This window comes from Octopus sinensis, unplaced genomic scaffold (assembly GCF_006345805.1).
Source record: "Octopus sinensis unplaced genomic scaffold, ASM634580v1 Contig08735, whole genome shotgun sequence".
Classification (NCBI taxonomy): domain Eukaryota; kingdom Metazoa; phylum Mollusca; class Cephalopoda; order Octopoda; family Octopodidae; genus Octopus; species Octopus sinensis.
In genome coordinates, this window is record NW_021831284.1 from 4,897 (window position 1) to 76,985 (window position 72,089).

The window sequence follows — 72,089 nt, forward strand, 5'->3', positions numbered from 1 at the left end:
CTTGCGACTGGCCACTACCTTGCTGTAGAAGTCGACAATTCAATTTCATCTGACTTTAAAAATGAAAACAAAAACAGTTTTACGCTAGTTTGTGTGCCACATGGTCAAGATATTTCTACATTATTTGAACTTGATCCGACATCCCCCAGCCGTGGAAGTCTTCACGTTCAGAGGTAAATGAGAACAAATGTCTCATTCTTAGAGATTCATATGTCAGACTCTTCCATACTTCTACGAAAACTTGGATTCGAAGTACAGCTATTCCTATTGATAAAGACCAAGAAAGGCCAATTATGAACAAAGTTTATTTATGTTTTATATACTGAGGTTTCATGCACTGCTCAAAAAGACGACAAAGAAGCATTTGCATTTTTATCTGTCTCTAGACAAGAAGTTAGAGATTTAGACTTTGCCAATGATGTTTGTCATGTTTTGGAAAATATTGCAAAAAGTATGAGAATCAGATTACTTACTCAACAAGAACAACAGTATGAAAACTATTGTCTACCTTTTATAGAATGACAGAAAATATTTTGAAGGAATTGATATTTTTTATTGGACATTTGGAGGATCAATATCAAAATTTGAATGCAATTGAGATCCATCCTTTTCGAGTAAAATGTGATCGAGATAGACAAAAATTAATTCGCGAACAAAATTGTCTTACATGGGCTTTGCTTTAATAAAATAACTTTTAGGTAATTGGAATAATGCAGTCTCCTTTTGGAGAAAGAACCCCCCATACTGACTATTTGACAGACATTAATTGTTCTTATTATATTCAAATATGTCGTTTATGTTATCGATTAATTAACCTTTCTCAACACAATTATCGGAAAAATCAAGTTTTCATTTTTATTCTAAAAAATAAACCAGGAATGGATTGCTATGAACATTAGTTTTATGCAGTCACAAATAGGCCATGGAGTCTATGCTGAAGATACAATAACTTTAATTCTACACAACAACGTGAAACTATTAAAAAATTTGATTAAAAGTCGTGAAATAGAAACTTTCATAATGCTAGCTCGTCAGAAAAAATCATACAAGTTTGTTAACTATTCATCATTATTAGATTTCTTGACTACTTATCTTCTCTTTGTATATCAAATAATGTTGCAATACCAGAAACTCAAGAATTGATTTGTAAATGTTTGTTAACCGAGAGCAATAAGGATATTTTAATTCAAACAACGTATTAGATTCAAGATAAACATTTAGTATTAAAAAATACAGTTCATCGTTTTTTCAAGTTTCTTCACACAATGAATCACTTTCGGAGGAAGATAATGTGGACGTTTATATTATTTACGGAGACGATAAAAGAGAAAGAATTCTTCGAAATGTTCAAATAAATGCGAATAACGAAAACCAACACGATATAAATATTATGGAATACTATCAGTACATTATTATTAAATTATATAAGACATCAAATTGATCTATATTCGTACATGTGCCTTGATCGCCAATACATTGCGATAAACACGTTATCCAAGGAATTCACTATGGAAATAATAATTAAGTGACTTTAATAAATGGTTTAACTATTAAGGTGCATAAATGACTCATTTTTGTCATATAATTTAAGATCTTCATTTTGTCGCTTACTCTTACATCTACATATTATCCGGGATCCTCAAGAGCTGGCAATTCCGGTAAAATATTCACGTGTTTGGTCTTCCGTAACAAAAAAGGCAATCTCCGGGTTAGTGAGATTGTCAATTCTTTATAATTTAGTAATTTAAAAAACGACTCAAAGTCCGAAAAATATTCAAAATTTAGTGAATTATGTCTGTTCCTAAAAAAATTTATCTTGGACTTACGTAATTCTGAAAAACAGTTTTGCAATGACATTAAAAACGAATTTATTTACGAAGTAAAGTGTGAGTATTGTAATATAGATGATTAACCTTACAAAACATATGGTCTACTTTGGATTTTTTAATTCTTTTGATCTTAATGAAATGGCAAGCTCTTTACTGGCTATTCTTAACATACAGTCAGATCACAAGCATAAAGGAAATAAAATTATTTTCCGTATTATTCATTTCAAAAATATTTCAAACTATGTAGAATTTCCAAAGACTGAAAAATTTTCGTGGTACGAAGATAACAAACGAATTTTTAAAAAATCAGCAAAAGAGAAAATTTTGATATAAAAACAAAGATACTTGAAATCCTACAAGTAAAAGCTTTTACCAACTTTCCAGTTTATTATAGAAACACATTTAAACAGCACTATTACGCAAATACTATCTTACTACCACAATGAAATAACAAATTCTGAAGGTAAAATATTTTTTCAGAAATAATAGAGTCGATAGAGAAAATTGCAATCAACATAGAACAACTATATTTAAACAAGTTATTAATTTTATTTATAATATTAAGTGACAATGTTATTAACAATTTGGGCTATGTTGAGAACAGCAAAGAATTTTTGCAAGTTATGATTAACCTCATCTTGGATGAAAATTCTAATATAACTTCTTGGGCTTTGCAAATCTATTCAAGACATTTTCGACATTTCATGACACAATTAAGACTTTAAAAGAAGTAAACAATAATTATAATAATTTTAGGTACAACTGTTGACCACAGACGAAGATATCAATAACTACAATAAAATAAAACAGATATTCGTCGCCTGAGAATTTTGGTGGACAAATCTGAATTATGGATATATAAAAAGCAAAAAGAAGAATTTTCCTGTTCAATTTCTCCTAAGGTTGATTCTTTTCTAAATGTCATTAGATTGTTTTAATCGATGAAAATTTTAAAGAACGTGGAGAACGGATTACCAGTGGAAAAGAAGATTTCATGCAAAGTAAATCGGTTATTTTTTAATTTAATTTTGTTTTTAGTGCATAAATATTATTAATAAAGATATAAATTATTCTTCGGATTCGATAGTAAAAGAAAATTACGTTTTGATGAGAGAAATTTTACAGAGATTGGCAGATTTCTGTGTCAGTGATATATCTGAGTCCAAATTAAAAATTCACACAGAGAATCAAAAACTGTTAAAAAATCTTAGAGTAAATAAAGTTATAACTGGCTTGTTGAAAATATCGTACGAAAAAGTTATGGCATAAACATAAAAAACGTTTAAAAATTTACTGGAACTGGTGGCGCTCGTTATGGAGGACAGTCACCAAAACTTGACGAGATGAGCGTTTTTACGCTTATCAACGCCCGGTCAATTCGGAAACGGGCTACGGAGCTAACCTACTTGGTTAGCTCGGTAAACATGGACATATTGGTTGTTAATGAAACGAAGCTTAAGGGAAATCAGCATCATAAAATCCATGGTTTCAGTCGATTGATATCCCATGGCGACCTGACGCAGTGGCTGGCACTGGGACATCCATATATTATAAAGACAATCTGATGGTGAGGGACTTGAAAATCGTCGAACAAAATTTGTGCGAACTGATTACATTGAAACTACTAACATCCCTTGGATGGATATCTGTCGGAGCTATGTACTCCAAAGCAATGAAGAATTATCAAAATCTTATTGAAGAATTTTCCAGAACAATGATAGAGGAATTCTAATAGGAGACCTTAACGCAAAACACACATCGTACGGATGTGCCAACACAAATTCGGACGGTAATATACTCCTCAGATTATCGGAGAACTGCGGTTTTAGTGTTTTGACCTCACGAGAACCAAACCACTTCTCTTGTTATGGAGAGGATTGTATTGGAGTTTTCCTCGTATCGGCAGATCTGTTCATCAATGCAGCATACCAAGGATTGAGATAACATTGGTAGTGATCACCTACCTCAATCCTTGTGTATGCGAACATCATCTACGATATGCGAAGATCTGTTTATCGGATACGATACGTCTCGGACAATCTGGTCGGACCTTGAGGTATCAATGAAAAGCATTTGACACCGTATCCAATACAAAACATCTCTTCGAATATACAAATTGAAAAACTTGATAAAATTCTCAGAGAAGCTATACTGGACTTTCTCCGAAAATCTTCAATCAGGAAATACATCATGTCAAATACTAACAGAAAAACCCGGATTGACGAATCTTTGGGAAAACTTATAAAATGGAAGGGAAACCTTGAAAAGAAGCTAAGACGATGCAGTGACCCCATAGATCGTATTCGTTCGGGATAAGATTCGTACCGTGAAAATAGAGATAAATGATGTCGCAAAAAAACATTCAGACCTTGCTTGGAAGAGTCAATGCTCGAAACTGAATAAGAAAAACCCTCATTTTTGGAAGGTTTTCAACAGACTGAGTAATATGGAGAACAAAGGAGAAGAGATCCGACTAAAACAACTGAAGGAATAGATATCCCGCTCGATGAAGTTCCCTCACATCTGCGAAGTCAACTGGCAAAAGTTCAAGAGGTGGATCCGATCGACATGGTTCCGAAAGAAGTTATATGTGAGGCTCAGAGAAGTCTAAGAGCTAATTTGAGTCATACGGGACCACTGTGCAGAGACATAACGTTGGAAGAAACGTATGCCGCAATTATGAGCTGCAAGAATAATGCACCCGGCCATGACTACATTCCAATTTCTGTATTCAAACATGCTCCAAATATTCTCCTACGATACTTGACCGCACTATACAATGCAAGCTGGAGACTTGGATACGTACCGGACTCTTGGAAAAAGTCAATCGTACGTATGATTCCAAAGCCTGGAAAAATAAAGGACCATGCAGAGAACTATAGGCCGATAAGCCTAATATGCTCCGTCTCTAAAATTATGGAACGGATTGTCTTCACAAGACTTTCGAACTTCGTAGAGGAATCAGGTGCACTTGCAGTAGAGCAGTGGGATTCCGACGAAAAAGATCCTGTGGTGATTGTTTCGGAGAACTCGAGAAAGTCATCTCGCTTAGTCTTGCTAATAATACAGCGACTATTGCTATCTGCCTCGATGTCTCAAAAGCTTTTGACAGCGTATGGCACCTGGGCCTCTTGGAAAGTGTCGCCAAGAGCAAACCCGGGTCTAAAACGGTCAATTGGCTGAAGAGCTATTTATCAATGAGAAGGTCATACATACGATGCGGAAACCGTTTGTCGGAATCTGTCGATCTCAAAAGAGGGGTACCTCAAGGCTCGGTCTTGAGCCCCCTGCTTTTTAATATTTACGTTGCTGATATTCCAAAACCGAAAGATCCTACCAGTCGTCTCATGATCTACGCGGACGACATATTAATAACGGATGCTTCGTGGAGAAAAGACATCTCGTGGAGGAAGTTAAAAGGATACGTGACAAGAGTGGAAGAATGGTGCATATCAAAAGGACTGACGCTTGCAAAAGAAAAGTGCACCGCCACTTGGATTGCAAAACAGGGAGCAAAACGAAAACCGCCGAGAAACCTCTATGGGTTTACAGTAACGGAGAACCTGAAATACCTTGGGGTTGAAGTTGGATCCAAGGGTTCTTACTTCAGATACATCGACTCGAGGAGAAGGAAATGCGCTCAAATTCTCAGGAGCATAATTCACTTCCACCTTTCCCCGGAAACGTTTTTATATGTTTATAAAACGTGCGTCGAACCATTGCTTACCTACGGGTTCGAGGGATGGTATCCTACTGCTGAAAGGGATGGCATTATCGCTAAGCTCGAAAAGACGAGGCGATATGCCATCAAATTGGCAAATGGACTCCAGTTGGACCAACCCATCCCTCAAGTGATGGAAGACGCGACGGAAACGGTTGGAAGTGTTCTTGAGAGAGCCTTTTCCTCTCGAATTAAATATTAAAAAAAAAAAAAAAAAAAGAGGGAAACAACGAAGAAGAGGCATACGTTGTCTCATTAACTTTCTCCCTCTTTTTTCGGCTTTTCCGTTAATAAAAATTCATTCATTCATTCATTCATTATTAAACATAAACAAATGTCGGAAGACGAATTAATGATCGAAATAATGAAATTGGCTCATACGCACTGCAGAATCTCTGTCGTGACAATAAAATAAATCAAACATACTTTACAAGATATCGAATCAACTGAAATTTAGCGTACATTTACCATTAAAATAGATTGATGGGATCTGTACTGCCACAGCAATCGTTGAAAATAATTTAAAAATATGCGAGAGCATGCCTTTGAGTATAATTCAAAAAGTGGTTATGAAATCGAATCTTTTGGACACAATCCAGAATGTCTCATATTCTTCAGAAAATCGTGACTGTCAATAATGAATGCATTAAGCGAAACCAGGAATATGTTTTAAAAGAGGTTTATAGTGGTTCTAAGAATTTACTAGATTTTGAGTGCTAGTGATAAAGTAATTTTTCTAATTAACAATCGAGAGGCACGAGAGAATTTAAATAAATTAATGTCTTCTGTCAACTGTCAAATAAAATCAAATGTTCGTGTTATACCCAGAAAAGTTCTTTATCATATTGAAGTGATAAATTTGCTTACAATGATCACCAAAGGAAAAAATGTGTTTACTGAATTAAAATGTCAATCACTTGTGACTACTGATGATATAAAAGAGATTCTTTTCATGAATAGCTGCCTCCTTGAGATAAAACTCGCTTATACATATTTGCTTTGCTTCACTGTTACATAGACACTGAGGTGGAAGCTAAGGAATTTTTCCAAAGCGCCATCGTTTGGGAGATATTTGAAAAACTAGTTGAGGATGTTGAGAAGGTTTATTTTAAAGTTTTTGATAACTCCAGTACACTGAAAACGTTAAAAAAGATTGCCACGAATGTCATATAAATAATAAATACATTTCAACTCTCATAGATGTATTTACATCATTCTTTTCGTCCAGTTTTCTTCATTACAGCGGAGCATTACAAGTTATAGTAATTTTATGCGAATGTGCTTATTTTTAGGCGAGACAGTCATTTTGTCAACGAGTTGTGAATTCATTAGTAAAGATGTACGAGTGCGAGTTTCTTAATCTGAAATGATTAATGCTTCCATAATATGCTTAAAGTCGTTTTGGGACTTGTGTAATCAATAATAAATATTAATTTTAAAGTCCATAGTCGGGACATTGCAATGCTTCCAGAAACAGAGAAGAAAGTTACTTCAATTTTAGCACAAAATACTTATGACCAAATCATCTTTAACGTGGAAAATACACATTTAAAAAAACAGAAAACGTTAAACAAACAAGGAATTAACGAAATATTTGATGTATCAACTATATCATTTTTATTTAAATTAGTCTTTGGTAGAAAAAATGGACGATAAGTTCAAAGATTATTCAAAAATAGAGAATTCAGTATTAATCGAAATTTTTTACCAGCCGGAATTATGTGTACCAAAAATATCTCCGCTCCATCAAACATATTCAAATGGAAAACTAATTTCCTCGTTAACTCAATGTTATATAATTTAGTATAATTCTCATATATCAGAAAAAAATAAACAAAGCAAAGACTTTGGAATTATCTCTCGCTTGCTAGATGCCATTATAGCAATGATATATGTTAAAAATACTAAAACTGAAGTATAGTTTTATTCAATAATGTTACAGGAGAACTGGCTGAAAAATAAACTGACAAATCGATATTTTGACAAATCCTATTTTTACATGGAAAAGGGTACTTGAAAATAAATCTGACGATTTTAATTATTTCCTATTAAAGAAACGAGAAGTTGCTGATATGCAGGTAAATTTTTCAATCCCACTTGCAAGACATATTTAAACGAAAAAGGATAGCCAAACTTTTAGTAGAGCTTATCATTAATAGCACCTGTACAAACAGTTTTCTGAAATCCGTTCAATTAGGAATAGCATTATTGGACGGCGGAAAACGTTCTGTTCAAGTAGAATCGAATAAATATTTAAATATAGAAAAAATTATACACAAATATAGTCGAATGCAAAAATGCCGAAATTTTTTTCAAATATTAAAAAATACATGGAAAAAGCCGACAGGCGTGTAAAATACTTATCAATCAGCAGTAAAACCACTTTTGGAAGATTTCAATAATTTAAGTATATTTTAAATAGTACAATATTTATTAGATCGGAGTAAGGGATCAGAAAGAAAGAAAATAGACAAGCTTCTTGAATCTTTAAATATTATCAAATCAAAAAATCAAACTTCTCATTTATAGCATTTTTATATAAAATATTAAAGGGACTTCTCAAAATGAAGAATATATTACGCAATTTATTACATAATCTCAAGTACCCACATATGCTCACGTCTAGGGAGCTCCCAAAATTGCATGAAATATTAAGTAATTTATTGCATAATCTCAAGTACCCCCATATGCTCACATCTAGGGACCTCCCAAAATTGCATAATATATTACGGAATTTATTACATAATCTCAAGTACCCATATATGCTCACATCTAGGGACCTCCCAAAATTGCATGAAATATTAAGTAATTTATTGCATAATCTCAAGTACCCACATATGCTCACATCTAGGGACCTCTCAAAATTGCATAAAATATTACGTAATTTATTGCATAATCTCAAGTACCCCCATATGCTCACATTTACGTACCTCCCAAAATCGCATAATATATTCGCAATATATTGCATATTCTCAAGTACCTGCATATGTTCACATCTAGGGAGCTTCCAAAATTGCATGAAATATTAAGTAATTTATTGCATAATCTCAAGTACCCCCATATGCTCACATCTAGGGACCTCCCAAAATTGCATTAAATATTACGTAATTTATTGCATAATCTCAACTACCCCCATATGCTCACATCTAGGGACCTCCCAAAATTGCATAATATATTACGGAATTTATTACATAATCTCAAGTACCCATATATGCTCACATCTAGGGACCTCCCAAAATTGCATGAAATATTAAGTAATTTATTGCATAATCTCAAGTACCCACATATGCTCACATCTAGGGACCTCTCAAAATTGCATAATATATTACGTAATTTATTGCATAATCTCAAGTACCCCCATATGCTCACATTTACGTACCTCCCAAAATCGCATAATATATTCGCAATATATTGCATATTCTCAAGTACCTGCATATGTTCACATCTAGGGAGCTTCCAAAATTGCATGAAATATTAAGTAATTTATTGCATAATCTCAAGTACCCCCATATGCTCACATCTAGGGACCTCCCAAAATTGCATTAAATATTACGTAATTTATTGCAAAATCTCACGTACCCCCATATGCTCAAATTTAGGGACTTCTCAAAATGAAGAATATATTACGCAATTATTACATAATCTCAAGTACCCACATATGCTCACGTCTAGGGAGCTCCCAAAATTGCATAAAATATTACGTAATTTATACAAAACAGACAAAAATTACAGATAGCTAAGTTAGTTAAAGGCCTCACGAGACACCCGACCAGCCGCGCGAATGGCGAAGACGTTCCCTCGGATCACAGCAATCAACACAGACGTTCCAGGAGCCAAGAAAACTCTCTTGGATCGTGACTAGTCCTTGAAATCCGTCGACCGAGCGAGCGAAGAAGCGGAGTGTCTTGGGACCGAAGATCCCGGAGGAGTTTATTATATAATCTCAAATAACCCCATATGCTCACATCTAGGGAACTCCGAAAAATTGCATAAAATATTAGGCAATTCATTTTATAATCTCAAATACCCCAATAACTTAACATCTAGGGACCTTCCAAAATGCATAATATACTACGCAATTCATAACATAATCTCAAATATCTGAATATCCTCACATCTAGCGACGTATCTAAAATGCATAATATATTACGTAATTTATTGCATAATCTCAAGTACCCGCATATGTCACATCTAGGGAGCTTCCAAAATTGCATAAAATATTACGTAATTTATTGAATAATCTCAGGTGCCCTCATATGCTCACATCTTGAGACCTCCCAAAATTGCATAATATATTACGTAATTTATTAGATAATCTCAAGTACCTACATATGCTCAAATCTAGGGACCTCCCAAAATTGCATTAAATATTACGCAATTTATTGCATAATCTCAAATACCTGCATATGCTCACATCTAGGGAGCTCCCAAAATTGCATAAAATATTACGTAATTTATTGCATAATCTCAAGTACCCCCATATGCTCAAATTTAGGGACCTCCCAAAATTGCATTAAATATTACGCAATTTATTGCATAATCTCAAATACCTGCATATGCTCACATCTAGGGAGCTCCCAAAATTGCATAAAATATTACGTAATTTATTGCATAATCTCAAGTACCCCCATATGCTCACATTTAGAGACATCCCAAAATTGCATAATATATTACGGAATTTATTACATAATCTCAAATACCCCCATATGCTCACATCTAGGGACTTCCCAACATGAATAATATATAGCGCAATTTATTACATAATCTCAAGTACCCCCATATGCTCACATTTAGCGACCTCCCAAAATTGAATAAAATATTACGTAATTTATTGTATAATCTCAAATAACCCCATATGCTCACATCTAGGGAACTCCGAAAAATTGCATTAAATTTACGCAATTTATTGCATAATCTCAAATACCTGCATATGCTCAAATTTAGGGACTTCTCAAAATGAAGAATATATTACACAATTTATTACATAATCTCAAGTACCCACATATGCTCACATTTAGCGACCTCCCAAAATTGAATAAAATATTACGTAATTTATTGCAAAATCTCACGTACCCCCATATGCTCAAATTTAGGGACTTCTCAAAATGAAGAATATATTACGCAATTTATTACATAATCTCAAGTACCCACATATGCTCACGTCTAGGGAGCTCCCAAAATTGCATGAAATATTAAGTAATTTATTGCATAATCTCAAGTACCCCCATATGCTCACATCTAGGGACCTCCCAAAATTGCATAATATATTACGGAATTTATTACATAATCTCAAGTACCCATATATGCTCACATCTAGGGACCTCCCAAAATTGCATGAAATATTAAGTAATTTATGCATAATCTCAAGTACCCACATATGCTCACATCTAGGGACCTCTCAAAATTGCATAATATATTACGTAATTTATTGCATAATCTCAAGTACCCCCATATGCTCACATTACGTACTCCCAAATCGCATAATATATTCGCAATATATTGCATATTCTCAAGTACCTGCATATGTTCACATCTAGGGAGCTTCCAAAATTGCATGAAATATTAAGTAATTTATTGCATAATCTCAAGTACCCCCATATGCTCACATCTAGGGACCTCCCAAAATTGCATTAAATATTACGTAATTTATTGCAAAATCTCACGTACCCCCATATGCTCAAATTTAGGGACTTCTCAAAATGAAGAATATATTACGCAATTTATTACATAATCTCAAGTACCCACATATGCTCACGTCTAGGGAGCTCCCAAAATTGCATAAAATATTACGTAATTTATACAAACAAGACAAAAATTACAGATAGCTAAGTTAGTTAAAGGCCTCACGAGACACCCGACCAGCCGCGCGAATGGCGAAGACGTTCCCTCGGATCACAGCAATCAACAGACGTTCCAGGAGCCAAGAAAACTCTCTTGGATCGTGACTAGTCCTTGAAATCCGTCGACCGAGCGAGCGAAGGAAGCGGAGTGTCTTGGGACCGAAGATCCCGGAGGAGTTTATTATATAATCTCAAATAACCCCATATGCTCACATCTAGGGAACTCCGAAAAATTGCATAAAATATTAGGCAATTCATTTTATAATCTCAAATACCCCAATAACTTAACATCTAGGGACCTTCCAAAATGCATAATATACTACGCAATTCATAACATAATCTCAAATATCTGAATATCCTCACATCTAGCGACGTATCTAAAATGCATAATATATTACGTAATTTATTGCATAATCTCAAGTACCCGCATATGTCACATCTAGGGGCTTCCAAAATTGCATAAAATATTACGTAATTTATTGAATAATCTCAGTGCCTCATATGCTCACATCTTGAGACCTCCCAAAATTGCATAATATATTACGTAATTTATTGCATAATCTCAAGTACCCGCATATGTCACATCTAGGGAGCTTCCAAAATTGCATAAAATATTACGTAATTTATTGAATAATCTCAGGTGCCCTCATATGCTCACATCTTGGGACCTCCCAAAATTGCATAATATATTACGTAATTTATTGCATAATCTCAAGTACCTGCATATGCTCACATCTAGAGAGCTTCCAAATTTGCATAAAATATTACGTAATTTATTGCATAATCTCAAGTACCCCCATATGCTCACATCTAGGGAGCTCCCAAAATTGCATAAAATATTACGTAATTTATTGCATAATCTCAAGTACCCCCATATGCTCAAATTTGGACCCTCCAAAATTGCATTAAATATTACGCAATTTATGCATAATCTCAAGTACCCACAATGCTCACGTCTAGGGAGCTCCCAAAATGCATGAAATATTAAGTAATTTATATGCATAATCTCAAGTACCCCCATATGCTCACATCTAGGGACCTCCCAAAATTGCATAATTATTACGGAATTTATTACATAATCTCAAGTACCCATATTGCTCATTTACTTTGGGACCCTCGAAAAAAATGCATGAAATATATAAGTAATTTATTGCATAATCTCAAGTACCCACATATGCTCACATCTAGGGACTCTCAAAATTGCATAATATATTACGTAATTATTGCATAATCTCAAGTACCCCCATATGCTCACATTTAAGGACCTCCCAAAATTGCATAATATATTACGGAATTTATTACATAATCTCAAGTACCCACATATGCTCACATCTAGGGACCTCTCAAAATTGATATATATAGCGCATTTATACATAATCTCAAGTACCCACATATGCTCACATTTAGTACTCCAAATCGCATAATATATTCGCAATATATTGCATATTCTCAAGTACCTGCATATGTTCACATCTAGGGAGCTTCCAAAATTGCATGAATATTAAGTAATTTATTGCATAATCTCAAGTACACCCCATATGCTCACATCTAGGGACTCCCCAAAATTGCATTAAAATTACGTAATTATTTAAATCTCACGTACCCCCATATGCTCAAATTAGGGACTTCTCAAAATGAAGAATATATTACGCAATTTATTATAATTTCAAGTACCCCACATTGCTCACATTAGGGAGACTCCCAAAATGCATAAATATTACGTAAATACAAACAGACAAAATTACAGATGCTAAGTTAGTTAAAGGCCTCACGAGACACCCGACCAGCCGCGCGAATGGCGAAGACGACTCGGATCACAGCAATCAACAGACGTTCCAGGAGCCAAGAAAACTCTCTGGATACGTGAATAGTCCTTGAAATCCGTCGACCGAGCGAGCGAAGGAAGCGGAGTGTCTTGGTGACCGAAGATCACGGAGGAGTTTATTATTAATCTCAATAAACCCCATATGCTCACATCTAGGGAACTCCGAAAAATTATAAAATATTAGGCAATTCATTTATAATCTCAAATACCCAATAACTTAACATCTAGGGACCTTCCAAAATGCATAAAATATACTACCGAATTCATACATAATCTCAAATATCTGAATATCCTCACATCTAGCGAGTATCTAAAATGCATAATATTTACGTAATTTATTGCATAATCTCAAGTACCCGCATATGTCACATCTAGGGAGCTTCCAAAATTGCATAAAATATTACGTAATTTATTGAATAATCTCAGGTGCCCTCATATGCTCACATCTTGAGACCTCCCAAAATTGCATAATATATTACGTAATTTATTGCATAATCTCAAGTACCTGCATATGCTCACATCTAGGGAGCTCCCAAAATTGCATAAAATATTACGTAATTTATTGCATAATCTCAGGTGCCCTCATATGCTCACATCTTGGGACCTCCCAAAATTGCATAATATATTACGTAATTTATTGCATAATCTCAAGTACCTGCATATGCTCACATCTAGAGAGCTTCCAAATTTGCATAAAATATTACGTAATTTATTGCATAATCCAAGACCCCCATATGCTCAAATTTAGGGACCTCCCAAAATGCATTAAATATTACGCAATTTATTGCATAATCTCAAGTACCCACATATGCTCACGTCTAGGGAGCTCCAAAATTGCATGAAATATTAAGTAATTTATTGCAGATCTCAAGTACCCCATATGCTCACATCAGGACCTCCCCAAATTGCATATATATTTACGGAATTATTATCAATCTCAAGTACCCATATATGCTCACATCTAGGGACCTCCCAAAATGCATGAAATTTAAGTAATTTATTGCATAATCTCAAGTACCCACATATGCTCACATCTAGGGACCTCTCAAAATTGCATAAATATTACGTAATTTATTGCATAATCTCAAGTACCCCCATATGCTCACATTTCGTACCCCCCAAAATCGCATAAATATTCGCAATATCCATTGCATATTTCAAGTACCTGCATATGTTCACATCTAGGGAGCTTCCAAAATTGCATGAATATTAAGTAATTTATTGCATAATCTCAGTACCCCATATGCTCACATCTAGGGACCTCCCCAAATTGCATAAAATCTTACGTAATTTATTGCATAATCTCAAACTACCCCATATGCTCACATCTAGGGAATCCCAAAATTGCATAATATATTACGGAATTTATTAACATAATCTCAAGTACCCACATATGCTCACTCTAGGACCTCTCCAAAATTGCATAATATATAGCGCAATTTATTAATAATCTCAAGACCCCCATATGCTCACATTTACGTACTCCCAAAATCGCATAATATATTCGCAATATATGATATTATCAAGTACCTGCATATTTCACACATTAGGGAGCTTCCAAAATTGCATGAAATATTAAGTAATTTATTGCATAATCTCAAGTACCCCCATATGCTCACATCTAGGGACCTCCCAAAATTGCATTAAATATTACGTAATTTATTGCAAAATCTCACGTACCCCCATATGCTCAAATAGGGACTTCTCAAAATGAAGAATATATTACGCAATTTTTACATAATCTCAAGTACCCCCCTATGCTAAGTCTAGGGAGCTCCAAAATTGATAAAATATTACGTAATTATAAAACAAGACAAAATTACAGATAGTTAAGTAGTTAAAGGCCTCACGAGGACACCCGACGCCGCGCGAATGGCGAAGACGTTCCTGGCACAGCAATCAAAGACGTTCCAGGAGCCAGAAAAACTCTCTTGGATCGTGGTAGTCCTTGAAATCCGTCGAAGACAGCGAAGGAAGCGGAGTGTCTTGGGACCGAAGATCCCGAGGGAGTTTATTATATAATCTCAAATAACCCCATATGCTCACATCTAGGGACTCGAAAAATGCATAAAATATTAGGCAATTCATTTTATAATCTCAAATACCCCAATAACTTAACATCTAGGGACCTTCCAAAATGCATAATATACTACGCAATTCATAACATAATCTCAAATATCTGAATATCCTCACATCTAGCGACGTATCTAAAATGCATAATATATTACGTAATTTATTGCATAATCTCAAGTACCCGCATATGTCACATCTAGGGAGCTTCCAAAATTGCATAAAATATTACGTAATTTATTAATAATCTCAGGTGCCCTCAATGCTCACATCTTGAGACCTCCCAAAATTGCATAAATATTACGTAATTTATGCATAATCTCAAGTACCTGCCTATGTCACATCTAGAGAGTTCCAAATTTGCATAAAATATTACGTAATTTATTGCATAATCTCAAGTACCCCCATATGCTCACATCTAGGGACTTCCCAAAATGAATAATATAATACGCAAATTATTAGATAATCTCAAGTACCTACATATGCTCAAATCTAGGGACCTCCCAAAATTGCATTAAATATTACGCAATTTATTGCATAATCTCAAATACCTGCATATGCTCACATCTAGGGAGCTCCCAAAATTGCATAAAATATTACGTAATTTATTGCATAATCTCAAGTACCCCCATATGCTCAAATTTAGGGACCTCCCAAAATTGCATTAAATATTACGCAATTTATTGCATAATCTCAAATACCTGCATATGCTCACATCTAGGGAGCTCCCAAAATTGCATAAAATATTACGTAATTTATTGCATAATCTCAAGTACCCCCATATGCTCACATTTAGAGACATCCCAAAATTGCATAATATATTACGCAATTGATTGCATAATCTCAAGTACCTGCATATGCTCACATCTAGGGAGCTCCCAAAATTGCATAATATATTACGTAATTTATTGCATAATCTCAAGTACCCGCATATGTACACATCTAGACACCTCCCAAAATTGCATAATATATTACGGAATTTATTATATAATCTCAAGTACCCCTTATGCTCACATCTAGGGAGCTCCAAAATTGCATAAAATATTACGTAATTTATTGCATAATCTCAAGTACCCCCATATGTACACATCTAGGGACCTCCCAAAATTGCATAATATATTACGTAATTTATTGCATAATCTCAAGTACCCACATATGCTCACATCTAGGGACCTCCCAAAATTGCATAATATATTACGTAATTTATTACATAATCTCAAGTACCCACATATGCTCACATTTAGCGACCTCCCAAAATTGCATAATATATTCGCAATATATTGCATAATCTCAAGTACCTGCATATGTTCACATCTAGGGAGCTTCCAAAATTGCATGAAATATTAAGTAATTTATTGCATAATCTCAAGTACCCCCATATGCTCACATCTAGGGACCTCCCAAAATTGCATAATATATTACGGAATTTAATAATTTCAAGTACCTGCATATGCTCACATCTAGGGAGCTCCCAAAATTGCATAAAATATTACGTAATTTATTGCATAATCTCAAGTACCCCCATATGCTCACATCTAGGAACTTCCCAATTTGATACATTGATTTTTGAAGATGACATTTTAAGTTTGTAATTAACAAATTGACTTGAAAATGGTATAGATCTGTGCCTTCGATAGAACTATCGACTTTATTGGTTGAGTCTTTATTGCTGTTTGTTCGATTGCTCCCTTTGTGGTAGTTGCGCATCGTGATTTCTCCCCAGTGCCATAAATGTCAGCGTGAAGAGTTCACTTAAACACAGGTAAACGGCGAGGTTAAAACCAATTGCGAAGAAATGAAAATCCAAAATAAACCAAGTTCAAACCAAATTTGCGAAAAAATCTCTGGAGTAGATAGTAAAAATTGACACGACCAATTAATACGGGCTGTATTTAGATTGTTTAACATTTACTGCGATATTTAGGTATATATTTTTTAATAAATAATTTAAAAACTTTTTCTTTTTTTTTTTTTTGCAATTAAATTTTTTTTTTTTTCAAAAAAGGATTAAATTTAATTGTCCCGTAAACTAAGAAAAAAGTAAGCAATTTGGTGGCTAAGGGAATTGTCGAGGGCCTGAGGGTCAGCTCAACGATGCCGCGCTGCGTATTGAGTGGCAGTTTCCGCGGAGCACAGCAACCGAGATTCGCTGGAACAGCCAGCTCGTCTCCCTCCGGTCGTTTGTTTTTGTGGAGATTTTTCTACCAATGGCGGTGAGGAGTTGAGTCGCAGCCTTTCCGACGATTCCAGAGGTTTCGAAGGCGAGGGGGGCAAACTCAAAAGCGTCCGAAATACACCGGTATTTCGTCATCTTTGTCTCTTCAGCCACGCACTGGCGGAACCCGGGTTTGCGACAGTCCTGGGAAGCATTGTCGCCGAAAAAGAGTCGACACACGTGGCATCCCAAACCAGGGACTTGCCTTCCCTAAAAGGAAAGGTCGTCATCCCGTCGGGCGCTTGCCGTCGCTCCGGGAAAGGCCGACTGGCTCTAGGGTGGAAGGGAAACCAGCCGACTCTAGAGCCCTCCTCACAACGTCATTCAGATAAGTGTGACGGGGAATTCTCCCGGCACTCTTCTTACACGACAAGGCGTGCAAGCCGTTTGACGAAATTGAGGACCCGCACCGGCAAGGGTGGCTGGCAGATGTCCAAACCCAATCGTAAGCTGATCCCAATCCGCAAGGATTCGTCGTCCAGTAGTAACCCCGTACTAGGAGTGGGGAGAGCTTTGAGCCAGTCACCCGTGTGCGGCTGACAGGCGCAGTTAAGGGTGGCCAGCTGGAGTTGGTCCGACTTGGAGCGAAGTTTTCGTAATGTGTTCAAGCAGAGAATTTCGTCCCAGCCCTTTTGAACTGAAGGGATCGTGGGAAAATCAAGGTCGAGTGAGCACCACGTACGGCATGCAGATGAGAATTCCGAGAGCTCATTAAGTTCGAGAGAGGGAAGTAGAACTGAGCAAACGGAATTCCTGGAGGCCGACATGGATGAGAGATAGCAGGGTAGGGCCAGGTCCGCACAAGGGCGGATCCCGATCCCCCCGAAGCGAGTTGGTAAACTGGCACGGGTAAAACCGTCACCAGTGAACCTCAAATTGAGGTGGAATGTTAGCGATTGGTGGACAAGATTATCGATTCTGGATAATGAGTCTGTGGCAGCGAAACACGGGGAGGAACGGAGAATATAGGTCAGTCTGGGACGAAAAGAAAGTTCTTCAACAAGAAAAACGCAAGATGCGAGCCAAGCCCACGGATCCGATCAGTGAGTAGTTTAATTTCGTCCCATTTAGACGATAAGGAATTTTCTATGCCAACAGCGGAAATTGGAGAGCCCAAGATAACTAGATCGCTGGTGGGCGTTAGCCTTAACCCAACGATCAGGCTGCTGAGAGAGGAGAATGTGTTGCGGAGAGCGGCGGGGGCAAGAGAAATGTTTACGAGTTCGCATTTTTCGCCGTTAAGAGATAGTCCGATCTTGGAGAAACCGGAAGTGATTCTCTTAACGTCTTCCATAACGACCTCTGTAGGTCCACCAATCGTCACGTCGTCCAGGTACCAGAAGTTAACAGTGGAAGAAAGGTTCCGTGCAATGTGGTCAACAGAGAGGGCAAACAGCAATGGCCCAGTGGGTCACCCTGCTGAATGCCGCATTCTGACATGATGATCTGATCATGGATCAGAAGGCAGCTTGGGGCAGAGTATGCCAGCTTTACAATTGGGAAGAGAACGGGGCAACGTGCCGAGAACCACTTCGAGCAGATGGTCCCGGCGGACGCAGTTGAATGCGTTGCTGACGTCCAGCTTCACGATGAACTTGCAGTCTTCTGACTTTGACTGGACAAGTTGGCGAGTGCCGTGCGCGAGAATTTCGCAGGCACCTTGGACGCCGACACCGTACTGGAAAGGGAGAACTCCAGACTCAAGGGGGGAACCACCCTGCGGGACATTATCTTGGCCGAGAGTCTCCTGAAAACGTTACCGACCGCAATGGGCCTCACGCCACCATCGGCTTTCGACAGGGCAATGAGGCCAGCAGAGAAAAGAAGATCTCTGGCGACGGTTGGAATCTCGCCCGAGACAATGTGCGAACAAAGACGAGTGACAGAAGATAGCAGGTCTTTTCCGGATTCGTGGGTCAATGGGCTCAGGAAATCGCGTAGGTGGATGGGCTTTACACCGTCTATCCCGCCGCTGCTACTGGGCGCAAAAGACCCGAGAGCGGCCGAACCTCAGACGAGGTTATCGGGTTGGACGGAGCCGAAACTAACGTCGGTGTTGCACGGAGGTCGGTGGGAGCTTGGGGGTGTTTGCTGCGGAGTTGATTCAGGACAGCATCACACCGAGGAGCCACAGAGGAGTTGGATGAAATTGCGCGCACTGCTCCAGAGATATCGCCCTGGAGGAGTTTGCTTCGGACTGCCCGGGAAAAGCGCAATTCTGCGAGACAGGGCCGTTTTGAGGGTGCCTCCTTACAAGGGGGCGTAAGAGAGACAGACAGCTAATCAGAGTTGAACTCTGAGTGGACGTAAGATGTACAACGGTCCTTAATCCGCTGGGCAGAAGAAACGTGATTAGCAGCGCATGAGGCATGGGAGAAGAATTGAGGCAAACGGGAAAGAAAGAGAACAGCTTGAACCAAGGGTCAGGAGCGCTGGAAGCCAGCGCCTGGTCGATCAAGGCTGCGAGGGACTTGGCCACAGTGGGTCTGGCCGATTTTGGAATCCTTACTGGGATGAATGATTCGCTTCGGAAAGCAGATAAGGATTTGAGGAATTGAGAAGGGGTAAAATGGCTCCCGGGAATTGGGGATATGCGTTTGGGTAGACCAAGGCAACTCGGGCACTTCCAGCATTGGATAACGGCCGAGCTGGCCCTGGAGAGCCCGACGCAGGATAGATGGAAGTACAGATCGCAAGAGGAGCACAAGCGGCCCTTCATGCGGGACTTGGATGATTTACAAGAGGAACAAGTTGCCATGTAAAGAATGATGCAATAAAGCGAAAGAAAAAGGAAAAGGAACGATTAATAGAATGATAACGACAGGATAGATTAATAGATGATAGAATAATGAAATGATAACAAAAATAATGTATAATTGAATAGCAAATAACGAATGAACAAATGAATACAGAAAGTACACCACAACAACAACACGCGCGCGTGAAAATCAAGAATAAGCTAGCTATTAAGCATCGGCTCGCAGGATTGAGAGACAATTCCCGCGTAAAACAGAACGGAGGTCTGGGCCCCCGTTCCAGTTTTGATTTGGCTTTTCCTGCCTTTCTTTGGCGTTAAATCATATCTCCTTATCCAAAAGATTCTGGAAAAAACTATGTCACCGGTTTTATAGCCCACCGGGCTGGATAACTCACCATTGAAAAAACTACCAAAAAAATATAAATATAATCTAAAAATCATCTGAAAATATAATTAACTTTGATTTTCTTCTTTTTTATTTGTTTTTATATATCTGCCTGTTGCATAAATCACACATCATTCATTTGTGCTTTATTATTATTTTTATTAAAGCAATCTCGCGGAATCAAAAAGTTAATTAAGATTCCACTTTTGCAATCCGACTCAGGATACGCTCTGTTAGTCGTATCCACGCTCCCCTGTTACGTGCGAGGTATCTCAGTTCGTCCAGATAATCGGCCGATTTCAGTTTCCTTCCAATCGACGTGAGATCATGGTCGAGCGTATTCGGTAATGTTGTTCTTTGTCGGCCCCTATATGCCGTTTTATTTAATGAGCAGAAGTAGGATTCCATGTTCTGATTGGCCGGCGTCATTTCCGAGGCTCTTAGGACATGTCCAAAGAGCATCCACTTCGTGAACATCACTTTCTTTGCAATCTCGGATGTATGGGTGATTCTGTAGAGTTCATTATTGGTCATCTATTTTGGCCAGTGAATTCTCAGGAGTAGTCGTAGTTGTTTTCTGTGGAAAGAGTTGAGCTGCTGCAGTTCTTTAGCGGTTAGGCCCCAGGTCCCCGCGTTGTAAAGCAAGATTGGTTCGACAAAGGAGTTGTACAGCCGAATTCGAAGGCGGGTTCCTATGTACTTGCGCCTCATCCAGATCGTCCACATTTTTTTGAAGGATGCAACAGCCAGCACTTTCCTTCGAATAACGTCCTCCGAGTCCCCAAGGAGAGATCCAACTTTCTTGCATGTTCTCCACTTCTCCTCGTTTCTCGTCCCCAGGCGGGATATGGTAGTTCTTTCCGTTTTGTCCGGGTTTATTACAAGGGACCAGTCCTTCAACGAATGAGAGATCACTTTTAATAAGTTTTCCAGTGAGTCCTGATCTCGGGAGACGAAATCAATATTGTCGGCGTAAATTACTTCCATCACGTTGGTAAAGCATTTATTCCTCCGAAGAGGTCTTAGGGCTGCCTCCAGGTAGATTATGAATAGAACCGGAGATAACGAGTCGCCCTGAGGTACGCCAGTGTCGGTTTTAAACATTTGTGCTTTACATTTTAAAAATAAATAAAATTTTATTGGGAGTCAATTTAATGGGAGTCAATAAAAAATAAGAATTAATTCATTTAAAAAAAATCACAATTTTAATCAAATTTTTTTTAATCTACTTAAATGCACGTTTAATACTGTTTCTCCATTATCTTTATTAATAGTACACGTAGTTTCAAATTTTTCTGAAACTGTGTACTTATTTATATCCAGTTCGTCATATAATGGGTATCTACGGTTACCAGGGTTATCATCCCTGTCGTGTTTCAGCAGCACTGTATCTCCAATTTCAATGTCTTCTGCGTCATATTTCCACTTACGACGTTTTTTCATTTTCTCTCCAGCTTTAACAAGGTTTTCATGCACTTGTTTCTCAGTTCTTTTATCGTCATTTTCAAAATAATTCGAATTTGACTCATCATTGAGTTCTGCATTTGTTCCGTCGAACATTAACAATGCATTTATTTGATCTTCTGTTCTCTCCGAATCTCTTTTATCCTCCATAAAAATTTTGAAGGGCGCCCATTTCGTAGTTTCATGTTGTGTAGAGTTATATTTGTATACAATCTTAATAATAAAATGGTATGGTGTGTGTCTGTCTGTGTGTGCACACCAACTTCAAATTGGCAAAATGAACAACTACGATGTCCTCGACTTACATGATGAGGTCCTTAAAACCTTCCCCCCAAAAAAAATTAAAAAAAATGTTCTGCATTTTGGTTAAAATGAACAACTACGATGTCCTCGACTTACATGATGAGGTCCTTAAAACCTTCCCCCCCAAAAAATTTAAAAAAAATTTCTGCATTTTGGTTAAAATGAACAACGTTAATGTCCTCGACATTCATGATGAGGTCCATTAAAACCTTCGAGGCAAAAATCTCACGTATTAAGAATATCCTTGATGAAAACGACAGCGAGAATATTAACAATGATGAACTCCCAATTATTCGCGATAAAGAAATTCAATTCATCCTATGATTTTCTCTTTAAAATTAAATGCATATATCATTATCGACCATGAATCAAAATTAAAGCTATTATCATATTTGACTTTGACAGAATGTGCAATCACAGATTGCACGACTTTGAATAGAGTGTGCAATTAACAGATTTTGAAAAACCACTTTGATAGTTGAAACCACATTAGCACAATCATTAACACAATTTACCACCAATTGACAGCGCAATCAGAAGAATTTGCGTAAAAATTTTTTTTTTTATATATTCACATATTATATGTAATTAACAAATAGTTATTAACTAACTAAATTCCCGGCATCGTAAATGGAAACACAGTTTCCACGTACTATGGCCAAGGAAATCCTTTCGAAAAGCCACTTGGACTCGCGTGGGTCTCCCCGTTTATGGGAGATCATGCGGCCAAGCTTTTTTAGAAAGGAAAGAGACTTTTCGCCGATGACGCCGGAAGTCTCGACGGCGATGGGAGTGAACAGATACCGTTCAGAGAGCTCCTTGTACTTTCCAATCTTCATCTTCTCGGTTTTGCGAGAGACTGAGCCAGGCTCGACAGCTGAAGAAGGAAGGTTGAGCTCCGAGAAAGTGTCTGAACACGTCGCATCCCATAACAGAGACTTGCCGAACTCAAACGGGAAAGTCGATAGGCCGTCGGGTCTTTTTCCGTCTCCCCTCGCAAGCCCGACGGGTTCGAGGATTGATGGGATCCTAGCGGCCGCGAGCCCCCTCTGAATAACGTCGTTAAGTGCTGCATGGCGTGGTGCGCGCCCTGCACTGCGACGACAGGAAAGGGGATGTAGACCAAAACGGTCAATGACAGCACCACAACGACATTTGTGTATTTCGCAGATTTCCAATCCAAGACGCAATGATAAACCAATTCGTAGGCAATCTTTGTCTAGTAGGTTACCGGTGGAAGGGACAGGGAGAGCATCCAGCCAGGCCCCACTCCCTGTGCAGCAGCCTGCGCGGAGACATGCAAGTCTGTGCTGATCGAAATTTTTGCGTAGATGTACGTCAAGAGCTTCACAAGAAATGGCATCCCATTGAGCTTGGATACACGGGTCACTGGGTCTTTTGTTGTACAATGAATCCCAAAGGTCCAGAGCGGCCACGTGATCAACTGGCATTTTTCGTTCGGGAAGGTTTCTGAGAACGATAGGAAATTCAAGGAATTTTATCAAGAAACTAGCTTGGCAGCTCGCTTCGCTCACCGCGAAGCGTAAAAATATTAACTATTTAGTTAAGTTTTTCGTAAGATAGAATTTATTTTCGGTATGCCTCTTTTCCTAAACTTTTTTATTATTCAAAAATAATTTTTTCAATAGATAACCGAAGGAGGGAAGACGACCTTAAGAAAAGAAGTTTTTCGTAAAGATAGAATTTATTTTCTTTATGCCTCTTTTTTCCTAATATTTTTTATTATTCAAAAATAATTTTTAAATAGATAACCGAAGGAGGAAAAACGAAGCTGAAGAAAAAACGGTCAGCTTAAGGTAATTAATTAAATCTTTTTTGTGTGTCGCTTTTTTGGCTGCTGCTACTCTGCCTGCCCCATTTCCGCCAGTGGTTTGTCTAATCAAGGTCACTAAGCTAAATCTCCGGACTATAAAGGCTCTTAAGCATTATCTTAATTGGCTGTTAAAAAAATTAGACAGGTTGTTGCCGTGGCGGCAGAGATTTTTTTTGTTTATACTATTTTACAAATTTTTAAAGTTTTTTATTTGTTTTTTTTATTTTTTTTGTTATTTTCTAAAAATTCAACTGGATTGAATTTTTAAACTCCTTAGATCCCTCTGGAATGCCGAATCATCTTTTAAAGTTAAAGATAGGCGTTCCAGTGGTTTTATTACGAAATCTTGCGCCACCTAAATTATGCAACGGAACGAGGTTAGTTATCAAAAATTTGATGGCTAACGTAATAGAGGCGACGATATTAACAGGTAAGTATAGAGGTGAGGATGTTTATATTCCACGAATTCCGATAATTTCTGATGAATTACCATTTAGATTTAAAAGGCTGCAATTTCCTTTGAGGATGAGTTTTGCAATGACAATAAACAAGGCCCAGGGACAGTCATTAAAGGTAGTTGGGTTATTTTTAGAGAGTGAGTGCTTTTCACATGGACAGCTGTATGTGGGATGCTCGAGGGTAGGCAGAAGAGAAAATTTATTCATATATGCCAAGGAAGGACGGACGACAAACATCGTTTATCAACAGGCGATAGAATAGGGTTACATTAAACCAGGTAGTTTTATACATCTACATAAACTTATAGTTGTTTGATGAAACAGGCCCTCCGCAGGAGCTAGGTCGCGGTGAGCGAAGCGAGCTGCCAAGCTAGTTTCTTGATAAAATTCCTTGAATTTCCCTAGCATTCCGTTGTATGCACTTGTAGAGCTAATCCATCTTTTAATTGATTGATTAAACCTACAAATAAATTGACTATAAGAAACCTCTCCACTTGCCCCTGAACCCAGGGTGCTCTAGGTCGTCCACATATATGAGTGATGTTTAATTCGGAGCACATTATTTCCATGCATTTATTCTTGAACTCTTTCCCATTGTCTGTTTGCAAGATAAACGGGGGTCGGATTGAGAAGAAAATCTTTTTTAACTTTCTTGTTATTTCTTCAGCTGATTTCGTTTTTGCAAGTTTTACCACTGCAAATTTGGAAAAGGAGTCGATTACAACAACCAACTATGACTTATTCAAAAAAAGACCCATCCATAATTGCTGTTAAGATTTGAATATCTCCTTAGATCCACTAAATCTGCAATATACCGATCTCTAGGTCCTCTTGCAATTATGGGGGTGATAGTTGGTTTTGTTGGCATGAAATTTTTCGACTAACACTGATTAACAACATTACTTGGCAATAGACACATTTTCCTATCACACTACAAATTTCTGTTACTGAATATATTTGGTCTCTTAGTAGCGAGAGCATTCTGTCTCTACCAAAATGAGTATTCATATGCTCGATCTTCAATTGTTTTGAAATGGATACCTCAATAATTTTTAACTTTAGCTCACTTTCTTCTAGAGTAAAAAAACGCAGTTTTTTATTTCCGACTTTTATATACGTTTTTTTAGAAACTTTGAAGCAAAAACGATTTTTAAGCGTCCTGAGCCTTCTCCTTTTCTCTTTATCGTATATAGTAGTGGTGTCATCAAAATTTTTTATTTCATTAAGTTGGTTTGTCGTTAATTTCAAAAGAACCATATTCTAATTGAACTTTATTGAACATCCCTACTTATTTTCACAGTTTTTAAACTTTATTAATAAAAAGTTATAGTTTTCACGCTAAAATATTTAAAAAAAGAACAATAAATTATTAAAATAATTAAGAAAATCATTTTTTCCAATGAAATTAAATATATGAAAAATATTATTATTATAAAATATGGCAGTAGGTGGGTTATCCAACCCAGTGGGCTATAAAACCGGTGACAAACTATCTTCAAGTTTAGACTAGACTTTGCCAAAATTTATCCCCAGCATCCAACCAACAAAAATTTTTTAATGTTTTATTCCATTTTTGTCATAAAAATTATCCGTTTTTTAAAATAAATTTTAATTTTTTTATTTGTTGGAATTTTATTAACCAAATTTCCTATAATGTTAAAAAACTATGATTCCAACTCGTTCGGATCACTTTTATATAGAATTTTGATTTAATTTTGAAAAAAATATTTAAAAACGTGCTTTTAGGTAGTCTGTAAAGTTTTAGAACAATCGGTTAGTTCAGCGGTTCTCAACTTTTTTAGACTGGGGACCACTTTTCATTATAAAATTTTGTGGGGACCACCTTAAATAAAATGAATTTGTTTGCTACTACCGCACAATTTTTGCTTTGTCAGGAGCAGGTTTAGAATGTTCGTTATTGTTTTTGCTGTCTTCTAATTTTTCATTTCTTTTTGTATTTTCTTTTCATATTAATTCTTTTCTCTTTAAATCATTTCTATATAAATCTCATTTCTCTTTCCAATCCTTAATCTCTCATTTTTGCTTCTAATCCTTTTCATATTAATTTTTTAATAGTTTGTACCAATCTCATTCTCTGCATGGCTGTCTCTCATCATGGGTCCATTGCCGTTCCCCTGTGCAGATCATGCAACGTGGTTAACAAAAGAAGGAGGACCCGACTCTATTCTTCCTGTTCTCTATTTTTTCATCTCTCTTGCGTCTCCCTTCTTCGCCACACTTTGGAGCGTATTCCATCGTGGGTGTGTCCTGCCTGTCTCTCTGATAACTCCTTATTTTTATCCATGCATTCCATCACTACGATTTCTGATGTTTGCCACTTCCCTGTCTTCTGCTTGTTCTCGGTGTTTCTACCTGCCCAACCCTGTTTTATAGGCGTTTAAGAGACTATCGTGATGTGATCAACTCGAGTTCCTTCCTAAGTTTGTCAAACTTCGCGTTCATCATTCCGATCCACTCACTTTTTTTTACTGACGCCGTGGGTCAGTGCGTCATATGCTCGTTAGCCACATAAAGGATGTCAGCAATGTCATGAAAATTAACCGGTCAATTTGCTTTCATAAATTCCCTAATCGAGGAATTTATACCAGTAAAAATTTATTTGTTAGAAAGCTGATAGGGAGCTTTCCTGGTCGGCGTCTGCAAATCATGTGAAATAAAAATTTCTTTGTTAGAAAGTTGAACTTGTCCAATTTGGGAATCACACATACGCACATTGTTGTTCTTGCTCTTCTCTAATCTTCCAGTTTATAATTCTCTAATCTCTCATTGTTGTTCTTGTTCTCTAATTTCTCATTGTTGTTCTTAAAACCAATGTGTTCTAGTGGTTTTACTTGTTTCCCTTGTAAAAATTCTAATTCCCAGAAGAAGGGTCGTTCTTGTGTTTCTTGTGGTTTTCTTTTTCATTTCTCTTGTATAAGCCTCTCTAAAGCCCGCTCTTTATTAATTCCTAACTGGAAGTGCCAGGGATGTCTTGTGCCTTCCCTTAACCCTCCCGCTGCTTCGGAACCTACTGCCAACTGCTTGGATTCTGAAACATTCCTTTGCCTTCTATCTTCCTTTCGGCTTTCTTCGCATGTTTTGGTGAGAATTCTAAAGTCAGCAAGACTTTCAGTCTTGAAAGCTCTTTTCTCTGTCATCTATCAAGCTCTGTCGTCCGATTCTCCTGCAGCTTTGTATAAGCTCTTCTGTTTTGCTCCCTGCTGTTTGTGTTCAAGTTCTGTCCGTCCGCGTGAAGTACGTTGACGTGCTCAAAAAAGTCAGAAGACGAGCCATCCGGCTAGCCCATGGCTTAGGATGGCGAGAGGAGCTCTCGGACACCCAGGAATTGTCCCTCAATGGCTTCCCTGAGGTCTTAGAGAAGATAATGTCTGGGTGGCAGGTAAGGCGGTAAGTCTTAGTTTGCGGCTGAGAGGCGAGCGTCTGTGCGGGACTGAAAAGGCAGGAATGCCGAAGGTCTTAATATACCCTCTACTAACAGCCTTTTTAAAATAAAAATTTTTCGTTTCGTGTCTTGATAAGGAGTGCTGGCCGATTTCCGCGCTATGCTTTACTCAGTAAAGTGGTTAAGAAGGCTTTTAATTCCGCGGGATTTCCGTCTATCCTGGAACCGGTTGATTTCTTTTAGGGTGATGGAAAACGTCCCGACGACATGACTACATTCCTATTCAGGGAAGGTAGGTCTCTTATTTGGGACGTGACCTGTGTGGATTCCCTGTCGGAAACATTGTTGTGCAGGACGGCATGTTCACAAGGGTATGCGTGCGCGCTTGCGGAAAAAGAAAATTTTAAAGTACGCTCAGCTTTCGGAGGCCTATGAGTTTGCTCTCTTTACTCAACAACTAGTCTCCTAGATTTAGTTCCTCACTGATGATTTTAAAACTCAAATCACGCCGAAAACATAGTCATTGTTTCAATTTTTTTATTCGAAGTGTATTTATTAAAAGACAGTTAAAAAATGGAGAAGGATTGTTTAAGACTACGCAGGTTAGGGTGCACTCCCAGCCTTACGGATTGCGAAGCAGTTGCCGCGGATTACAACAATGGAGAGACCTTGAAGAAGCCAAAAGAACTCTCTCGGGTCGTCCCTCCTTTTGGCGATTCTTCTCCTCAAACAGCGTAGGAAACAAAGCGACTTCCGGCCGAAGACCCCAGAGGTCTCAACGGCGATGGGCGTGAAAACAGAGCTGGAGAGGTGACCGTATTTCAGGATTTTGAAGTCTTTAGCGCGATTGGAAGCAAAGCCTGGATCGACGGCAGACCTGGCTAGGTTCCCGTTGGAGAATGTGTCACAGCAAGTGGAATCCCATATAAGGGTTCTTCCCTGCTCAAAGGGGAATGTAGTTAAGCCTTCAGGGGCTTGCCGTCACCTCTGTCCAAACCAACAGGTTCGAGGACGGACGGCACCCCGGCAGCTTCGAGGGAACTCTTCACGATGTCGTTCAGTTCACTGTGTCGTTCAGTTCAACCCGAACTTGTCCACAGTTCCGCCACAGCGACGTTCGTGGGACTGACAGATTTTGAGCCCGACACATAAAGAGATGGCGATTCTTAGGCACTCAGAGACCAGGAGGTTCCCAATTGAAGGGAGGGGAAAGGCATCAATCCAAGCAGCGCTGCCTGGGTGACAGAGAATAAACTATGTTAAAAGCCGATTTCACGATTTCAGATTTTTTTGCGTTGATAGATAGGCCAATGGCCGAGAGTGATGGGATGATGAACCGAAAATCGTCGAAAACGACCTCGGTTGGACCACAAATAGTGTCCAGAAGCATTAAATAAAGGTAGTTAACTTTAGGCTTACTAACATTAAAAAAATAAGTTTTTAATAGATTAATTACATGATCAAAAACTAATAAAGCACCGTTGAAATTTATACATAAAAATAACATTTGTGATAATCAAAGGATTAAAGTACACTCAACCCTTTCAAATTGGCCATTTTTGGTTCCTTCAATTTTGTTGGCCAATTGGAGAAATGGCCAATTAGAGAATAAAATCGATAATTTTTTAAGAAACTACTTAAATTTATCTTCAAAAATAAGTTGACCACCTTCACAAAGAACACGTTTCTAATCCAAATACTTAAAGTAATGACATGGATTTTATTAGGAATTCTATTCATGTATAAATAATAATTTATTTTATTAAATTTACTTTTTTATAAAATAAAATCTAATATTGTAAATTTTTCGTGTTGCGCTGATAATGAATTCAATCTTACGATTTGAAGCTCTTTCTGGATGTCACAACGAGAGCGTTCCTTGCTATATTCTTGACATTGATGGATTTAACATTTTACTTGATTGTGGGTATGACATGAAGTGTAGTGAAGAATATCTCATTCAACTAAAAGAGTATTCCCAAAATATTCTAATTTAGTACTTGCTGTAAAATCGACGCAGTTTTATTGTCATATCCCGACAATTATCACATCGGAGCACTTCCGTATTTAGTTTGCAGCTGCTCACTTTCATGCTCTGTTTATGCAACAATTCCTGTTTATAAAATGGGCCAATTATTCCTTTATGATTTCCATCAAGTTTCAATATTTTAATCTTAATGTTCATTAGTCTGTCAGTAATGAAATTGAATTTGATTTGTATTCTCTCGATGATGTCGATACGTCTTTCAGCAGAATAAAGCAAGTCAAATACAACCAAACTGTTGTTTTAAATGGTATTGAGTCTATCATATAAAAAAGACAATTTACAGGTCATACCACTTCCCTCGGGACATATGATTGGCGGGACGGCCTGGAAAATAATCAAAGACAACGAAGAGGAAATCATTTATGCTATTGATTATAATCATAAAATTGAGAGGTGAGATATTAGAGCTCTTATTTGGCAGGCACCTTAACAGCGGCAACTTTAAAGACAATATTTATAGGCCACTCTTGGTAATAACAGACGCCTTTAATGCAAACTATGTTCATCCAAAGCGTAAAAACCGGGAAGAATTGCTTTTAAGTTCATTCAGTTGTTAATATTTGTAGATACGATTCAAAGTACATTAGAAAATAAAGGAAACGTGCTTATTTGTGCAGATACTGCAGGCCGAGTGCTAGAATTGATTCATATTTTAGTTTTCTAACGTTTTTTGACCATAGGAACACGCATGGGGAGTTTGGGACTCAAATTTGAATGACAAAAACTTGGATTTATCCCCGAATCAACTCGTTTTTCTTTCTAACGTAACACAAAGTGTCATGAAGTTTGCAAAGTCACAGGTTTGATTATTTTGTTAAATTTTAGGTCGAATGGATGTCTGACAAAATACAAAAATCCTTTGAAGAACATCGATTTAACCCTTTTGAACTAAAATACTTTAAGCTTTGTCATAATTTAGCAGACATTGATAATATAAAACAGCCAATGGTGCAAAAATATACTTCAATTGGAATTAGGTTGTTGTAACCAGCATGGGAGATCTTGAATACGGATTTGGTAGAACTTTCTTTTTGAGATGGGCTGGGGATAAGAGAAATTGCATCATTTCGACAAGGAGAGCAATGCCTTCTACTTTAGCGAGGATAATTACTGAGAAAACTACAGATTTAAAGAATTTATCAATAATTGTAAATTTTTTATTCTCATTAAAGGCTCGTTTCAAGACTAAAAAAACTATTCGCCATTCACTTACTGAAACCAAAGGAAAGTTTGAAAAACAAATACGGTTTTGTGTATGTACTCTTATTTATAGAATCAAGCAGGAATATATACCATCGTGTGATGACAATGATATTGAAGACGATTTTAAAGATGATGAGATCAAACAAGATATTTATCTACCGGATAAAGTTATTTTTAATCAGAATACAACTACAGTTCAATAGCAGTGGATATATGCTATTTAATCGAAAACCTACTCAAACATTTCCATTTAAAGAAGCGAAAAAAAATTACGACGAATACGGAGAAATCATTGAGTATTTTACCCATTTTCACTGTTTTTTCTAGTCGTGCTTTGTTTCATGAAAAGAAAATTCCTCACAAAAAGGTTGTTTTAAATATTTTATTAAAATTAGGATAAAATTAACGAAGAATGTTTTTGTTGGCAATATTTATTTTAGATAATATAAAATCTGAGGAGTTTGAGAATTATTATGAGCTTAACACAGTGGAGGAATATACCAGTGAAATCCGACATGTTGATGTACGGGCAAAATCACTCTTTATCGACTTTGAGGGTAGGTCTGATGGCGATTCTATTCGGAGGATCCTTCAGCAGATTAGGCCAAAAAATCTAGTAAATATGGAATTGCTAGTCTTCTTAGATTCTCGTGCATTCTAGTACTGAGAGTGCCAATTCTCTCACTCGTCACTGTTCTGCCAATTCGCTGGTTTCTGGCAAGACATTTTCTCCAAAAATATTTGAAAATATTGACGTCATAAGCGATTCTTCAATGTTACAGGTTTTATTAGAAGTTTAATAGAAATTAGGTGAGAATGAAGGATTCGCTTTTAAATTCGTTAAAGTTTATACAAACTCCTGATTCTTGCGACATTTCGTGGATTGATTGTGTCGTTGAAAATTCAGAATGTTTTAATTCTGAGGCCAAACGAAAGGCCCTGCCTTTGCTTTCTGATATTTCATCGCTTGACGTAAAGAATTTTTTGATAAGATTAATCGATAGGCAGCTCCTCATTCCGCTGTGTTTTTTAACGATCCAAAGCTTTTGAACGTTAAGGAAACTTTAGAACAAAGCAAGGTCGAATGCGAATTTGTAAGTGGAGGAACTTTGTTATGTGGTGGTGTCATTTCATTAAAAAAAGATGGGACTCAAGTTATGTTGGAAGGGCCGTTGTGTTCTCTATATTATAATGTGCGTGATGTACTTTATTCTTTTTATTCTGTTATTTGATTCAGTGATTTTTTCTATTAATTCATATTTAATTTGAACTGTATTTATTTATTGATTTTATAATTTAAATTGTTAAATTAGTTAAAATGCAATTTGCGGTTATACAATTGAGTCCCGCATCTTTATTATTAAATAATAACTGAGGCAGTAGATTGCATTTTCAAGTAAAAAATGTAATTTTGAAAAAAAGGGTTGAAAGTATTCATTATAATTTATCAAATTTCTCTTCTTCTTTTAAGGAATTTTTTAATATTTTAATTTTTAGATCTTATGTTTTAAATTTATTATTAAAAATCAGAATTTTAAACTAAAAAGTAAATATCTATGACTAACCTAATTTACGTCAGTTACGGTGAATAATTTGAATAAATTGAATTTTATCGCTTTTTCTAACTAACCATTTTATGTTTTCTCAGTCAGAAGGAGGTGAAAACTGCCTGCTTCAAATAGGAGATATTGTAAGCTTGCATCTTCAAAGTGATTATAATGGATTTTTATCGACATTGGGGTAGTTGAATTTTAATAAAAATATGCTTTTGATTTATAAAAATAGTCCAAAAATTATTAAAAATGAAATTTAACCATTTAGATTGGTTGACGACCGATGTATGGTAAATCCTTCATCTGGAGATTCTTCTTCTCCACCAAACAAATTTAGAGGTACATAACCATTCTTTCACCTATTTTTTAGATTGTCATTTTAAAATTCTTCCAATGAATAAATATTCAGCACAGAAACAGTTCAATGTGGCTTGTCAAAGTCAAGGCTTGGAAGAAAATAATGAAGTTTTGCTTAAAAAACTACACGTTAGACTTTTATTAGTTGATTTTAAGGACGCCGCGCAAACAGAATTTAAGCACAACGAAATCATAAACGAAAAATTGCAAGGAACAGTAGTACAGTACGGAACCATTATTCAAGTAAAATTTAAGCAAATTAAATTAAGTTTTTGCACATTAAAAGTAACAAGTTTCTATCTTGCAGTCAGCGTGTTCAAGCACCATTAGAAAAGAATGCACTTTCAGTTTATTTGAGTCGTCAAGGAAAAGACGAATCATGGTTTGTAGTGGTTCCTCACTATAAATTGCGGTCAGTTGGCGATAACGTAGATTTTTAATAATATAAACGAAGGTCATCATTGGAGACAATTTAATTTTTAAGCCAGTAGGACTCAATATATGCTTGCATGCAAGTAATCTTGAGCTAAAAGATTATCCAGGATGCAAAGAAGTAGATAATAACTAACTAAATTTTATAGGTCAATTGCTTACAACAAAGTTGCCCATGGAAAATTATTTTATTTTTAAAATATTCAGAAAATTCAGAAGATGTTCTAAAGGGGGTTTGGAAAAATTAATAATATATTTAAAGGGAGACGTCGTCCGTTTATTTCATGCCGAACAAGAAAAATATCTCACAAGTGACCGATATAAAAAAACGCAATATGTTTTTCTAAGAACTACTTGGCGTTTATCTGCAACAACTGCTACAAGTTCGCAAGCTCTGTGGGAAGTTGAAGTTTGTGGTGATTCAGAAATTTATTTAAGGTTGTCAAAAATGATCCTTGTCGAAGTGGTGCTGGCCAATGGAATAATTTTTACCGATTCAAACATCTTGCGACTGGCCACTACCTTGCTGTAGAAGTCGACAATTCAATTTCATCTGACTTTAAAAATGAAAACAAAAACAGTTTTACGCTAGTTTGTGTGCCACATGGTCAAGATATTTCTACATTATTTGAACTTGATCCGACATCCCCCAGCCGTGGAAGTCTTCACGTTCAGAGGTAAATGAGAACAAATGTCTCATTCTTAGAGATTCATATGTCAGACTCTTCCATACTTCTACGAAAACTTGGATTCGAAGTACAGCTATTCCTATTGATAAAGACCAAGAAAGGCCAATTATGAACAAAGTTTATTTATGTTTTATATACTGAGGTTTCATGCACTGCTCAAAAAGACGACAAAGAAGCATTTGCATTTTTATCTGTCTCTAGACAAGAAGTTAGAGATTTAGACTTTGCCAATGATGTTTGTCATGTTTTGGAAAATATTGCAAAAAGTATGAGAATCAGATTACTTACTCAACAAGAACAACAGTATGAAAACTATTGTCTACCTTTTATAGAATGACAGAAAATATTTTGAAGGAATTGATATTTTTTATTGGACATTTGGAGGATCAATATCAAAATTTGAATGCAATTGAGATCCATCCTTTTCGAGTAAAATGTGATCGAGATAGACAAAAATTAATTCGCGAACAAAATTGTCTTACATGGGCTTTGCTTTAATAAAATAACTTTTAGGTAATTGGAATAATGCAGTCTCCTTTTGGAGAAAGAACCCCCCATACTGACTATTTGACAGACATTAATTGTTCTTATTATATTCAAATATGTCGTTTATGTTATCGATTAATTAACCTTTCTCAACACAATTATCGGAAAAATCAAGTTTTCATTTTTATTCTAAAAAATAAACCAGGAATGGATTGCTATGAACATTAGTTTTATGCAGTCACAAATAGGCCATGGAGTCTATGCTGAAGATACAATAACTTTAATTCTACACAACAACGTGAAACTATTAAAAAATTTGATTAAAAGTCGTGAAATAGAAACTTTCATAATGCTAGCTCGTCAGAAAAAATCATACAAGTTTGTTAACTATTCATCATTATTAGATTTCTTGACTACTTATCTTCTCTTTGTATATCAAATAATGTTGCAATACCAGAAACTCAAGAATTGATTTGTAAATGTTTGTTAACCGAGAGCAATAAGGATATTTTAATTCAAACAACGTATTAGATTCAAGATAAACATTTAGTATTAAAAAATACAGTTCATCGTTTTTTCAAGTTTCTTCACACAATGAATCACTTTCGGAGGAAGATAATGTGGACGTTTATATTATTTACGGAGACGATAAAAGAGAAAGAATTCTTCGAAATGTTCAAATAAATGCGAATAACGAAAACCAACACGATATAAATATTATGGAATACTATCAGTACATTATTATTAAATTATATAAGACATCAAATTGATCTATATTCGTACATGTGCCTTGATCGCCAATACATTGCGATAAACACGTTATCCAAGGAATTCACTATGGAAATAATAATTAAGTGACTTTAATAAATGGTTTAACTATTAAGGTGCATAAATGACTCATTTTTGTCATATAATTTAAGATCTTCATTTTGTCGCTTACTCTTACATCTACATATTATCCGGGATCCTCAAGAGCTGGCAATTCCGGTAAAATATTCACGTGTTTGGTCTTCCGTAACAAAAAAGGCAATCTCCGGGTTAGTGAGATTGTCAATTCTTTATAATTTAGTAATTTAAAAAACGACTCAAAGTCCGAAAAATATTCAAAATTTAGTGAATTATGTCTGTTCCTAAAAAAATTTATCTTGGACTTACGTAATTCTGAAAAACAGTTTTGCAATGACATTAAAAACGAATTTATTTACGAAGTAAAGTGTGAGTATTGTAATATAGATGATTAACCTTACAAAACATATGGTCTACTTTGGATTTTTTAATTCTTTTGATCTTAATGAAATGGCAAGCTCTTTACTGGCTATTCTTAACATACAGTCAGATCACAAGCATAAAGGAAATAAAATTATTTTCCGTATTATTCATTTCAAAAATATTTCAAACTATGTAGAATTTCCAAAGACTGAAAAATTTTCGTGGTACGAAGATAACAAACGAATTTTTAAAAAATCAGCAAAAGAGAAAATTTTTGATATAAAAACAAAGATACTTGAAATCCTACAAGTAAAAGCTTTTACCAACTTTTCCAGTTTATTATAGAAACACATTTAAACAGCACTATTACGCAAATACTATCTTACTACCACAATGAAATAACTATAAATTCTGAAGGTAAAATATTTTTTCAGAAATAATAGAGTCGATAGAGAAAATTGCAATCAACATAGAACAACTATATTTAAACAAGTTATTAATTTTATTTATAATATTAAGTGACAATGTTATTAACAATTTGGGCTATGTTGAGAACAGCAAAGAATTTTTGCAAGTTATGATTAACCTCATCTTGGATGAAAATTCTAATATAACTTCTTGGGCTTTGCAAATCTTATTCAAGACATTTTCGACATTTCATGACACAATTAAGACTTTAAAAGAAGTAAACAATAATTATAATTAATTTTAGGTACAACTGTTGACCACAGACGAAGATATCAATAACTACAATAAAATAAAACAAGATATTCGTCGCCTGAGAATTTTGGTGGACAAATCTGAATTATGGATATATAAAAAGCAAAAAGAAGAATTTTCCTGTTCAATTTCTCCTAAGGTTGATTCTTTTCTAAATGTCATTAGATTGTTTTAATCGATGAAAATTTTAAAGAACGTGGAGAACGGATTACCAGTGGAAAAGAAGATTTCATGCAAAGTAAATCGGTTATTTTTTAATTTAATTTTGTTTTTAGTGCATAAATATTATTAATGAAGATATAAATTATTCTTCGGATTCGATAGTAAAAGAAAATTACGTTTTGATGAGAGAAATTTTACAGAGATTGGCAGATTTCTGTGTCAGTGATATATCTGAGTCCAAATTAAAAATTCACACAGAGAATCAAAAACTGTTAAAAAATCTTAGAGTAAATAAAGTTATAACTGGCTTGTTGAAAATATCGTACGAAAAAGTTATGGCATAAACATAAAAAAATGTAGGAAGACGAATTAATGATCGAAATAATGAAATTGGCTCATATCGCACTGCAGAATCTCTGTCGTGACAATAAAATAAATCAAACAATACTTTACAAAGATATCGAATCAATCCTGGAATTTAGCGTACATTTACCATTAAAAAAATAGATTGATGGGATCTGTACTGCCACAGCAATCGTTGAAAATAATTTAAAAATATGCGAGAGCATGCCTTTGAGTATAATTCAAAAAGTGGTTATGGAAATCGAATCTTTTGGACACAATCCAGAATGTCTCATATTTCTTCAGAAAATCGTGACTGTCAATAATGAATGCATTAAGCGAAACCAGGAATATGTTTTAAAAGAGGTTTATAGTGGTTCTAAGAATTTACTAGATTTTGAGTGCTAGTGATAAAGTAATTTTTCTAATTAACAATCGAGAGGCACGAGAGAATTTAAATAAATTAATGTCTTCTGTCAACTGTCAAATAAAATCAAATGTTCGTGTTATACCCAGAAAAGTTCTTTATCATATTGAAGTGATAAATTTGCTTACAATGATCACCAAAGGAAAAAATGTGTTTACTGAATTAAAATGTCAATCACTTGTGACTACTGATGATATAAAAGAGATTCTTTTCACGAATAGCTGCCTCCTTGAGATAAAACTCGCTTATACATATTTTTTGCTTCACTGTTACATAGACACTGAGGTGGAAGCTAAGGAATTTTTCCAAAGCGCCATCGTTTGGGAGATATTTGAAAAACTAGTTGAGGATGTTGAGAAGGTTTATTTTAAAGTTTTTGATAACTCCAGTACACTGAAAACGTTAAAAAAGATTGCCACGAATGTCATATAAATAATAAATACATTTCAACTCTCATAGATGTATTTACATCATTCTTTTCGTCCAGTTTTCTTCATTACAGCGGAGCATTACAAGTTATAGTAATTTTTTGCGAATGTGCTTATTTTTAGGCGAGACAGTCATTTTGTCAACGAGTTGTGAATTCATTAGTAAAGATGTACGAGTGCGAGTTTCTTAATTCTGAAATGATTAATGCTTCCATAATATGCTTAAAGTCGTTTTGGGACTTGTGTAATCAATAATAAATATTAATTTTAAAGTCCATAGTCGGGACATTGCAATGCTTCCAGAAACAGAGAAGAAAGTTACTTCAATTTTTAGCACAAAATACCTTATGACCAAATCATCTTTAACGTGGAAAAATACACATTTAAAAAAACAGAAAACGTTAAACAAACAAGGAATTAACGAAATATTTGATGTATCAACTATATCATTTTTATTTAAATTAGTCTTTGGTAGAAAAAATGGACGATAAGTTCAAAGATTATTCAAAAATAGAGAATTCAGTATTAATCGAAATTTTTTACCAGCCGGAATTATGTGTACCAAAAATATCTCCGCTCCATCAAACATATTCAAATGGAAAACTAATTTCCTCGTTAACTCAATGTTATATAATTATAGTATAATTTCTCATATATCAGAAAAAATTAAACAAAGCAAAGACTTTGGAATTATCTCTCGCTTGCTAGATGCCATTATAGCAATGATATATGTTAAAAATACTAAAACTGAAGTATAGTTTTATTCAATAATGTTACAGGAGAACTGGCTGAAAAATAAACTGACAAATCGATATTTTGACAAATCCTATTTTTACATGGAAAATGGGTACTTGAGAAATAAATCTGACGATTTTAATTATTTCCTATTAAAGAAACGAGAAGTTGCTGATATGCAGGTAAATTTTTCAATCCCACTTGCAAGACATATTTAAACGAAAAAGGAATAGCCAAACTTCTAGTAGAGCTTATCATTAATAGCACCTGTACAAACAGTTTTCTGAAATCCGTTCAATTAGGAATAGCATTATTGGACGGCGGAAACGTTTCTGTTCAAGTAGAATCGAATAAATATTTAAATATAGAAAAAATTATACACAAATATAGTCGAATGCAAAAATGCCGAAATTTTTTTTCAAAATATTAAAAAATACATGGAAAAAGCCCGACAGGCGTGTAAAATATCTTATCAATCAGCAGTAAAACCACTTTTGGAAGATTTCAATAATTTAAGTATATTTTAAATAGTACAATATTTATTAGATCGGAGTAAGGGATCAGAAAGAAAGAAAATAGACAAGCTTCTTGAATCTTTAAATATTATCAAATCAAAAAATCAAACTTCTCAGTTTATAGCAATTTTTATATAAAATATTAAAGAAATCAAACCTCACCTGTCGATCAGCAACAAAAAGATTCAATTGAGGTTTCAGTCCCAATTTTACGCTTTCTCCAACTAATGTGTGAAAACCACAACTGGGATATGCAAGTTCCTCTTCAATTATAATAAATATTAAGAATATGTTGAGAAATCAAAATCTTAAAAGTTCACATAATTTTATTGTGGAAACCTTGCTGTTTATTGAGACCATTTTTGAAAATACAAGTGGAGGAATGGATTTGTTGGGATTATACTTGAACGAATCAAATGTCGATCTCATCGAACAAACAATGATAACCCTCATTGAATTTTGTCAAGGTCCTTGCCATGAAAATCAGGTGAAATCCTGTTATTTGTCTAAAATTAGATGGCCATTGTATTACATGAAAGTAATGGAATTGACATTATTAGTGCTATTCTAACAAACGACATACTTCCTTTGGCCTCTCAGCGTCCGGATCTTGTTTATAAATTAAAAGTTATAACTTAAAAAACAAGTTATTCTTAGGATACTGCATCTAAATTATTGTTGGCTATAATAGAAAGTCGGTCTGATATTGAAATTGCAAAAAAAGTCAGCAATTCCATGAATCTTCAACAACTTGTAAAATAACTGCTAAAAAACTTTCAGCTTAATGTTGCAAGAAGAGCATACCATCAAGGAGTAACTGAAATACACACAGTATCACCGCTCTCTGTAGGACACAATATTTATATTTTGGCATATCAGGTAGTATAACCTAGGAATATCTTCTAGCTTGCTCAACACGACGAAAATATGCAAAGTTTTATGAAAGAAGAGATTAAATCTGATCCTGCAATCAAATATTTTCATTCTAGAACATCACAAATCGAAGTATAACTGATATTTCAGTCGTTTTTAAGATTGTACGAAGCGATCGCACTATTGAATCCATTGTTTTTCCAATCCCAGATCTGTCCAAATATTTGACCAAAGAAACAAAAACTCGAGTTTTCCTAGAAACAGAAGTCGACGAAAAAAACAGCAAAATTTCTAACTTTTTTAATCAAGCGGATGACATGTACAAAGAAATGCTGTGGCAGAAAAAATTAAGATGTTTAAATATCTGTTCTCCTATAAACATTTAGATAATCCATTGTTGTTTTATATTTCAAACAATGAAACTTTTTGGAGTAAGATGGTTGTACTTATTGCAATATTACTGAATTTGGTTGTCATTTTTTTCTATCCATTCAATACAAAATCAGACGGTAAATTAGAACGATTTATAATATTATAGTTTCATATGGACAGTATTCTAACTTCATTACATTTTTGATTATAATTTTCGTTTTTAGCTTTATGTGGTTTAAAAAACTATCATACATCGCCGGAATATTAACTATCATTTTAATGAAGATAAATTTTTTCATTGGGATAAAATCAGTTGCAGTTCTCCTTGGAATAATTAATGCAATAAGATTTTACTTAAGATTTTAGGTTTTCATGAAAACAATACACTTGATTGCAATATTTGGAAATATAGGAACGTTTAGACTCAGAACAATCTTTGAAAACAAGACAGTCAGTTATAATACGATTTATCTATTTATCTGCCTTGCTGGTCTTTTCTATCATGAACTAATATACGGAATTTTGGTTTCTACTAAGTTTGCAAATTGTTTAGCTCCTTGATGTGGTTTATCGAGAAGAAACGTTATACAATGTTATTCGTTCGGTTACTAGAAATGGACGTTCGATAATTCTCACTGGAGTGTTGGCCGTTATTTTAGTCTACTTATTTTCGATTGTCGGTTATCTATTATTTAAAGATGACTTTCTCCTGAATGTCGAACTGACCGATAAAATAACAGGCTAGCTGTCGTTTTAATTCAATTTATAGACAACCTTCTCAATTTGAATGAAATAGAAAAAACTGAAATCGTAGAAAGTGGATGTGAGACGTTGCTCATGTGTTTTCTTACAACTTTAAATAACGGTTTCCGCAGTGGCGGTGGGATTGGCGACATTCTTCGGACTCCAAGCACTAAAGTCATTAATTTGTTATAATTAATTATTAGGAACTTGTTTTTTTGCCGCGAATTTTGTATGATCTTATATTCTTTTTCACCATAATTGTTATTGTCCTCAATCTTATATTTGGAGTGATCATTGATACTTTTGCAGATTTAAGATCTGAAAAATATCAAAAAGAGGAAACACTGCGCAATACATGTTTTATTTGTGGTCTTTTATTTTTTTGTTTTAAAATATCTCAGGTCTCCACAGATCTTCTTTCGAAAACAAAAAAATCTCATACGAACAACATATTAATAGTGTTCACAATATGTGGCACTATTTTTATTTTATCACGTTAATAAAAATTAAAGACCCTACCGAATTTACAGGACCAGAAAGTTATGTTCATATGATGATAGAGGTGCCTTTTAAATAATATTTTGGAGAATCGTAAATTGGAGTGGTTTCCTCGTATGAGAACAATTTCTTTAGACATTGAAAGTAATGAAGATGAAGATGATGATCATCTATATAGAAAAGAACTTTATAAAATTTATTCGGAGTTAAATGTTTATTTTAATATGCATTTTTATAATTTAGAAAATCACAATGAATTTGGAAGATCTCAGGAACACGCTTTCTGGGAATTTTAATGATCAAAATCTCGATATGATTATTAAAAACGAATGAAATCTTTAATTATTTAAAAACATTACATTTATTCAGATTTTCAATTTATTCTATTTTACAAATTTAATTCTATGATAAAATTAAAATCCAAAATATGCTGGCAGTTCAAAATAATTTTTGCCTGTGATAAATTAAGTTATTTTTAACAATCTCCCCGGTGACCTTATCATGGACCACAATATCGGGTTTGTTATGCTGGACAACAATTTGGGTGCGTATTAGGGTATCTACTTTAATGCAGATCTTCGAGTTTTCACACACCAATTGAAATCGATGGGTTTTTAACTTTTTTACGTAGCTGGGTTAGAGAAAAACGTTGAAAAATCTGTGACGAATCTTAACTTCTTGCCTGCTAGTTTCTATGTGCAAAGAGATTTTTAACAAGTTCAATCCAGATGAGTCAATATGTTTGTTAATTAACTAACTTAATTAAAGCTTTTGAAGTAATCAAAACGCGGGAATCTAACCTCTACCCTCCTTCTTTTTCTTATTCTAAAAATAAAAATGCCTCAGAAAATATGCAGCTGTCGAGCATGGAGTTTGTTCTAATAGAGTTTTAGACTAGAAGAGTCATAAGGAAAGTTAAACTACCGTTGAAAATTATTTTGTTCATATAGCGACTTCCGGAATGTTAAAAGAAAAATGTCTAAATGCCATACGCGGAATCCTCAGACTCATCGTTTAAAATCTTTAACAGCCTCTTTTAAAATAAATATTTTTCCTTTCTTTAAAAAAATAATTATTAAATGGAAATGAGGATTCGCCAGTGGCCGCACCGCGAATAGCAAAAAAGTTACCTCGCAATAATTGGATTTTTGTTGTTGTTGATTTGTTCTTGTATAAATGCATCGTAATTCAAAAAATATTTTTTTCGGATTTTACAAAAAAGGTGATAATTGGACATTATTCTTCCAGAAAAACAATTAAAGAGATATTTAAAATGTCAAAAATTCAAGATTGACTGTGGAATTTAGAACAAGAAATATTTCCAAAGACGGAACGACAATGCGAAAATTGGATCAGGACGTCCCCCGAAGTTCTCTTTAGATAAAAAAACACATTACAATTATCTCTAGGAATAAACCATCAATTTCTGCTGTGTCTCTTTCTGAAATTGCCAAAACCAACTGTAATTTTGTCATCTCTCCCAAAACAATTAGTCGGATACTGGATTCATTTGGGTTGTATGCCAAATAACCAAAACATAAGCCTCTTCCAATATCGGTGGAGAAAAGTTAATGGTCTAGAGGTGTTTCTCATATAAAGGTGCGAGCAATCTTATCATCATTAATAGAAAAATGAACAGTGAGAATATATAAACATCTTTTAAAATAATCTGAACAATCAGCAAGATAATACCCCTTTCCATACTTCGCAGACAGTAACTGAACATGATTTATTAAAAAAGAAACTAATTAACTAAGTAATTTTACTAAGTCCAGAGCCTTCGAAGTGAGCAGAAGGTGGCACTCCACGCACCTCCTCCCCTTCTTCCTCCTCTTCTCTGGCACTTTAGACCTTCGAGAAGGTGCAGTACAGCGCCTTTTGCTGACTAAACGTCAGGAAAGGGCTGGATCGGCGAGCATCAAACGAGACACTTTCCAGAGTCCTCTTAAGAACAGTTGACTGTATATAAGCCTGTAGAGACTTATCTACATCCAACTGTCTTAAGTACTGCTTGTGGTATTTGGTGACCAGTCCATGACAGTAACTGTCACAGGCTGGATAATGCCCTGGGTTGGATTATACCCCCTTAAAATTTTTTTTAAAATCAAACGAAAATAACCTGATAATTAATTAAAAATAACTTGATAATGGAATTAATTCGATTTATTCAATTTTTTATCCATTTTTTGATTGAAAGAATTTTTCAAAGAGTCGGCAAAAACCGGCATCACCAATTTTTCCGAATCAATAACGTATTTTATTATAATTATACAATTTTTTAGGTCTACCATTTAAAAACAAATATTAAAAATTCATGAATTTTTATTATATAAAAATTTTTTATAAGAGTCATATTTGCTTTTACCTAACAATGGGGATTTCGTGGAGGAAGATCCACAGGGGACTGCCTCAGGGAGTTAGAGCACCAATTATCCCGTGCTGACAGAAATGAAGCATGGCTAACTGTGGTGTGTCTGGATCTGGCCAAAGCCTTCGATAGCGTGTGGCACCTGGGCCTACTCTCCAGAATCCATGACATCGGAGCCGGGATAAAGACCTATCGATGGCTGGAGAGCTTCTTGTCAGGAAGACAATCATTTGTCCGCTGTGGAAACCGCCTATCTGGGTGTGTGGAACTTAGAAGGGGAGTCCCGCAGGGATCTATCTTGAGTCCACTTCTGTTCAACCTCTTCTTGGCGGACATTCCTCTGCCGTCGACACGTACTGGCAAGCTCGTTATCTATGCTGACGATATCCTGGTCATGGATACCTCGAAAAGGATATCGCAGTCTTGGAGACGACTGAAATCATACATTGCAACGCTAAAGATGTGGACTATAGAGAAGGGTTTGACCCTAGCACCGGAGAAGAGCACCATTTCATGGTTGCGGAGAGGGAGTCGCTATGCGGAGTCTTGTGCATATGCGATGAGTAGCTATGTGATGGATCTCTCGAAAAGAAAAAATCTTTCTTACCTGGGAGCAACCATTAACTGTCGTGGCTCGTACGTAGAGCATATAGCAAATCAGAGAAAGAGGAGTGTGAGGATCCTCAAAAGCTTAACCAGGTTCCATCTGGATCCGGAAACGTACATCTACGTATACAAAACGTGTGTGCAGCCAGTCCTCACATATGGCTACGAGGGCTGGTACGGTACGGAGGAGAGTGACTACCTGATCGAACAGTTGGAAAAGACAAGACGTTTCGCTATGAAATTGGCTTACGGAGTACAACTTGACGGAAGGCTAAAAGACTCACAAGAATCCTCTGTGCCCACGATCCGGATGGTCTTGGAGAATTGTCGTCAAACATGACTAGTATTGGGATACGCATGGAAAGAGACACTTCGGTGCCTTGTTTTTATCTCCCCGCCGATGTTTTTCTTCCTTGTTTTTCTTTTTCTTTTCGCTCAATAAACACTATTCTATTCTATTCTAAGAGTCATATTTTTTTTATACGACTTTTGTGTACATATTTGGATGATTCGTCATTAAAATCTTTAAGTACGCATTTGTCTTTATCAACCTCCGATATTTCATATATAGTGGAATCAATCTGATCGTATAGGGGGTATTTTCGGTTATTTGGATTCGCATCAATATCATGTCTCAATCGTCCTCGTTACAAATAACTGGCCTTTCTACTTGACCCTGAATCCATGGTGCTTTAGGGCGTCCACTTATGTGTATGATTTTCAGATCATTACACATTGTTTCCGTACATTTGTTCTTAAATTCTTTCCCATTATCCGTCTGTAAAATAAATGGGGGACCAATCATGTAAAAAATGATCTTTAATTTTCTAGTAATTTCCTCCGCTGATTTCCGCCTGGCAAGTTTTACAACTGCGAATTTAGAAAATGAGTCTATAACCACAACCAACTACAATTTATACAAAAAATACCCATCCATTATCGCTATTAAGGCTAGCATACCTTCTTAAATCCACTAAATCTGCAATATAGCGATCTTTAGGCCCTCTTGCAATAATAGGAGTGATTGTTGGCTTAGTCGCCATCAACTTTTTTGACTAAAAATAATTCAATACATATGCACCTGACAGTGAACGCATTTTGAGATCACAGCAGTAATTTCGTCTCGGGTTACTGCATAAATTTCCTTTCTCAATATCGAAAGCAACTTATCTCTTCCAAAATGTGTCCTCATATGTTCAATCTATAATAATTATGTAATGATCACGATCACCTCGATAGTTTTTAGTTTAAGTTCCTTTTCTTCTTTGGGAAAAAAGCGTAACCTCTGGTTTTTGTATTTTATGTATACTATCCCTTCCTCCTCGAAAATTAACTGTTCTGCTAATTTTCTGTATCTTTTCTTTTTAGATTTCTGAAATCGGTCAATATAAAAAACATCTACAGTGCAACCCCTTATTGGGGCGACCCCGGACGTGGGGCACCCTCGGGTTTTGGGGCAATTTGAATTTCTATTAGGAGTTTTTCTGTTTATTCTTTATAAGATAAACCCCGTTATGGGGCATTTAATATTCTATATATTTTTTAGTTATAATTTTTGAATTTTATTTTATAATGACTAATAATAACGTGTTTCTGTTGTTTTGATGGATGTAATTTTGATGGATGTGAAGGTTCTGATGGCTTCAGAGAACCCGATAATAGTGATAAACATTCATTTCTCGACAAGGTCGTTTTGGATCGATTAATTTGACAATGGATCGATTAATTTGACAATGGATCGATTAATTCAAAAGTACCAATTCGGAGCGAAAATAACGGATCATTTGCCGACAAGTAAAGATTAAAATTGTTAAATGAAATTAAGAATAAACATCTTTTGGTTTTAAATTAACAAAACGTTAGTTTTTTTCGTTAATATTAGAAAACCCCTCTATCTGGGGAAACCCCTGTTTTTGGGGCACTAGGTGCCCCAAAAAGAGGTTAGACTGTATTTGAATATTTTTGATTACTTCAAGTTCATCTTTGGTAAGGTTGAGTAAAACCATTTCTGAAAAAAAGATTTGATCGATTATACTTATTATTTTTTCAAATTGGAAAACTTAGATAACCAAAACAAATTTTCACGCTAGATTAATTTGAAAAAAACTTTGATAAATTAGTAAAATAATTAAGAAAATCAAAAAATCTAATCAAAATTAATTTGAAAAAATATTTATTTTTTTAAAATAACGTTGAGGGGGCATTATCCAACCAAGGGCATTATCCAGCCGGTGACAGTAACTGAATATATAAAAGATAAAAAATATACTATTCTTGATCAGGCCTCTCAATCACCTGGCCCGAATCCGATAGATCATGTTTGGGTGACGATAAAGAGTAAATTATTGCAAAATTTCCCCAAATAATTGAAAGATTTTGAAACAAAATTATTTGACAATATGGGAGTCACTACCAAAAAGTTTATGGGGCACGAAGGGAGATGTAAAATTATTAAATTTTTAATTAATTTAAATTTTGCTTTAAAATTAAATTTTAAAAGGGACAAATAAATTTTAATATCACAAAAATAATTAAAATTTTCCAAGAATTGTATTAATATGACAAAAAATGCAAATAGACAGTTAGTAAAGGGAGAAGGATTGTTTAAGACTACGCAGGTTAAGGTGCCTCCCAGCCTCACGGATTGCGAAGCAGTTGTCGCAGATTACGGCAATGGAGAGGCTTTGAAGAAGCCAAAAGAACTCTCTCGGGTCGTCCCTCCTTTTGGCAATTCTTCTCCCAAACAGCGTAGGAAACAAAGCGACTTCCGGGCGAAGACCCCAGAGGTCTCAACGGCGATGGGCGTGAAAACGAAGCTGGAGAGGGGTGCGTATTTCAGGATTTTGAGATCTTCAGCGCGATTGGAACCAAAGCCTGGGTCGACGGCAGACCTGGCTAGGTTCCCGTTGGAGAATGTGTCACAGCAAGTGGAATCCCATATAAGGGTTCTTCCCTGCTCAAAGGGGAATGTAGTTAAGCCGTCAGGGCGTTTGCCGTCACTTCTGTCCAAACCAACAGGTTCGAGGACGGACGGCACCCCGGGGGCTTCGAGGGAACTCTTCACGATGTCGTTCAGTTCACTGTGGCGAAGATTTCGGCCTGCACTGCGGGCGCAGGAGAGGGGATGTAACCCGAACTCGTCCATAGTTCCGTCACAGCGACATTTATGGGCCTGACAGATTTTGACCTCGACACGTAAGGAGATGGCGATTCTTTGGCACTCGGAGTCCAGGAGATTCCCGATTGAAAGGAGGGGGATGTATTAATTTTTTAAAGAAAAAAGTCGATCCAATTTTTTTTGTCGACACTGTAGAAACTAATTATCTTTTTAAGCTTCATCTTGATCAAGTGAAATAAAGAAATTTAACGAAAATAAAAACAAAATAATTAGTCATAATCGCTATCAATGATCCTTTCATCTTCACCCTTCCGGTCAACAAAACACTGTGGAGGATCCTCCCGCATCTCTTCTTCCTGTTTAGATACAAAATTAGGATTTATCCCAGGCAATTCAGTCATGCATTGCTCACGTCGAGCCTAAATTTAAAGAAAACGCCAACTTGATCAAATAGCTCCGTTTGTAACTTTAGAAGCTCATCAATAGTAAGTTCAGAGTTTTCTAAAAGACCTTTTTTCCGTAGTTTTTTTGATTCAAAAATATCATTTGCATTGCAATGGACACGTGCGTCGGCGGAAAATTCGGGAAAGCCAATATTTTTGACAGCCTCCAGAAGTATTTCTTCATTTATGGTCTTTCTTTTTGCTTTATCACAAATTTTGGCAGCCTCAGCAGCTACTGAATGTACAAACGTTGTACAGCAATCACGTATGAATGATTTACATTGAGTTGAGAGTTTCAAGTCAGGCATTATGTCTTTAATAGCTTTATTGACTGCCAACTGAGATATGCTAACATCGTCATGATCACTTTTAAATTCAATATCAGATTTCATGTTAAAAACAAAAATAAGAAAATGAACCAACAACAAAATATAACAAGAATTTTTTTATTCAAAATTTAATTAATACAAACAATAAAGGCTAAACTATTTAACCTATTGGTGAATAGTTACCGTCAATTCTTTAAAGTTTAAACCGTCCATTTCCTACGCCTGCAAATCATAAGGAGCACGGTTATCGTGGTTCAACAGGAGGCGAATCAAGAAGGTCCAACAAAGGGCCCACAGATTAATCGAACGTTGGTCCACGAATACAAACGCTCCGGTCCGGCTCCTCTGGAAGACCTTATCAAGCTGAACCTCGGTCCGTCAACAAATGCCCCGGCAAAAACGGACTGCCGCCCGGTGTGATCTTGTGTAGGCTCGTAGAAAGATCACCGTGCAAGTAAGAGGTCCCTGGTCGAGTGCATCAGGATCACGTGACTTTTTTTGATTCTTACCGTGGTCCTGGTGTTTTTAAAAAAACCTGCCGATGGAGGAGCTTGGTGAATAGAATTTCAAAATGTGAGGCAAAAACGGGAACTTAGTTAATTTACATTCTTTTTTTTAATGATAATAATTTAACCTCGTAAAATGGGCAGTATATACAGAACTTTTTACGTGTTAGAAAGTCAAGACGGTTAATAACGATCTTGTTCTCGGCCAAGGACACTGCAAATTACTAGAACATGTTCTCGACCACTCGGCTAGCTGGCCACGGTATATAAACTAATTATCGAATTATTATTTTAGTGAGGATCACTTTCAAAATTCTAAAATTTTATATTCTTTTAATTTAATATTTCTTAAATTATTTATATTTAGATTCAAGTAATTATTTGATTTTAAATAAAATATATAATTTGTTTTCTTGTTAAAGTCTAAATTGATTTTGATTTATCGGTTGGTTCTTTACTTTGCATTTTTTGGTTCTGATGATTGATAACTATTTTTTAATAATATCCTATTTTTTATAATTTAAATTAGTTCATTATTTATTAACTCAAATTCGACGTAAAATTTATTAGATGGAAGAATCACTGTTAAAAGCAGCAGCCACGAATGATTTAAAATTGCTCAACTTTTGCCTCGAAAACAACATCTCTATCAACTCAACAAATATGGTTTCTAATTAGTCTAATAAAATGTTATCAGCTGCTGGATTGATTATTTTTATTGTTATACTCTCTTATCAATATATCAATTAATTATTTGTAGAATGGATTGACTGCCCTCCACATTGCAGCTAAAGAGGGGAATTTAGAAATCGTGGAGCAACTTATCTCCATGGGAGCAGACATTAACGCAAAAACCCAGGTAGATAGGACATTTAAATCAATAATCTATTATTTAGATGGGGAACACTGCTCTTCACATTGCTGCTTTGTCAGGCAAAGACCAAGTTGCGGATTTCCTGATTGAAAATAACGCAAATATAAATGCACAGACAAATGTTTGTATTTTTGACTAATTTTTCTAATTAGAGAGGCTTCACTGCTCTTTACATGTCAGCCCAGCAGAATCATATTAGCATTGCAAAGGCTCTACTGTCGGCAGGAGCCAATCCTTATTTATTAGCCGATGTACTGCCATCATATTTATTATCTAAAAGGAAAAGTACGCTCCTCTTGCCGTGGCATCCCAACAAGGTCACACTGAGCTGATTGATTTGCTGCTAACACACGAACAAATGCTTGAAGGCACTTCGAAGTTGACAAAACTTCATATGGCCGTGAAAAAAGAAGATATTGACATTATCGAGTCTCTATTAAAGATAGATCACCCTATCGACGAACTATCCGGTGTAAGTATATGCATAGAAATGTATTGATAGGATGGTTTTACTCCCCTGTGTACAGCTATTAACTACGGGTGTTATAAAGCTGCAGTGTGTCTCATAGAACATGGGGCTGACGTCAATATAGTTCTTAAAGTGCATTTTTATCCACTATTGATATAGAATAACAACTCTCCTATTCATTTTGCTACAAAATCTGGTAGATTAAAGTTCATAGAGTTACTTATATCTTTCGGGGCCGACGTTAATCCGAAAAATACTGTAAATGTGGTTAATTAATGTTTTAGAGTGGTATCACGCCTTTGCACTGTGCAGCCACTTCAGGACACCAGCAAATATTGGAATATTTATTGGAAAATAATGCCGATCCAACATCTTCTACCAAAGTTGATCATTAAACTTGTTTATTTCAAGAGCGGACTCACTGCACTTCATTATGCCTGTCAGAAAAATAACGACGGATGTGCCAGATTACTTATCCGTGCGGGCGCCCAAATAGAAGCCAAAACAAAGGTTTAATAAACCTCAAATACCTCTAGAATGGCCTGACTCCTCTTCACACCGCAGTTCACTATGGAAATGTGGCGATAATTAACCAATTGATTATTCGTGGTGCAGATTATAATGCAAGGACATTGGTAATTAAGCTCACACCTAATTAATTTAGAATGGATATACTCCTCTACATGTAGCCTGTTCACGACAAGCTATTCAAGTCGTTGAAGCACTGGTTTCGATTGACCAAGTGTTGGTAGATGATCCTGATTTGGTTTTTTCATAAATATTTAAACATGCAGGATGGATGGACTCCCCTTCACACTGTTGTTTATATGGGGAATTTGGAATTGGCGAAATATTTGGTTGATAGAGGGGCAGATTTGAATATTGTAAACAAGCAAGGACTTGGAGTTATTCACTTTGCAGCTGCAAATGGGGATATCTCTATTCTCGAATATGTCATTCAGTTGGGCTTGGATGTTAACCTTCCGGCAAGGGTTTGGTGCAAATCCTTAAATTTCTAGAACGGAGAGACTCCTTTACTGTTGGCAGTTTATTCGTGTAACGTGGAGGCTACCAAAATTCTAATCGCTAACGGGGCTGACTGTCTATTAACGTCTACTAAACATTACAATGTGCACCACATGGCTGCTAAACATGAAGTGGTTGAATTGATGGGAATTGTACACGACAATGTCGTCAAGCAAAGTGGTTCTGATCTCAACCTATCAAAGAAAACATACGTAAACAATTATTAATATTTGTTTTAGAAAGGGTTTTGCCCAATTCACATTGCCTGTAAATACGGGAGTTATAAAAACGTGGAATACTTATTGAGTGTAGGCGACGACGTGAACAGCCTGGCAGCTGTAATATAATATTAGTTAATAAATAGAGGAAACTAACTCCTTTGTTGATTGCAACCCACTACGGGAATTATAACACAGTAGAAACATTAGTGAATGGTGGTGCTAATTTGACAAGTGCTGCTTCGGTTTAGTTTGAAATTTTTCATTTTAAAGAATGGTTTCACAGCAGTTCATATTTCGATTTCATATAACAACTTTCTTATCGCTGAATTGCTTCTCTCCCGTGGTGCCTCCCCTGACACTCTTTCTAAGGAATATTTTATCTTTGTCATGCTTAGGTGGGATTCGCTCCACTTCACTTAGCCACTAGCAGATCCTCGATTGAAGGGGTTACTTTACTTTTGAAGTATTCTGCCTTTAATTCTCCTTCATCCAATGTCTTGATAATTTACATATATTGATAGGAAGGAATTACCCCAATGCATTGCTGTGCTAAAGAAGATTGTGTTGACTGTGCAGAGCTGCTCTACGCTGATGGGGCTTCTCTTAATGTTCAGAATAAGGTGGTTGTAATTTGATAATCTGTAGGACGGATACACTCCTCTGTTGATTGCATGCTACTACGGAAGTTTGAAAATGATTTTGTTTCTCCTTAAGAATAAAGTGTCTATTGACATGCAAACTAATGTTTGTAATTTTTGAATAATTTCGATATAGATTGGTTACACTGCTCTTCACCAGGCAGCTCAACAGGGGTCTCTCGAGTTTGTTCATTTGTTATTGGAGGCTGGAGCCAATCCAGATATTTTGTGCTATGAAAATCAAACTGCTCTGGACATTGCAAGACTGTTTGATCATCCCGAAATTGTCAATGTTCTCTCCGCTTGTACGACTGCTGAGACATCTGGGCCAATATCGAAAGAAAGCCGAATTGTTGGAGCACCTACGGGAATATATGAAAGCATTTACATGGAATCTGAAGAGGAAACAAGTATTTAAATTGCTGTGGCTTTTAATCGGCGTACTATAATATACACGCTTGAAATAGTTATGTAGCTTACCGCATCGTTAAGTCTTTGATGCTGTTGTGCATTGCCGTTTTAATTATTGCTGTATTATGTTTTTTTTTGATACAATATTTAATCGGTTATTAATTTAATCTTATTTTTAGGTGACGCTCATACATTAAGAAGACTTCTACGTTTCCCAAGTAAGTGTCAATAAATATATATCTAATGATAATTTCGCGTATATGACATATGTTGTCATTGCTTTTATATTTAATGGTCCCAATGAATCATTTCCTTTTTAACTATGAATTGCTTTTGCTGTGGCTCGTCTCGCAAAAAAGCCAAAAATTGGTGCAAAAGATTTTTTAGTCGCAACAAAGTCAAGAGTATATTAATCCCTGAATCATTAATATTTATTGTTTTTACTGACTATTTAAAAATTATTGGCAATTTTACTATAATTTAGAATATGTTGACAATTCTTCAAATTTCCTGAACAGTACATATCCCGTTGGTCAGTCATTTGATGGAGTATCTGCTACAATTGTTACTACCGATATAATATTTTTGTAGGAAGGAGAGTTGAAGAGGAAAGACGGCACTGAGACTAAACTCAATGTCGCTTCTAGCGTTCCTTTGGTGTCGACTTCTTGTATATTTGAATCGAACACCCAGACCACAAATCACGAGCAAAATAAAATTTTTACAACTTTGTGCCAAAAACAGTTACGTGAAAGAAATGGTAGAATATTCGCATTTGATGGTCACGGGAATCCATATTTTTGCAAAAATTATTTTTCTTCATTAATGATTGACAAAAATGATGATGACGTTCTACGATTGTGTGATTCAACAAATGCCAATATTTGTTATGACATTAATGGCATTCCTTTGGTTGATTCCATCGAATATTTGCTTTACTACGATTCCTCTAAGCTCCTTTTTGCAAAATCTAAAGATTCGAAGGTGTATCGGGTTCATTATGGGGATGAAACGTATGATGATGGAAAGCAGTTAGAGAAGCCGAGTGTTTCTGTTAAACTGAGAAGTAATGAGTGCTATGATATTGAAAACAATGAGACGACGTTTTTCGACTTTGAGGGATTCCCTATTCTAGAAGGAAATGGAATAATTCACGCAGATTATCACCGAAAACTGTACTATTTGGACCAACAACAGAAACAGGTGAAACCTTTGTATAACAGAACATATCAAATGAAGAGAGAACCTAAGGAGGTTTTAACAACATTTGACCATAACGGAAACCCACTACTTGGTCTACTCCCAGATTCCTTGTTTTCAAAATGTGCGGATTCCTTCATGTTAAATAAATATGGGATTCCACTAATTAATAACACGGTTGCTCGTCAACTCTATTTTGACGAAGACGGGGAATTGGTATCAGTCGATGAATCAGGGAAGTCCACCACGGTTGTAATGGAAAAAAACGATTCCCCTCTCATGAACACAATGTCTCGTATAATAAATGAAACGGATGATGCAATATATATTAGCTGTCTCAATTACAAGTCTGTGCAGTATAATTATTATGGCTTTCCTATCATTTTTGGAGATTATCGACAAGAAGCAGTCGATTTCCGACCAAATGGATTGTTGGAACTAAACTCTAAAGTTTTATGTGATTCTACCACCAAAAAGCCCTTAGTATGGCCATTTGCTTATTCTGATATGATCTGTGACTGTAAGGGTATTTCTCTACCCTTTTCCGACCTTTCTTCTTTTATGAGATGTGTCAAAATAACTGAAGACAATATTTTGTTAAACTGTGATACTTGCACTGGAAATATGATATATTTACCCAATGGGCTGCCTTTTTGCAATACTGACCGTTCATTGTCAATGTTTTACGGAAATGACAACCTACTTTACTGTGAAAGTGGGGAAATACTCAAGCCAGTGTTTAACAGTAATATGGAACAGATCGACATGGTGTCTGTTAATGCTCATTTCCGTGATAATTCATACGTTACATCTTGTGATGATATTTCATATGACTGTTTTGGAATGCCATTGGTGAGGTTTGAGTCTAATTCTCTTGCTTTGGTGGCCAATGAGGATGGACGAGTATGTATAGTTGATGGAAATGACGTAAAGTCTGAATATTTCCTTCTCGACTCTCGTGGAAATTTTGTGATGCGTCGTACTCGTCTTGGTTCACTTGTTTACAATTATTATGGAAAATTGATTAATCCAAATGACTATGACGCGACTCTTGTCATGGCCGACAATCATTACTGCCTGCAATACTCAAGTCAAACTGGGCTGATTTATGATGATTCTGCGTGCCCATTAATCTGCAATTTGGATCAGACCTTATTAAGATATGATGCTTCCGGAGAACTCATGTACAATAATTTGGTAGTTTGTGATCAAGATGGTGTGCCCTTGAGGCATCCGGGTTCGTTTGTACTACGAGGGGGCGGATGTGCTTACCTTTCATCTCAATACAATCCTTCGTTTTTTTATAATTGGAGGGGAATCCCTATTACTACTGATAGCACCATTGGATCAATATTACGAAGAAATGAAGACTATACACTCTGTTTTACAGATCAAGTCAGTTCCTTTCCCCTATATTATGATTCTGACTGTTCTATCCATATTCCATCGCCCAATTTGATTGAAAATGAAAATTATTTTTATAATTCGTCTGGTTTCCGAGAAAATGGTCAAATACCATACAGAAAAATATTTTCTCGATCTGATGGAAATTTATATATAGACGAGAACACTGAGAGATGTGTTTATATGGCTAGTGGGCTTCCATATGCTTTTGTCGATAATGGATATGGAGAGGTTCTCTATTACAACAGAAATGGAGAATTAATGCACTATTCCTCGATTAACAAGAAATTGTCCCCCATTTATGCTCATCCTTCTACTCCTTTTACTGATCCCTGTGGTTCTGTCGTATTGTGCGATGACAAGAATGCATATGTCAAACCGGGACAGCGAGGAGGTATTTTATTTGGCTCCAATGGAATGCCATTGTTGGATGTTCCCCCAGGAAGATTAAAGTCAATATCTGATGGGACATTTTTGTTCACGCCGCATATTGGAGGAAATCCTCTCATTCTTGTTTATGAGGGCAATCATAGGCCAATCACTTGTAAAGAACAAGCCGAAATGGTTTTACTGTTTTCTGTCATTTCTAAGGTTGATATCGCTGCGGTAGAGGAGACTGGATGGGCTAGTACTGGTCTGAATGGTCCAGTAATTCCATTACTCGATAATGCAAATCTGCTGGAATGTCAATTTACTGATAATTTCGAATCAAATATTACCGAATCTATCACTTCATTAAAGTTTGAGTTATAAAACAGAATTTTCTTAGATTCCGAGTCAATTTTATGATTGATGCAAAGCCGAAAGTGTTGGAGAATGAGAAGCTTAGAAACATGCATATTTTTGTTGGTGTTGACACTGTTTTGCGTCCAACAAGAATAAATGTTAGTTTCTCACATCCTTCATCTGTGACTGGACCAGAATTAACAGACGGAGAATACTTTATTACAAAAATTATTCAAATCAATGCTCAGCAGGCTAATTTCAGAAGGTTTCCAGGTATTTCTATTTTAGACCTCTGGTGATTGACATTCCGTATTATTCAGTGAATGAGGCTGATCGTTCGATTAATGTCCTATATTGTATTTCCGACGGGAAGTGGCTGCCTTATCCTCCAAATGATTGCGCAGAAATTCTTAACGAGATCGTTTTGTCTTCTTTTGGTGCAGAGAAAAAAGAAGGTTTGTATAGTTGATAGATTTAAAGATTTTTTGAATGTGCCTGCTAATGTCGTGAGGATGTGTATTAAATCATTTCCTCTCTCAATGGTTGTTATTTCACGTCCAAAAACAGTCGTTTATGAAGTGGACATCAATGAACAGACTATATACCCTAATTCTTATTGTTCTCTTACTTTTCCCGCCAATTCCGTTAAGGTCTCATCAAAAATCGCTATTCAGGTTTTATATTTTTAATTATTTTAATAGATTCTTGATGTGGAAAAGACCGAGATTGAAGACGTTCTTGGCGGAGAGATACTCGTGAGTCCCGTCATTGTTATAAAACCACTGAATCTCGAATTCCGAGACAATTTCAAATGCAAACTTCCCATGATTGTTCTTAATGACATTAATACTCTTCTGGGTTATGAACACAACATACACATCTTCTCATCTACTAACTGTATATGATTTCATGTGTAATCGACACAGACAAGTCCTCTTTGTGGGAAGATGTGACTTATTCTTCGGATATTTCTCTCTACGGGGACAGTAATGTTGTCTTCACTGCATCTCGAACAGCCAAGTAGAAAAATAAATAACGATGATAGATATTGGGCTGTGGCTGCAAGGAACAGTGATGAAAATATTTGCCATAGTAATTTGGGAACTCTCTATAAGCGGATCATTTCTTTAAATTATTTTGCTCGCTTTGTAGTCTACGCTTTTCGGACTTCTCCAACATTATGTCATCTCATATGTGCCTGTGTTACTGATGCAGTTCAACAATCATTTTCATTTTTCGAACACAGTGGATATCAAAATGTGATGAATTCAAATTATTTAAAAGTATATCCGATTTTTGAATTGATATTTACAGATTCCTGGATATCAATATATTTATGTGTCTGTTTCTGGTTGGGGATCTTATTCAATTAAGCAGAAGGATCTTTGCATTATTTATTTCGATCCCCTTTTTGAGAATTTGTTGGAAATGTATGTAGAATTTCCCTCAAGATTGGATGAGTCAACATCTCAAAAATCATTGATATCTTTTTACAATAACAAGTCCAGGACGTTCACTAAACAGACTATTATATATCCTGATAATATACTGGTATATTTGGTGATCAAATTTTTAGGAGTCCCCCGCCAACTCGAAACAAAACGGGCATGAATCAGAGGGTTAGTCATACTCAACAATGATTAGCTTTAGATTTTTCTGTGCCAATTCAAATTCCGAGTGACAATTATTCTGAACACTCCGAGGAGCCTATTAAGACAAATCATAGTTTTCAGTCCGAGAGTGAATCAAATGAGTTACGTTCTGAAGAGTGTGTACTAGAAATGTCGATCAATGTGGAGGACGATAATTTTACAAGAGGTAATTTTGTGTTTGACATGATTATAGTGGATTCCTGTGAACTTACCGATGAGCTAAGAACACCTATTAATATAAGTGAGGAGAATCCAAGTATGGAATTACAGTCCGGTTAGTATGTTTATTCTGATGATAAAGATGATCCAGTTGTAGATAGCTTGAATTTATCAGACTCAGGTGATGCTAATATTTCGAATCCCATTCAAACTTTGATTTATGAGACTAATATACAAATCACCAACGAAACACGTGACGATCCAGCTGAATCAGGTTTGTGATTTATAATAATATTTTTAGTTCAAGTTGTGACACAAGAAGCAGAGGTGGAATCTAACCAAAGTAAATTTTAGTTTATTTCTATGTTGTGTGTTTTGATTTCTTGATAATTTGGTCTATTTGGGGCCTATTTATCACATATCGCTTATTAATTCCCTATTTCTTAATTTTGTCCTTATTAAAAAGCATCTAGATTATTTAGATTCATTATTCTAAATTGTTTTATTAATTAAATATTTTTTATTGGTTGATATTTATCCTATTTTAGATTTGGATTGATCTACCATCCTTACCAATTCGTTTTCTTAATCTTTAGTAATTTTAATACATTTTAAACTAAATCACTTCTTTTATTTTCGTAATTTTAAAAACTTATATTTACAGAAATAGCTTAATATCTTAGTGACTTGATTTGTATAACTTATCCAAATATCGTCAACCTGAGATATTTCTATTTTCGTAAAAGACCTTTTCACATAAACTTAGTGTTTGGGGAAATACTGACTATTTATATGCCCTAAGACCTCAAATAATTAGTTTTTTAATCTTGTAAAGGAATGAATTTTGTATGTCGGAGTTTTATGGGTTGGTCACAAATGAGTGTTAATAAGTCGTCGACTTTGCTAAGTGGGATATGCCACATCTCATCATTTTATGTTAGGATGATGATTATAAAAACAGATTTAAATGTTAAAATTAAAACACTGCATACTGAAAATACTTGAAAAAAAACATTGAGTCTCAATTTCCATTACTATATGTCAGTATACTGTCCAGAAATTTCAATTAAATCTTTTATTCAGTCCGCTGTCTTTGTGAATTATAAACTACAAATTATGATCGAATGTATGAACCGATTTAAATAAACAAGATAGTGCTATGAATGTCCTCATTGCGGACCTCTTCAACGGAATGCTTAAAACAAACAACCATTTACCCCTTGGACGAGGGATACTGTTCCCTGTCCAAAAACCGAACAAAGCTAAGAAAAATCTTTTGAATAGCATACGGGAAGTTCTTGCAATCATTACGCTAGAAAGAATAAAACCTCACACCGAACTATTTATATTCGCTTTTCACAGCGGATTTTGGAAAGGAAGATCGACTTCTGACATTGTGTAGACCAGTGGTTCTCAACCTTTTTTGTCCGCGGACCCCTTGTGAGTAAATGAAAAATTTCGCGGACCCCCTACATATTTATTAAGTTTTTGTCAAAAAAATTTTACTTATCTAAACACAAAATTTATTATTTTATTTTTTTTTTAACACGTGATAATCTATTGAATTCCAACAAAGTTAAACTAATGTATGTAAAGCAGAAAAACTGATGGCGATCCAGAAATTTATTATTAAATCAATAGAGAAAATTAGTGAGAAGGTTGATATTGTTTTTTTTGAGGCAACTTTTTCAATAAGAGGCTCGGTTGTCGACAAGCAAACCCTGATGTCATCTTCAATATTCAGTCTTGCGCGATGATTATTTTTTATATTGAGAAGTGCTGAGAAGCCATGTTCGCATAAATATGTTGTCGGGAATATAAGCAACAAATTTAATGCATTTGCGCTTACGGAAGAATAATGCTTACACATTTCGCACCAAAATCTTGATAAAGCAAGTTTTTCATACAAATCTTTTGCGTTTGAATTATTGATCATGTCAATAAAAGCCTCTTCGACATTTTCATCGACCAAACGTGGATCAACACTGAATGGTGTACGAATGAATTTCAAATCAACTTCGTTCAATTCTGGAAAGTATTTATTTACTTCTTGTTGAAGATATGTTAATGTGCATAAATAAGTTCGGTTATTTTTTTGATTTCAAATGCATCTATATTTACAGATTGTTCTTCAAAAGATTCAAACATAGTAAAATTATTTAGTTTTACTTTTTCTTTCCACAGTGTTAACTTCATCAAAAAAGCACTAATAATTAATATGAAACAGTTAACAAACTTAATTTTATCCACAAAATCAATTATTGTTTCATGTCTTCCCTGAAGCGATTTGTTGAGTGAATTTATACGAGAGAAGACATCTCTCAAGTAAGCAAGTTTAGATAGCCATGAACTATCCATTAATTTTGGAATAAATTCCGATGATTTGGAATTGTTTTCGCGAATAAAATATTCAGATAATTCATTCCTCAAAGAAAAAACTCTGGCAAGAATGTTTCCCCTAGATAGCCATCTCACTTCAGTGTGGAATAACAAAGCCTTTCCATCCTTTTCAAATTCTTCGCAAATAAGTCTGAAAATGCGCGAATTTAAAGCACTCTTTTTAATATAATTTATGATATGTACGACATCATCGAGAACATATCTTAAATCTGAAGGTAATGTTTTTGCAGCAAGTGCATATCGATGTAGCATACAATGCATATGTTTCGTTTCCTGGAGCAAGTCTAACTTGGCCTCTAAAGCCAGAATGAAAGCCAAGCATTGCTGGAGCTCCATCGGTTGTGCAACAACATACATTATTCCAAGATAACCCAACACTGTCAAAAAACATAGAAATTGCTTGAAAAATATCTTCTCCTTTAGTGGTCGATTCAAGCGAATAGGAAAATAAAAATTCCTCTTTAAAATCTCCGTCATAGACATTACGAGCAAATATTATTAATTGAGCACAGTTCGCTACATCGGTGGATTCATTAACTTGTATAGCGAAATTTTGATGGCATGCAGTTTTTATTGTTTTACCACCTGTTAAAATCTTAATAATAAAATGGTATGGTGTGTGTCTGTCTGTCTGTCTGTGTGTGCACACCAACTTCAAATTGGCAATACGATGTCCTCGACTTACATGATGAGGTCCTTAAAACCTTCCCCCAAAAAAAATTAAAAAAAATTTTCTGCGTTTTGGTCAAAATGAACAACTACGATGTCCTCGACTTACATGATGAGGTCCTTAAAACCTTCCCCCCAAAAAAAATTAAAAAAAATTTTCTGCGTTTTGGTCAAAATGAACAACTACGATGTCCTCGACTTACATGATGAGGTCCTTAAAACCTTCCCCCCCAAAAAAATAAAAAAAAATTTTCTGCATTTTGGTTAAAATGAACAACTACGATGTCCTCGACTTACATGATGAGGTCCTTAAAACCTTCCCCCCAAAAAAATTAAAAAAAAAATTTCTGCATTTTGGTTAAAATGAAAACTACGATGTCCTCGACTTACATGATGAGGTCCTTAAAACCTTCCCCCCCAAAAAAATTAAAAAAAATTTTCTGCATTTTGTTAAAATGAACAACTACAATGTCCTCGATTACATGATGAAGTCCTTAAAACCTTCCCCCCAAAAAAATTAAAAAAAATTTTCTGCATTTTGGTTAAAATGAACAACTACAATGTCCTCGACTTACATGATGAAGTCCTTAAAACCTTCCCCCAAAAAAATAAAAAAAAATTTTCTGCATTTTGGTTAAAATGAACAACTACAATGTCCTCGACTTACATGATGAAGTCCTTAAAACTTCCCCCCAAAAAAATTAAAAAAAAATTTCTGCATTTTGGTTAAAATAAACAACTACAATGTCCTCGACTTACATGATGAAGTCCTTAAAACCTTCCCCCCAAAAAAATAAAAAAAAATTTTCTGCATTTTGGTTAAAATGAACAACTACAATGTCCTCGACTTACATGATGAAGTCCTTAAAACCTTCCCCCCCAAAAAAATTAAAAAAAAATTTCTGCATTTTGGTTAAAATGAACAACTACAATGTCCTCGACTTACATGATGAAGTCCTTAAAACCTTCCCCCCAAAAAAATTAAAAAAAATTTTCTGCATTTTGGTTAAAATGAACAACTACAATGTCCTCGACTTACATGATGAAGTCCTTAAAACCTCCCCCCCCAAAAAAAATTAAAAAAAATTTTCTGCATTTTGGTTAAAATGAACAACTACAATGTCCTCGACTTACATGATGAAGTCCTTAAAACCTCCCCCAAAAAATCAAAAAATTATTTTCTGCATTTTGATTAAAATGAACAACGCGAATGTCCTCGACATTCATGATGAGGTCCATTAAAACCTTCAAGGCAAAAATCTCACGTATTAAGAATATCCTTGATGAAAACGACAGCGAGAATATTAACAATGATGAACTCCCAATTATTCGCGATAAAGAAATTCAATTCATCCTATGTTTTTCTCTTTAAAATTAAATGCATATATCATTATCGACCATGAATCAAAATTAAAGCTATTATCATATTTGACTTTGACAGAATGTGCAATCACAGATTGCACGACTTTGAATAGAGTGTGCAATTAACAGATTTTGAAAAACCACTTTGATAGTTGAAACCACATTAGCACAATCATTAACACAATTTACCACCAATTGACGCACGACCTTGAATAGAGTGTGCAATTAACAGATTTTGAAAAACACTTTGATAGTTGAAACCACATTAGCACAACCATTAACACAATTTACCACCAATTGACAGCGCAATCAGAAGAATTTGCGTAAAAATATTAACTATTTACTTGAGTTTTTCGTAAAGATAGAATTTATTTTCGGTATGCCTCTTTTCCTAAACTTTTTTATTATTCAAAAATAATTTTTTAAATAGATAACCGAAGGAGGAAAAACGAAGCTGAAGAAAAACGGTCAGCTTAATAAGGTAATTAATTAAATCTTTTTTGTGTGTCGCTTTTTTGTGTGTCGCTTTCTTGCCTGCCGCATTTCCGCCTGCCGCATCTCCCCCTGCCCCATTTCCGCCAGTAAAAAACAAAAAAAGAAAAAAAAGGAAATTACAAAGGAAAAATGAAAAAATTAAATAAAAAAAAATAAACCACAAAAAATGAAAAAAAAAGTGTGCAATGACAATAAACAAGGCCCAGGGACAGTCATTAAAGGTAGTTGGGTTATTTTTAGAGAGTGAGTGCTTTTCACATGGACAGCTGTATGTGGGATGCTCGAGGGTAGGCAGAAGAGAAAATTTATTCATATATGCCAAGGAAGGACGGACGACAAACATCGTTTATCAACAGGCGATAGAATAGGGTTACATTTAACCAGGTAGTTTTATACATCTACATAAACTTATAGTTGTTTGATGAAACAGGCCCTCCGCAGGAGCTAGGTCGCGGTGAGCGAAGCGAGCTGCCGAGCTAGTAAATAATATAATATCAATAACCTGACACTTAATATTTTCTGACATTTCAGAAATTCGTCGATGAACAGTATCATTCGATAATGGTATTTCCGAAATCATATTTCAGCATGAGTGCCAATAAGAGTACGTACTATGTCTTTACAACAAGGAAGAATCAGTTTTTCGGCCATATTATGAGGTTTCTTTTCTTTCGCTATACGTAATGAGATCATGTAAGATGCTAATAGCATGGAATTATCAGAAGGCAAAGTTTGTATGAAACGAGTCAATACTTGATTTTTCATCATTTTAGGCAAAGAAATAAATAATCCTTATTTTTGTGGATTAGATGGGGATGACATGTGCGCAAGTGTATCACAAGAGTTGTTGGTTTCATGCTATTGTGTGACAGAATTTTCATGCACACAACACATTTTGGGCTTTCAAATCCATCTTTATCAATACAAATAAACCCATATTTTATATAAATAATTAAGTTACATTCAGCTTTAAAGTAATTTAGCCTCCTCAGTATTATTGAATATTAAAATATATTAATTTATTTAGCCCCCTCAGTATTATTAATATTAAAATATATTAATTTATAATATATCTAAAAGAGTTATTAATTATGATTTAATTCTATTATATATTAATTTAAAATTGTTATCATTAAATAAAAACATTTAAATAAAGTTTCAGAAAAATCTCGCGGACCCCAGGTTGAGAACCTCTGGTGTAGACCCATAAATGGCATTGTTCCACCATTCAAAGGTTCAAAAATGCGACATACATTCTTGGCATTGATATGTCAAGAGATTTTGAATCGATTAATCGTCAGAAATTAATGGAAGTCCTCGCAGGATTCCTTGATGAATCTTCTATCCGGATGATCAGGGCACTCTTATCAGAAACCTATCTATCGGTCAGGGTACGAGACAAGTGCTCTAAACCATTTGAAACAACATCTGGAACACCTCAAGGGGATCCGTTATCTCCTATACTGTTTGTCACATTTCTGGAAGTTGCATTGAGAAAACTAAAACCATACTATTAAGGAAAGATCAATGTGGTGGCATACGCGGATGACGTGGATCTTATTTCTTCCGACTGGGACGCTCTGGAAAGCCTACTGGAGGTGATGCCAAATAGACTTGCTGAGTGGTTCCTCAATGTAAATGTGGAGAAAACAGAATTTACTGAACTAGCAAAACTGAACTTAGGTTCAGAACTTACCTATATCTACAAAGGAGACTGACTTGAAAATTAAAAAATTAAACAACAGTAGGGCAAAATAGATGGAAAAATGAGCAAGTATGCACCAAGCGAATTGACAGCCATCATTACGAACATTTTTAATATGGTATTTGAGACACATTCACCTTTGAAACTTGGGGATGGAATTTTAATTTCTTTACGTAAACAAGGAAAGAGCAAGGGTCCGCTAAAAAATCTAAGATCAGTGATATTACTGAAGACACTGAGAAAAATTCTATCTCTGATAACTCTTAATCGGATATCTTCTGATGTTTGCGATTTTCTGTCGCCAGGACAGAGTGGATTCAGAAGGGGTCGCTCGACTGCAGACGCTGTCTGGTCTCATAGATGGATGTGTGCTATGTGTCAACAATACAAAAATGACTTTAAAATTCTGGGAGTGGACATTTCCAGTGCGTTTGACACTGTCAATAGGAAATCGTTGTTGGACGTTATTGAGAGTTTTCATGATGAAACGGGTTGGAAACGAGTTATCAAATCCTTTTGGGACAACAATTGGAACATTTAAGAGGTGGACTCTCTATCTCCGGTTCTATTCATAGTATACCTGGAGGCAGCACTGAGAGATCTCAGAACAAAGTGCGAAGGATCGATGCCGATGGAAATTATATATCCAGACGACATAGACTTTGTGTCAGAAAATGATCAGGAACTTGCATCTGTTTTGAAGAAAATTCCTGACGAATTTGAGAGATGGTGTTTGCACGTTAATCAAGAAAAGACTGAACACATAAGAATCGCAAGGGAATCGAAATATATTGATGAAAGTTGGAGGAAAAAAAGGAAATTGGGATCATTACTTGGTGATAGTGAGGACATGATGTACCGGAGAGTTTTAGTTTTGCAATGTACAAGAAAATGCAAAAGATATGGATTTATAAAAAAAACTTCAAAAACAAACCTTAAGCTAAAGCTGTACAAAGCATATATAAAACCAGTACTCATGTACCTGGTACTTGGGGTGTCATAGAGGCAGAATTACATAAAATGGACACGTTTCACAGAAAACAACTACGCAATCTACTGGGTCTAGGATGGCCAAAAAAGATTCCTAACAGAAAATTATACGCTATGACACGATCGGTGCCAATAAGCATTGATATTATAGAATCAAAATGGAGGCTGTTTAGACCCGTACTTAGTATGGACGTAAACACACCAGCAAACACAATAATAGATGATAACTTTAACAATAACAACAAAACACCGTTCAGAGGAAGGCCCAGGGTCACTCTCCCTGTTGCACTAAACAAGGAGACAACTTGGATGTGCTGACGACCCTGAAAACATACGAGTATATGCTCAAAGCAGACCCCGATGGAGACGCCTGGTGAACAAGATTTCTGAACGTGCGGTACAAACTGGACCTTAGCTAATTTAACATTTCTTTGGTTCTGTGTACGTGCTATTAATAATAATTATTATTTGGTGACAATAATAGTATCAAAAACGTAAAGAGTAGTGGTATTATCTGATAAAGCCTTTCCTTAATATGCCATTCAAAGGTAAAGAAAAATTTTAAAAATTCCAACTTTTCAATTTAGTTCTTAAAAAAACTTGGAAACGACTCCTTTCCAGGTCAGAACCAATAAAATTATTTTCACTTGAGCGACGTATAGGCTGGACAACTCTCCGGCCAATAAATTGTACAGTAAAACCTCTGGTGCTCGCCATTTTCGGGACCAAAGAAAAAATGGCAAGCAATAGAATTTGGCAAGAAATGGAAATAATCAATAAATTTTTTGACTTTGAAATTTTGAAAACATTTCGGTTTTCGATACTTTCCGATCATAAGTGAGCCTTTTAAGTCATATTTGAGTAAAGAAACAAAGAGAATCGAAAGAAATTAAAAGGAAAAAATTAACTAAAAAAATCTTTAATAGTTTTTTTTAATTCAGCCATATTTCTAATAACGGTGTCGATTAGCCATGTTTCTAATAATTTGTATCAAAATTTTCATTTTGATAAAAGAATGATTATTCTTTTCAACATTTTCAAAGCCTCTTCTGAATTCACATGAGAATAGAATATTTATCAAAATTTACTAGAAATTTTTAATTTTTTGAAAAATATGTGGCGAGCACCAGAGGTTTTACTGTATTTATAGCATTTCTCAAGTTCGGCCAGCTACAGGCGGTCCTGGGAAATGATTCCAAATTCGATGAGAGTAATTTCGTTCTTAATTTTTTCATACACAAATATGTCAGGGTTTTTGTAGGGAATTTTCTTGTCTGTAATTATTTTAGAATCGACTCGTATTTCGACATTTTTTGTTGATATGATTGATTGGACAGAATAACCTTTCAATTTTTTGACTTTGCCGATTGCGTACTTCTTAAATAGATGCAGGTGAATACATCTCACGACCTCATTATTTCTTCTGACGTAATCACTTGTGAGCATTTTTCCGCACTGGGTTGCCAAATGCACAACAGTTTTTTTGGTTCTCTTACAATGATTGCACAATTCTCCCTTGGTTGAAAAGAACAGACTTCTATCCTGCATTAGGCAATATAGTGCCTCACTTCTGGGAGTGACATTCTTTTTCCAAAGCAACCCGCTTGACGTTTCTATATTAATATTCTGATCATTTAGACATTTGAATAATATGGAATGCAGAACTTTACATTCGATAATTTTGATTAACAAATTCATCTGGGCGGTTTTGATAGACTCCGCACAGATGCTTTCTCTGCTCTCAATACCATACAGTGAACAAAAATAAAACTGAACATGCTTCTTCTTATAAATTTACAATGGGAGAATATTGCAAATGTGTCTCAAATTTATTCTTACCATAGATTAAGGTATTTTACATTTTTTAGTTTTTTTTGATAAATATATATTTATCCCCTTTTTATGAAATCGAAAATTCAAAACCAAAAAAAACTGAACAAATTTAAATTACTTAAAGATATAAAAGAAAAAGTTTTATTTTTTTAAATTCGTTCAAATTCAATCATTTATAATCTCTTTACGTGGCTAGTCATTGAACATCTAAAGAAAAAGACAGAATAATTTGCATGTATAAATCTGGAAAAACATACAGAAATCGCAAGAAAAATATTTAACAGCCAATCTGACCAAAACAGTAAAATTCGGTAGAGGAACTATCATGTTATGGGGTTCCATAAGCATTGTTGGATTCAGTAATTTGGTTTTGAGAAAAGAGAAGATGGGTGGAACTTTGTATCGAACTTGAAGATTTTAGTTACCAAAAAGACAATGATCAGAAACATACTTCGCAATAGCAAGGCGCTTTTTTCAAGTAAATAATATGGAATTAATACCATGACCTCAACCAAGCCCACATTTAAACCCTATAAAAAATGTTTGGGTCTTTATTAAAGAAAAAATCAAAGGAAGAGAATTTTTGAAAAAGGAACATTTATTTGCAGAAACATCATCCATTTGGAATGACCTCAAAATAAATATGCAAAAAATCTTATTAATAGCATGCCAGGCCGAATACTAGATGTAATTAGAGCTAATGGAGAACATAATAGATATTAAATAAATTTGTTCAGTTTTTTTTGGGTTCTGAATTATCAATGAATGAAAAACCGTATAAATATAATATTTTTTAGAAAAACACAAAAATAAACAATACTTTATTTAATTTTTTAAATCAATAGAAGTTATTTTTTAGATATTGTTTCATAGTAAATTCGTGAGAAAATGCTTGTTCAGTTTTTATTTTTGTTCACTGTATTTGGAGGCTAGATTCCTGCGATTGTTGATAAGTGCAATTTATTTCTTTTAATTGATCTCAGAATCCCCGATTTTCTCAGGCAAACTAGGCCACGACCCAAAAGATATTCTCTCAAGGCCACCTAAGAACTGGAATAGCATCAATTCACTTTTAAAAACAATTGACGTTAATCCTCTTCTAAGGTTTTTCTACTCTTTAGGGTATTTTGAGGGAGACGAGTAAGTCGCTGATCTGCGGGTCGATTCAAAAAGGCTCAATGTTAATCAGGCCAATATAATAATTATATAGCGACAGTGTATATTCTTTTATGGTATGAAACAAGTTTGCAGAGTTTGGTCTTGTTTTACAGAAAGTACTTCATCCTGGGATTTTGATATTTTTCAAATTTGGAAATTATTGATAGTAAATGTACTAAAAAATAAAATCGCTCCAAAAAGCAAGATGCCCCAAAGCGGAGGTTTTATTGGGGCAGGGTGGTATTATACATACATAAAAGAAATTGATGAGGCACCGAGGTGTATAAAAACCAATTATATTCTCCAAAAATGAAAAACAGAAAAAGATTTTTACAAATAGCACAAACCAATATAAAGAGTTAAGAGTATTAAATATTGGCTTTTGTGAAAATTCGACCTGACACAACTATTTCTACGGATACGGCTGTTTCAAACAATAAACCAGATATTTTTGTCCATGACAAGATGAAAAATACAATTACACTCATTGAATTTGGGATTACCTCACAAAATTACTTAAAGCAAGTTGAAGTGGAAAAGTTCCACAAATATTATCTTTTAGCACATGAATTAGGAGCGATTCATCGGGCTAAAGTGAAGATAATCCCTGTTGTACTTAACTGGGATGGAATTGTCTCAAGATTCTTCAAAAGTCATCTGGATTCTATCGCAGTGGAAGACAGAGTGAAGGCATATATCCAAACACTCGTTTTAAGAAAAACATTGGAGAGTATGCAGGTGGAGACAAGACATGGAATATCGGTTCCCGAAGAGGAGCAAGCAGTGATTGGGTGTCAACCGAAGGATTCTTCTGAACCAGGAATACGTGTAAACGAGGACCTCTATGTACCGACTATGATAGTTGGGCATAAGAGATGAATGATTGTTTTAAAAAGAATATGTAATAATAGGGAAGAACAAAAATAATTCACTTCATTCTTTTGTTTAATAAAAATATATTTAAATATTGGCTGATAGAATTGGATCTGAAAATCTGTTATTCTTTGAGAATTGGCTTATTCATTAGGAAATTGGGTTTCATAATTTATCTCATTGTTTATTTGAAAGTTTTTCTTAATTATCGAACATCAATGGATATAATGACGAATAAATGGCGCCACAAAATAAGATTAGAGGCAGTCCGCTAAAAAAGTTAATTGAGTTTATCGGAGCGTTTTTAAGGGGACGTGAAAAACGTTTCAACATCCCTGTCAAGACGAAATGGTTCTAAATTCGATAGAATCCGATTTAAGAAAGACTCTTTTTAGGAATGTGTTTAAGAATCCTTCAACATTCATTTGGTATGTGAAACTGTATTTTTATTTTATTAAATGACTATTTATTTTGTTCAAAATAATCTTTATTCAAAACTATAATAAAGTTCCTTTGTGGTGCATGAGTTACGCTAACAAAGATGAGAGCATTAACTGTCTAAACATTGCTAAAAAATATATCAAACAAAAAGACTACGAAAATGCAGAAAAATATTTATCAAAATCATTAAAACTTTTTCCCACATCTGAAGCTCAAGGTATTATCTATTTCAAAATCTCAGAACTCCTAACAACAATTCGCCTAAAAGCTCCTTCATTTACTCCCAAACAAAAAGAATTAGCAGATAGGTAATAAGTCATAATACTTTCAGAGTGTTCAAAGAGACTGACTACTACAGAATCTTGGGAGTGTCCCGTTCTGCTTCCACAGACGAAATCAAGTCAGCTTATCGAAAACTGGCACTTAAGTTACATCCTGACAAGAACAGCGCTCCTAACGCATCTGATGCTTTTAAATGTATAAATTAAAAATAGTTTCATCAGCGGTAAACCTGGCTTTCTCTGTTCTAACGGATGAGGATAAGCGAAACAGCTACGATTTGAACGGTGTTCGGCCAGTTCGTTCTCATTCTGGTTGAGTTTGAATGCTTTGATTTTTAGAAAATGTATCACCCGATGATATATTTCGAGCCTTTTTTGAAAATGGAAGTAATTTTAAAAATTGTATTTTTAGTGCATCAAAGACAATTTTTTTACTATACTAACCAGCGTCAAGCACGGCATTCTCACAGTCCACAAAGGGAGACCTCTCTTTTCCAATGGGTTGGTGCAATTCCTTTGCTTCTGTTCGTTGTACTCCCACTTTTATCCTCGTTATTCGCCCCGAGTTCTCCTTTCTCTCTCCACCAGACCTCGTAATATAATTTTAAAAATTCTATAGGAGTTACTCTGTTCTACGTACAGTTGATCGCGTACAGCTTCCCTACTATGTTAAAACTGATTTTGACGGCGACGTGAGTAAAGTGGAGAGAAAAGTGATTGAATCATACATTGAACATTTCTCAGAGTTGTGTCAACAGGAGAGACAATATAGTTGTAGAATTTCTTTATGAATTTTTAGAGGCCAGACTTGAGTTGTTTTCAATGTATGGAGATTCTGAGTCACGAAATAAACTTGCTCAGTTAACAATGCCTAATTGTAAACGACTTAAGGAGATTTCATCTTTGTAGTGTTTATTATTTGGGTTTTAAATATATTTATTAATAAATCATTTGATATTTACACATATTTGAGTAATAATTGACATGTGCCATTTTCTGGGAGACTATAGGAACATCCTGGATGATATTGAAGTCGGGTGGTATGCCTTCTCTCGAAATGCCATATTTGCACACGATTGTCAAAAATTCTTTTCCCTTTCCGAGAAAATACTGAAGATATGTAGGAATAGTTGTGTCTATTGAGGTAGTCATTTTCTAGTGCAGCGTTTCCCAAAGTGGGTGTCGCGGGCAAATTATCTAAGTAAATTTCTTTTATTCAAACAAAATTAGATGTTAGCTAGAGTCTGAGAGAGTAGTTGAGAGCCTAAGGGACCCGTGTACTGCGTATTGAATGGCAATTTCAGCGGAGCACAGCGACCGAAAGAGCCAGGTCGTCTCCCTCCAGTCGTTTGTTTTCAAGGAGATTCTCCTACTAATGTCAGTAAGGAATTAAGTCGCGCCCTTGTCGACGATTCTTGAAGTTTCAAAGGCAAAGGGGCAAACTCAAGAGTCCGGAATACACAGGTATTTCGTTTTCTTTAACTTTTCGGCCTGAGCAGTGGGGGAGCCCGAGTTGCTGCAAGTCTATGGTAGCATATTGCCGAAAAAGAGTCAACGCAGCTGGCGTCCCAAACCAGGGACTTACCTCTTCTGAAAGAAAAGGTCGTCATCCCGTCGGGCGCTTTCCGTCGCTCCGTTCTAGAGCCCTCCTGAAAACGTCATTGAGTTGAATGTGGCGAGGAATTCTACCGGCACTCTTCTTAAACGACAAGGCGTGCAAGCCGTTTGACAAAATTGTGAATCCGCACTGGCAAGGGTAGGGTTGGCAGATGTCCAATAAAAAAATTTGAATTTTTTACCGTCTTGTGGAGATGAATGATACAGTTGTCATGCGA

At 35.4% G+C, this 72,089-nt stretch overlaps 6 protein-coding genes and 1 pseudogene across 6 annotated transcripts in view; 5 read left to right on the plus strand and 2 right to left on the minus strand.

Annotated features, from left to right (window-relative positions):
- Positions 1 to 4,074, plus strand: part of LOC115227943 (inositol 1,4,5-trisphosphate receptor type 1-like) — a 7,816-nt gene extending 3,742 nt beyond the window's left edge. Inside the window, 6 exon segments of the mRNA XM_036498785.1 lie at positions 1 to 157; positions 205 to 312; positions 350 to 488; positions 1,592 to 1,658; positions 2,758 to 2,830; positions 3,971 to 4,074. The exon segment at positions 1 to 157 is cut by the window's left edge and continues 66 nt beyond it. Coding sequence (XP_036354678.1) covers positions 1 to 157; positions 205 to 312; positions 350 to 488; positions 1,592 to 1,658; positions 2,758 to 2,830; positions 3,971 to 4,074 — 648 coding nt within the window.
- Positions 4,075 to 31,767: 27,693 nt separating this feature from the next.
- LOC115227891 lies at positions 31,768 to 38,415 on the plus strand (annotated as a pseudogene).
- A 9,843-nt stretch (positions 38,416 to 48,258) lies between these two features.
- On the minus strand, positions 48,259 to 48,824 carry LOC115227892 (protein Dr1-like). The gene is made up of 2 exons (XM_029798599.1): positions 48,432 to 48,824; positions 48,259 to 48,345 (listed from the first exon to the last, which is right to left on the minus strand). Exons 1-2 carry the CDS (start codon positions 48,822 to 48,824, stop codon positions 48,259 to 48,261), a joined length of 480 nt encoding a protein of 159 aa, XP_029654459.1.
- An 852-nt stretch (positions 48,825 to 49,676) lies between these two features.
- On the plus strand, positions 49,677 to 50,404 carry LOC118761102 (ankyrin-3-like; the record flags this gene model as incomplete). Its single annotated transcript, XM_036498773.1, has 5 exons — positions 49,677 to 49,712; positions 49,838 to 49,933; positions 50,028 to 50,126; positions 50,164 to 50,262; positions 50,294 to 50,404. Coding segments are annotated over exons 2-5 (405 nt in total), but the record flags the coding sequence as incomplete, so codon positions are not given.
- A 2,106-nt stretch (positions 50,405 to 52,510) lies between these two features.
- On the plus strand, positions 52,511 to 53,497 carry LOC115227893 (ankyrin-1-like). Its single transcript, XM_029798600.1, has 4 exons — positions 52,511 to 52,601; positions 52,632 to 52,905; positions 53,086 to 53,124; positions 53,391 to 53,497. The coding sequence occupies exons 1-4, from the start codon at positions 52,551 to 52,553 to the stop codon at positions 53,495 to 53,497; spliced, it is 471 nt and encodes a 156-aa protein (XP_029654460.1). The 5' UTR covers positions 52,511 to 52,550.
- Positions 53,498 to 57,965: 4,468 nt separating this feature from the next.
- LOC115227894 (zinc finger BED domain-containing protein 5-like) lies at positions 57,966 to 60,783 on the minus strand. Its single transcript, XM_029798601.1, has 3 exons — positions 60,354 to 60,783; positions 59,914 to 60,075; positions 57,966 to 58,117 (listed from the first exon to the last, which is right to left on the minus strand). Exons 1-3 carry the CDS (start codon positions 60,781 to 60,783, stop codon positions 57,966 to 57,968), a joined length of 744 nt encoding a protein of 247 aa, XP_029654461.1.
- An 8,341-nt stretch (positions 60,784 to 69,124) lies between these two features.
- Positions 69,125 to 69,538, plus strand: LOC115227895. Its single transcript, XM_029798603.1, has one exon. The coding sequence runs from the start codon at positions 69,125 to 69,127 to the stop codon at positions 69,536 to 69,538; it is 414 nt and encodes a 137-aa protein (XP_029654463.1).
- Positions 69,539 to 72,089: the final 2,551 nt, after the last annotated feature.

What these genes read in the sequence shown, in the direction of transcription:
- LOC115227892 (XM_029798599.1), bottom strand. Translation starts at nt 48,824, where the DNA reads ATGAAATCTGATATTGAATTTAAAAGTGATCATGACGATGTTAGCATA. An exon ending in AAACGGAGCTATTTGATCAA is followed by an intron (nt 48,346 to 48,431) that starts GTTGGCGTTTTC and finishes GTATCTAAACAG; the next exon opens with GAAGAAGAGATGCGGGAGGA.
- LOC115227894 (XM_029798601.1), bottom strand. Translation starts at nt 60,783, where the DNA reads ATGGAGCTCCAGCAATGCTTGGCTTTCATTCTGGCTTTAGAGGCCAAG. An exon ending in CTTGAGAGATGTCTTCTCTC is followed by an intron (nt 60,076 to 60,353) that starts GTATAAATTCAC and finishes AATACTTTCCAG; the next exon opens with AATTGAACGAAGTTGATTTG. An exon ending in AAGATTTTGGTGCGAAATGT is followed by an intron (nt 58,118 to 59,913) that starts GTAAGCATTATT and finishes TTATATTAATAG; the next exon opens with GTGTTCTTAGCTCATCGGTA.
- LOC115227895 (XM_029798603.1), top strand. Translation starts at nt 69,125, where the DNA reads ATGAAAAATACAATTACACTCATTGAATTTGGGATTACCTCACAAAAT.
- LOC115227893 (XM_029798600.1), top strand. Translation starts at nt 52,551, where the DNA reads ATGATTTTGTTTCTCCTTAAGAATAAAGTGTCTATTGACATGCAAACT. An exon ending in CTATTGACATGCAAACTAAT is followed by an intron (nt 52,602 to 52,631) that starts GTTTGTAATTTT and finishes ATTTCGATATAG; the next exon opens with ATTGGTTACACTGCTCTTCA. An exon ending in AAGACTTCTACGTTTCCCAA is followed by an intron (nt 53,125 to 53,390) that starts GTAAGTGTCAAT and finishes ACTATAATTTAG; the next exon opens with AATATGTTGACAATTCTTCA.